Raw genomic sequence first — 72,089 nt, 5'->3', positions numbered from 1 at the left:
TGAAATAGAGTAAAATTGTGATAAATTCTAATAATTGAATGATCTTATAATTATAGATCAAGAACTCGAAGTGAATCGTGGAAAGGATAAATTGCCAGAATAATCCCTGAATTTCTACGACTTTTGCAAATTAGCCTGGGTAAGTTCGTATGGCTAAATTTAATGTTTTGATATAAAAAAAAAAATTCATGAATGTTATAGTATATTATTGTATACGAATGTCATTAAACTATGATAATTGTGAAATAATGTTTGACTAAAAGTACAAATTAAGTGGAACGACGGATTTGAGTACTTTCGTTCTGTGGCTAAGATGAATTGACGGAAAAGACCATGGTTAATGTGATAGCCCTAAATTGACCCTAGTCGGAAAGTGGTTTCGGGACCACTAAACCGAGTCATAAAAATAATTGTCATAGTTGATGCTCATTATATGTACATATGCATGTGTGAAAATTTCATGTTTGGATTTTGTTAATTGTAAGTGAATTTTATCAAATAGGACTTATGTGAGAAAATTTAGAAATGTGCTAGGCAAATGTAGGGTGGCCTATAAGTGCATGTTGTGAAAATGATGGGTTTGCATGTCAATTTACCCAAATTTAAGCATGATGGCCGGCCATGCTATGGGTGGAAACATGTTGCAAACATGTTGGGTTAGTGGTTATGTTAGAAAGAATAAAAAAAAAGGAAAATATAATGAAAACAAAAGGAAAAAAAGTGTCCATCCTTTCACATTTTTTTGCTTGGCGAATATTCTAAGAAGAAGGGGAAGAGCTTGAGAAAATCAGCCATGGGAGTTTGCTAGACTAAGGTATGTTTGATGTTGTCCATGAGATTTATGCATGTTTTAGTTGTTAGTTTGAGTTCTACTTAGCCCATGGTTTAAATCTTTGCTATGAGATGGAGATGATATTCGGCCATGGGTGTTGTCTTCTTGTTTGATGTTTGATGTTTGATGTTGTGGTGATGAGGCATGAAGATGAGTTAAGTTTCGGCTAAGGTAGGTTTGTGTTGATGTCATTTGCATGCTAAGTGTGAAGCTTTGTAATGATGCATGTGTATGGTACTCTTGATGTTGTGAATGGAAGTAGAGGAAAGGTAAAAGAAAATTTAGGTAGAAATGTGGATTTATAGGATGTTACAAGTATATGTAAAGCCATGCTAGGTTAGGAAAAATTCGGTCAAGTGTTCATGAGAAGAAATTTTGTGTTAGGTGAATTAAAGATGATAGTATAGTTGATATCATATATATATATATATGTATGCATATCCGGCTATCAATTAAGAGCATAGGTGATGATGAGTCTAAGCTTTGTACATTCGGCCATATATATATATATGCATGTGTGATTGGATTATTGATAGTAGGGCGATAGCATATGGCTATTAGCCGAATAGCTAAAAGCACGAGGCACAAGATAAAAATTTTACCATGCCGTTTAGTATGTCATAAAATCATTAAAATATGAATACCAATATATGTAGCAAAGGGGTTGAATGAGTTAATTTATTTGTTTAAGCTCAAGATCCTAAAGGAGGCGTCCAACAAGGGAAATCGAAGGTCATCGAGTAGCCGACTTGGAATTAATTTACCCAACACAAGTAAGTCACTAAGCGTATATTTTGTATCGATTTAAATAGACATGATGTCTATGTAATTATGCCGAATGAAATGATAAATTTATATACATGTATGTATGTGGTGATGAAAGTATTGAATGAAAAGAAAAGAGGTGAGATGTATTGAGTTGTGGATTTCGGCACTAAGTGTGCGGGTATAAATATTTATGATCATGAGATTGCACTAAGTGTGCGGGTTTTAAATTTGTACAGCACTAAGTGTGCGAGTTTGATTATATAGCACTAGGTGTGCGAGTTGATTTTATAGCACTAAGTGTGCGGACTCACTATATGTTTTTGGATCACTATTGACACTGAGTGTGCGACATTATTAAGTTGATCACGGACAGCGGATCGGGTAAGTACCTTGAGTTCATGGCTAATAGGCGCTATGTTTATATTTGGAGTTGAGCTTGGTAAGTTTCGAACCTATGTGACAATTTTAATTGAAGTCACGTACATGAGAATTATCGTGGAATAAGTGAAAGGCCATTTAGTTGTATGATTGTAACGAAAACAAAATGATGTATAAAAACGCCTCAAATATCCTATTGATTAGTATATGGAATGTGAATGTGTAACTTGGTGTGAGATTGAACCGAAAGGTCTAAGGAACTATGGTATAGTTCGGTTTGGATGAATTAATTAGCATCGTTCCATTTTGTTTCCTATTATGATAATGTTATTAATGGATGGGTAGTGCATTGCTTATGACTTACTGAGTTATGTACTCATTTGGTGCTTATTGTTGCTTATTTAGGTTCTTGATTCATTTTGTGTGTGCCTGGGACCGTCGTCGAAGTCATCACACCGGCTAGCAACTTTTGGTATTTTCTTCTTAGATGGTCTAAGAGAATATTTCGGCATGTATAGGCTATTATGTTTTGTTTGAACTTGGTATGTAAAACTTTGGATAGCCATGCGAAAATGGCTTATATACATTTTGAGCATAATGTTATAGTCATCTTGAATGTATATGTTCTCATTAAGAAGCATGGAAATGTTGGTAACGGTTAGCCATGGGAATGGTCATTCATGATCACTTTTGGTATATGTATGACAAATTCTAGTTGATCCATGGAGGATCATGAAATAAGTACAGTTGCCTTAAAAATAGATGTTGACAGCAGCAGTGATGTAGATTTGAAAAATCACTAAAAATAGTAGGAATAGAATTAAATAGTGAATAAATTATGTGAATGAACCTTGATGAATCTATTTTCATAGGAAAGCAAGAAAATGATCATGTGAACAGTATGTTAAGAGAAATTTAAGTTTTTGTGAGAAAGGGCCAGAACGGTTTCTGGATCCCCTGTTCTGACTTTGGAAATTCATTGTAAATTAACCAGAGATAATTGAAAGTCATGCCATATATTCATAGATTCCTTTTTGAGTCTAGTTTCTATAGAAACAAACGGTAACAGTATTGAAGCCCTGTACAGGGAGATATCCAAGTCGTAATGCGCAAAGGTCAGGATAGTCGAGCCCTGAATCAGGGGAGACTTTAACTAATAAACTGTATTAATTGGCCCAACCAAAAATTCTAGAAAAAAAATTGTAGATGGAAATATGAGTCTAGTTTCAGGGAAAAATCACGAAATTGATTTTCGAGTTGTGGAACGCAAGATATGATTTTTAAGATGACAGTGACGCAGCTTGCCAGCCTGCCTGGAAAATTTTAAATGGACTGTGAAATTAATTAAGTTAAGTCTGTATGCACCTTGTGTTCGACTCCGGCAACGGTCTTGGGCACGGGGTGTTACAATTTAATTGGTATCAGAGCTATGGTTTAGTCGGTTCTAGGACTACCATAGCACGTATGAGTCTAGCTATACATGCCTTAATGTTAATGTTTAAATGTGTGATGACTTCTGACGGTTAAAATAATTGTTTTGATTAGTGAATGGATCCCGGTGTAGAGAGAATCTTGGCGGATGACATTGAAAGTGTAGCGGCTGCTCCTGCACAAGGGACGCCGCCTGTTGAACCTCAGTCATCTGCAAATAATCAAGGTGAGGGGGCTAAACAAGCCTTCTTCACCATGATGAATGAGTGGGTCGCATAATATGCCCGAACCAATCAGGCTGTCTAACAATTTTTGAATTTGAATAATCCACCCCAAGAGCCCATAATGCCATCAGTTACTGACCTTGTGAGCTGAGTAAACCACCGGTGGACTTGATTAGCAAGCGCGGGGCCGAGGAGTTCAAGGCCATATTTACTAATGATGCCGAAAGGGCCGAGTTCTGGCTTGATAACACCATTCGGGTGTTTGATGAACTGTCATGCACACCCGATGAATGTCTAAAGTGTGCTATATCTTTGTTGCGAGACTCAGCTTACTATTGGTGGAGGACCTTGATTTCCATAGTCCCAAACGAACGAGTTACATGGGATTTCTTTCAAACGGAATTTCGAAAGAAATATATTAGTCAACGGTTCATCGATCAAAAGCGTAAAGAATTCTTGGAACTCAAACAAGGCCGTATGACAGTATTTGAATATGAACATGAGTTCGTAAAACTCAGTCGGTATGCCCGGGAGTGTGTGGCCGATGAGGTTGCTATGTGCAAAAGATTTGAAGAAGGATTGAATGAAGATTTAAAGCTACTGGTGGGTATTTTGGAGATAAAGGAGTTCGTAACACTAGTCGAACGAGCCTGCAAGGCGAAAGAACTTGGAAAGACGAAGAAGAAGGCTGAATTTGAAGCTAGAGACTATCGTAAAAGATCAACGGGTAAAGCTTCGTTCTCGGCTGTAAAGAAGTTCAGGGAGAACACTAGCAAGTCGAGGACGACTGCGGGAATTTCCATCAGAGCATGACCATCGACGGACTCCCGAGCTACTTCGGTAGCTAGTGTGGGCAATAATCGCCAAGAGAAACCTGAATGCCCCCAATGTGGAAGACGGCACATAGGTGAATGTTGGGGTAAGACTACTAACAGGGCCTGTTACAGATGCGGATCGAAGGACCACTTCATTAGAGATTGCACGGAGTTTGATGAGAAGAATAGGATGCAAGATGCAAGACACGGTGGAATGACACTAGAGGTAGACCAAGAGAATTTCAAGAGGTAAGGGTGGTAGTCGAGAGGGGCCTCGATACGGCTGTTCGATCTGAGACCCGTACTCCTGCTAGGGCATATGCCATCCGTGCACGAGAGGAAGCATCCTCCCCTGATGTTATCACTGGTACTTTCACTCTTTTTGACACTAATGTAATTGCATTAATCGACCCTGGCTCTACTCATTCTTATGTATGTGAGACTTTAGCATCCAGTAAGACTTTGCCTATTGAGTCTACTGAGTTCGTAATTCGAGTGTCAAATTCCTTGGGTCAATATGCGCTTGTTGACAAAGTGTGTAAAAGAGATGCCCTCTAATGATCCGAGAATCCTGTTTTTCGGCTGATTTGATGCTTTTACCATTTGATGAATTAGATGTTATTCTTGGTATGGACTGGTTGACCGTATATGACGCAGTGGTGAGTTGCAAAAGAAAAACCATTGATTTGAGGTGCGCAAATAACGAGATAATTCGAGTGGAGTCTACGGACTTAAAGGGGTTGCCAGCTGTAATATCATCAATGTTGGCTCGAAATATGTAAGAAAGGGGTGCGAAGTGTACCTTGCGTATGTACTTAGTGATAAAAGTTAGAAAAGAAACCGAATCATGCGGTGGTTAGTGAATACCGGACTTTTTCCGAAGAATTACCGGGTTTACCACCTATTCGGGAGGTAGAGTTTGGTATTGAGCTTGTACCTGGGACTACGCCTATTTCGATAGCTCCGTATCGTATAGCACCAACCGAGCTAAAAGAGTTGAAAGCTTCGGTTGCAAGAATTGACGGATAGAGGTTTCGCTCGACCCGCTTTTTCACCTTAGGGTGCACGGTATTGTTTGTGAAAAGAAGGGCGGAACCATGAGATTGTGCATCGACTATCGTCAATGAATAAAGCGACAATAAAGAATAAATATCCGTTACAGCGTATTGATGATTTGTTTGATCAAGTAAAGGAGCCTCGGTGTTTTCAAAGATAGATTTGAGATCGGGTTATTATCGATTCTTGGATTCGAGATTCGGATATACCCAAAACGCTTTCGAGCGAGATCGGCCACTACTGAGTTCTTAGTGATGCCGTTTGGGCTCACTAATGCCCTTGCGGTATTTATGGATTTAATGAATCGAATCTTGAGCGATATTTGGACCGGTTCGTAGTTGTGTTTATTGATGACATCTTGGTCTATTCAAGAGATGAGACCGAACACGCTGAGCACCTGAGGTTAGTGTTGCAAATTTTACGGGATAAGCAGTTATATGCTAAGTTCAGTAAGTGTGAGTCTTGGGTCATGTGGTATCCGCATCGGGTATTCGAGTGGACCCGAGCAAATTTTCAGCCATACTTAACTGGAAGCCTCCGAGAAATATTACTGAGGTTCAGAGCTTTTTGGGACTTGCCGGCTACTACCGACGGTTCGTGAAAGGTTTCTCGACGATAGCTACACGAATGACGAAGCTACTTCAAAAAGATGTTAAGTTCGAATGGACGGAAAAATGTCAGAAAAGTTTTGATCAACTGAAAACCTATTTGACTGAAGCTCCAATTTTAGTGCAGCCTGAATCAGGCAAGGAATTTATCATTTATAGTGACGCCTCCCTACTTGGGTTGGGTTGCGTATTGATGCAAGAAGGTCGAGTGGTGGCCTACGCGTCGAGATAATTAAAGCCACATGAGAAAAACTACCCGACCCATGACCTTGAATTAGCAGCCATAGTGTTTGCCTTGAAAATATGGCGACATTACTTGTTTGGAGAGAGGTGTCACATTTATTCGGACCACAAGAGTCTTAAATATTTAATGACTCAAAGAGATCTAAATTTGCGACAACGACGTTGGCTTGAGTTGTTGAAAGACTATGAACTTGTCATTGATTATCACCCGGGGAGGGCTAACGTGGTGGCCGATGCTTTGAGTCGTAAAGCACTGTTTGCCTTGAGAGCGATGGATGCTCACCTATCCATTTCGCCCGATGAGGTGCTAGTAGTTGAATTAAAGGCCAAACCATTATAGATTCATCAAATACTTGAATCCCAAAAAATCGACGCTGAATTGGTCGCTAAACGAAATGAATGTGCCTCGAATGAGGAATCGAATTTCGGATTGACAACAATGATTGTTTGACATTCAAGGGTCGATTATGTGTTCCAAGAAATTGAACTTACTTGATGATTTTGAGCGAGGCTCATAGTGGCGAATGTCTATCCACCAGTAGTACTAAAATGTACAACGATCTGAACGTCAATTTTGGTGGCGGGTATGAAGCGAGACATTTCGAATTTGTTTTAAGGTGTTTGATATGTCAACAAGTAAAAGCGGAACATCAAGTGCCATCGGGATTACTTGACCAATCATGATACCGAATGGAAATGGGATCGAGTGACAATGGACTTTGTATCTGGGTTACCTTTGACTCAGAGTAAGAAAGACTCGGTCTGGGTTATTGTTGATAGATTGACCAAGTCTGCTCATTTTATCCTTGTCCGTACGGATTTTTCGCTCGATAAATTGGCAGAATTATACATCTCCCAAATTGTTCGATTGCATGGGGTGCCTATTTCTATCGTGTCGGATAAAGACCCAAGATTTACATCGCGATTTTGGAGGAAGTTACAAGAAGCGTTGGGTACTAAGATGCATTTTAGCACCGCATTCCATCCCCAGACTGACGGCCAATCTGAACGAATAATTCAGATACTCGAGGATATGTTGAGATGTTGCGTCTTAGAGTTTTGTGGTTCATGGGAAAGATATTTGCCTTTGATTGAATTCGCTTACAACAATAGTTTTCAATCAAGCATTAAGATGGCACCTTATGAGGCTTTATACGGTCGTAAATGCCGTACCCCATTATTTTGGACTGAACTTAGCGAAAGCAAAATCTTTGGGGTTGATTTGATTAAGGATGCTGAGCAGAAAGTTCGAGTAATTCGTGAAAGTTTGAAAGCTGCTTCGGATCGCCAGAAGTCGTACGCGGATTCAAAACGAAGAGATATTGAGTATCAGGTGGGAGACAAAGTGTTTCTTAAGGTATCGCCTTGGAAAAAGATACTCAGATTCGGACGTAAGGGCAAATTGAGTCCGAGATTTATTGGGCCGTATGAGATCTTCGAACGAGTTGGCCCAGTAGCATATAGGTTGCTTTTACCCCGAACTCGAAAGGATTCTAGCGTTTTCATGTTTCGATGCTTCAACGTTATCGATCCGATCCTTCGCATGTAATAAACCCCTCCGAAATTGAAATTCAAGCCGATGAGTTATGAAGAAGAACCGATCCGTATTCTAGCTCGTGAAGTGAAAGAGTTGCGAAATAAAAGGGTTTCGTTAGTGAAAGTGTTATGGCTCAAACACGGAATAGAAGAAGCTACTTGGGAACCTGAGAACTCTATGAAAGAATGATACCCAAACCTATTTACCGGTAAGATTTTTGGGGACGAAAATTTCTTAAGTGGGAGAGAGTTGTGACAGCCCTAAATTGACCCTAGTCGGAAAGTGGTTTCGGGACCACTAAACCGAGTCATAAAAATAATTGTCATAGTTGATGCTCATTATATGTACATATGCATGTGTGAAAATTTCATGTTTGGATTTTGTTAATTGTAAGTGAATTTTATCAAATAGGACTTATGTGAGAAAATTTAGAAATGTGCTAGGCAAATGTAGGGTGGCCTATAAGTGCATGTTGTGAAAATGGTGGGTTTGCATGTCAATTTACCCAAATTTAAGCATGATGGCCGGCCATGCTATGGGTGGAAACATGTTGCAAACATGTTGGGTTAGTGGTTATGTTAGAAAGAATAAAAAAAAAAAGGAAAATATGATGAAAACAAAAGGAAAAAAAAAGTGTCCATCCTTTCACATTTTTTTTGCTTGGCCGAATGTTCTAAGAAGAAGGGGGGGAAGAGCTTGAGAAAATCAGCCATGGGAGTTTGCTAGACTAAGGTATGTTTGATGTTGTCCATGAGATTTATGCATGTTTTAGTTGTTAGTTTGAGTTCTACTTAGCCCATGGTTTAAATCTTTGCTATGAGATGGAGATGATATTCGGCCATGGGTGTTGTCTTCTTGTTTGATGTTTGATGTTTGATGTTGTGGTGATGAGGCATGAAGATGAGTTAAGTTTCGGCTAAGGTAGGTTTGTGTTGATGTCATTTGCATGCTAAGTGTGAAGCTTTGTAATGATGCATGTGTATGGTACTCTTGATGTTGTGAATGGAAGTAGAGGAAAGGTAAAAGAAAATTTAGGTAGAAATGTGGATTTATAGGATGTTACAAGTATATGTAAAGCCATGCTAGGTTAGGAAAAATTCGGTCAAGTGTTCATGAGAAGAAATTTTGTGTTAGGTGAATTAAAGATGATAGTATAGTTGATATCATATATATATATATATGTATGCATATCCGGCTATCAATTAAGAGCATAGGTGATGATGAGTCTAAGCTTTGTACATTCGGCCATATATATATATAAGCATGTGTGATTGGATTATTGATAGTAGGGCGATAGCATATGGCTATTAGCCGAATAGCTAAAAGCACGAGGCAGCAAGATAAAAATTTTACCATGCCGTTTCGTATGTCATAAAATCATTAAAATATGAATACCAATATATGTAGCAAAGGGGTTGAATGAGTTAATTTATTTGTTTAAGCTCAAGATCCTAAAGGAGAGGCATCCAACAAGGGGAAATCGAAGGTCATCGAGTAGCCGACTTGGAATTAATTTACCCAACACAAGTAAGTCACTAAGCGTATATTTTGTATCGATTTAAATAGACATGATGTCTATGTAATTATGCCGAATGAAATGATAAATTTATATACATGTATGTATGTGGTGATGAAAGTATTGAATGAAAAGAAAAGAGGTGAGATGTATTGAGTTGTGGATTTCGGCACTAAGTGTGCAGGTATAAATATTTATGATCATGAGATTGCACTAAGTGTGCGGGTTTTAAATTTGTACAGCATTAAGTGTGCGAGTTTGATTATATAGCACTAGGTGTGCGAGTTGATTTTATAGCACTAAGTGTGCATACTCACTATATGTTTTTGAATCACTATTGACACTGAGTGTGCGACATTATTAAGTTGATCACGGACAGCGGATCGGGTAAGTACCTTGAGTTCATGGCTAATAGGCGCTATGTTTATATTTGGAGTTGAGCTTGGTAAGTTTCGAACCTATGTGACAATTTTAATTGAAGTCACGTACATGAGAATTATCGTGGAATAAGTGAAAGGCCATTTAGTTGTATGATTGTAACGAAAACAAAATGATGTATAAAAACGCCTCAAATATCCTATTGATTAGTATATGGAATGTGAATGTGTAACTTGGTGTGAGATTGAACCGAAAGGTCTAAGGAACTATGGTATAGTTCGGTTTGGATGAATTAATTAGCATCGTTCCATTTTGTTTCCTATTATGATAATGTTATTAATGGATGGGTAGTGCATTGCTTATGACTTACTGAGTTATGTACTCATTTGGTGCTTATTGTTGCTTATTTAGGTTCTTGATTCATTTTGTGTGTGCCTGGGACCGTCGTCGAAGTCATCACACCGGCTAGCAACTTTTGGTATTTTCTTCTTAGATGGTCTAAGAGAATATTTCGGCATGTATAGGCTATTATGTTTTGTTTGAACTTGGTATGTAAAACTTTGGATAGCCATGCGAAAATGGCTTATATACATTTTGAGCATAATGTTATAGTCATCTTGAATGTATATGTTCTCATTAAGAAGCATGGAAATGTTGGTAACGGTTAGCCATTGGAATGGTCATTCATGATCACTTTTGGTATATGTATGACAAATTCTAGTTGATCCATGGAGGATCATGAAATAAGTACAGTTGCCTTAAAAATAGATGTTGACAGCAGCAGTGATGTAGATTTGAAAAATCACTAAAAATAGTAGGAATAGAATTAAATAGTGAATAAATTATGTGAATGAACCTTGATGAATCTATTTTCATAGGAAAGCAAGAAAATGATCATGTGAACAGTATGTTAAGAGAAATTTAAGTTTTTGTGAGAAAGGGCCAGAACGGTTTCTGGATCCCCTGTTTTGACTTTGGAAATTCATGGTAAATTAACCAGAGATAATTGAAAGTCATGCCATATATGCATAGATTCCTTTTTGAGTCTAGTTTCTATAGAAACAAACGGAAACAGTATTGAAGCCCTGTACAGGGAGATATCCAAGTCGTAATGCGCAAAGGTCAGGGTAGTCGAGCCCTGAATCAGGGGAGACTTTAACTAATAAACTGTATTAATTGGCCCAACCAAAAATTCTAGAAAAAAAATTGTAGATGGAAATATGAGTCTAGTTTCAGGGAAAAATCACGAAATTTATTTTTGATTTGTGGAACACAAGATATGATTTTTAAGATGACAGTGACGCAGCTTGCCAACCTGCCTGGAAAATTTTAAATGGACTGTGAAATTAATTAAGTTAAGTCTGTATGCACCTTGTGTTCGACTCCGGCAACGATCTTGGGCACGGGGTGTTACAGTTAAACCATGGCAACATGTGATATGTGATTTTCGTATAAGACCATATCAAGGATATGGTATCGGTGTGATAGGTGCTCTCGTATAAGACCTTAACTAGGCTATGGCATTGGTGTGATGAGATTATATGCTTTCGTATAAGACCATATCTAGTATATGGCATCAGTGATATATGTACTTTTATGTTAGACCATTTCTGGGATATGGCATCAGTGTGATATGTGACTATGTGCAAGACCATAGTTTTACTATGGCATTGTGAAAACGAAATACTTAATTCCATAATTGTTCCCTAATTTGATTAAAAAAGGTAAATGATAAATGGGCTCGAAAGATTAAAATTGGTTAATAAGTGACATCGAATTCAGTCAAGCGAACTTATCACTAATTTTGTGATTGACAGGAGAAATTAGTGAAATCGTATATTATATGATTGTTGTAAAATGTTCGGTAAGACTTATTTTCTATGCCTATGAGCTTACTAAGCTTCTATAAGCTTACTTGTGTATGTTTGTCGTTCTTATAGATTGACGTATATACATTCGAAAGATTGGATCTACATCGAGGATCACACTATCCAGATTTACTCCGATAGATTTTGTTAAACAACTTTTTTGATTTATATGGCATGTATAGGAGTTGAAATGATAATGAAATAGTATGAATGATTAAATATGTAAAGTAATTTGAATGTGATGGTTGTGTTAGATAATGAAATATACATGTTTTTGGCTTGAAATGGTTGTTTGGTTGGGCTTTATTGGCATATAAATGTGTTTTTTATGTAGATGGAAAGGATGAGGGTGAGAAAAGTAGTCTTAAATGACCTATTTTCATCACACGAGCAGACACACGGGCGTGTGTTTAGGCCATGTGTGACACACGGCTTGTCCAGGATTTGACAAGGCCTAGCACACGGGCGTGTGGCTTGGTCATGTAACATACATGGGCTCCAACATGGTCGTGTGATACGGCCATGTGAAGTCTGCACTTAAAATGTGAAATTTTAATTACCATATGGCCTAGCAATATAGGCATCTGTTTAGGCCATATGACTCAAGTTTCTTCATAGATGCAAGTCAGAAAGGTACACGCCTCAGAGACACCGCCATGTGAGCTACACGGCCACGCCACATGGGCGTGTCCCCTGTCATACGGGCGTGTGACCCCTTTTACATGAAAATGTTTCTAAGTTTTTTAAAAAGTTTTCAAACTTCTCGGTTTAGTCCCGAACCATTTCCAATGCATGTTTCGAGCCTCGAAGGCTCATAATAGAGACAATATGTATGTTTTTTTTTAAATTTTTTTAAAAATTTAAGTGGAAATTATTATTTCGGTTTTGTATAAATGTTTGTATTTTAGTCCAGTAATGCCTCGTACCCTATTCCGGCATCGAATGTAGGTAAGGGATGTTACATTTAGTGGTATCAGAGTTTCGATTTAGTCGATTCTCGAAATGTGTGTGATGCGTAAAGTGTCTAGAAATACATGCCATATAAATCTGTGATAGTGTGATGTGTACGATCCGATCTAATCCTTGTTTTTTTATTATAGATTATCTTCGACTTGTAACGATGTCAGATAGACCTGAACGTACTGAACAGGAAGAAGTTAACGGTAGAGTATAGAACTTTGAATAAGGAACAAGTAGTAATGTTCCAATTTCTTTGATACGAGAACAAGAGCTCAAAAACATGATTTATGGACTTATGAATCAGTGGTACAATGAGAATATACGAAAAAGAAATCAGGCTCAGCAACTTCCTCCCCCTATTACAACACTTGTAGAGCCTCAGGTTGTACCTTCACCTCCACCGACAACTGAATCCAGTAAACGTTCTCCGTTAGAAAAACTTAGGAAACATGGGGTTAAAGACTTTTGGGGAAGAACAGATGATGACCCCCGTCAAAGCTAAATGTTGGTTGCAAAGTATAATGAGGGTTTTTAAACAAATGGAATACCCACCAGATGATTATTTGAGATGTGTTGTTTCATTATTAAAAGAAGAAATATGTCGGTAGAAGATATTTGGATAAGAAGAAAAGAGAATTCCTTGATTTACGACAGGGAAATAAGTCAGTAGTTGAATATGAAAGGGAAATTGTTTATCTCAGCAAATATTCTCAAGATATTGTACCCACTGAGGAAGAAATGTGTATCAGATTTGAAGAAGGATTAAATGATGAGATCAGGATGATGATAGGAGGCACTGAGATACGAGAATTCATTGTTCTATCAGATTGTGCTCAGAAACTTGAAGTAATAAAAATATGCAACGAGATAGAAAGAGCAAAGAACCCTTCAAAAGAAGTGCATCTAAGTTATTTTCAGCTTTACTGGTGAAGAAATTTAAAGAGAAATTTGGTCGAGCCACTTCAGCGCTGGAAAGATCAGGTAAAAGTAGACCAAGACAATCTGATTTTAGAGTATCTAACAGACTTGCTATTAGTGTGGGTAGTGTGCAAAACACCCAAGGCCTAAATACCAACATTGTGGAAGAAATCTTCCCGGTGAATGTAGGGGTAAGTTAGGGGCTTGTTATAAATGTGAGGCCACTGATCATTTTATTCGAGATTATCCTCAACTACAAATAGAAGAAGTGGAACAGAAAGAGAAACAGAAACAGAAAACTCCTCCTCAAAAAAGTAGAAGTTCGGGTCAAAGCAGCGCTACAGGGGCTACTCGTTCGGGTATGAAAGATACTACTAGTAGGTCAAAGGCTAGAGCACCTGCTCGTACCTATGCCATTCGAGCAAGAGAAGAAGTGACTGCTCCAGACGTAATTGCTGGTACTTTCTATCTTTATGACATTCCTATGTATGCATTAATAGACCCTGGGTCTACACATTCATATATTTGCACTATGTTAGCATATCTGAAAAGAATTTATCTATTGAGCCTATTGATTATGATGTACAAGTCACTAATCCATTAGGCCAAAGTGTGGTAGTTAATTTAATATGTCGTAACTGTCCACTAAAAATAAAGGGATGTGATTTCCCCGCTGGTTTGATGTTGTTGCCCTTTCGAGAATTTGTTATTATCTTAGGCATGGACTGGCTAATGAAACATGAGGCGATAGTGAATTGTCAAGAAAAACAAACTAGTTTGAAATGTTAGATAGGAGATATATTTTTGGTTGAGTCCGAGAATTTGGGTGATACTGTTAGAATGATTTCATTTTTTTCTACTTAGAAATTGTTTGAGGCATACGTAGCCTATATTTTTTATACTTAGGGTTCACAATCAAAGTTAGAAAAATTATCTGTTGTGAATGAATTTATTGATGTGTTTCCTGAGGAATTACCAGGTTTACCAACCGATAGAGAAGTCAAATTTGTGATAGATGTACTTCCGGGAATAGCTCTCATTTAAATGACACCGTATAGAATGGCCCCAGCAGAATTAAAAGAGTTGAAGACACAGTTACAAGAGTTGTTAAACAAAGGGTTTATCAGATCGAGTATGTCGCCATGGGGTGCACCTGTTTTATTTATGAAAAAGAATGACGATTCACTGAGATTGTGCATAGATTATAGGCAGTTGAATAAGATAACGATTAAAAATAAATATCCTTTGCCTCGTATTAATGATTTATTCAATCAGCTGAAAGGTGCCACAGTATTCTCAAAGATAGATCTTAGGTCCGGGTATTATCAGTTAAAAGTAAAAGAGTGTGATGTGCCGAAAATAGCCTTCAGAACTCGGCATGGCCATTATGAGTTTTTAGTCATGCCATACGGTTTGACCAGTGCTCCTACTACTTTTATGGATTTAATGAATCAAATTTTTTAGCCTTATTTGGATAGATTTGTAGTTGTGTTATTGACGATATACTGATCTATTCAAAGACAGAATCCGAGCATGCTTAGCACTTGAGAGTTGTGTTACAGATTTTGAGGGAAAAGCAGTTATATGCAAAATTTAGCAAATGTAAATTTTGGCTTCACGAGGTTGGATTCTTGGGTCACATTGTGTCGGCTAATGGTATACGAGTAGATCCGAACAAAGTGTCAGTGTAAGTAATTGGAAAACTCCGAAGAATGTTATAGAAGTACGAAGTTTTCTAAGATTACCTAGTTATTACCGTCGATTTGTGAAAGACTTTTCAATGATTGCTTCACTGATGACCCGATTTCTACAGAAGAATGTTGAATTTGTATGGTCTGATGAGTGTCAGCGAAGTTTTGATCAATTGAAGAAAATGTTGAAAGAGGCCCCAGTGTCGACTCAACCTGAGTCAGGTGTGTCATATGTGCTATATAGTGATATGTCTCTGAATGGTTTAGGCTGTGTACTGATGCAGTCAGGAAAAGTTGTAGCATATGCTTCTCAGCAGTTGAAATCACATGAGAGGAACTACCCTACACATGATTTTGAGTTAGTTGCTATCGTTTTTACTTTAAAAATTTGGAGGCACTACCTCTATGGTGAGAAATGTTATGTGTATATAGACCATAAAAGTTTGAAGTATTTAATGTCACAGAAAGAGCTGAACTTGAGACAGAGAAGATGGCTAGCTTGTTAACTCAACCTGAGTCAGGTGTGTTATATGTGCTATATAGTGATACGTCTCTGAATGGTTTAGGTTGTGTACTGATGCAGTCAGGAAAAGTTGTAGCATATGCTTCTCGGCAGTTGAAATCACATGATAGGAACTACCCTACACATGATCTTGAGTTAGCTGCTATCGTTTTTGCTTTAAAAATTTGGAGACACTACCTCTATGGTGAGAAATGTTATGTGTATACAGACCATAAAAGTTTGAAGTATTTAATATCGCAGAAAGAGCTGAACTTAAGACAGAGACGATGGCTAGAGCTACTGAAAGATTATGATCTTTTCATTGACTATTATCCAGGGAAGGCAAATCTGGTGGCAGATGCGCTTAGTTGAAAATCTTCATTATTCGCTCTTCAGCCATTAAATGCTCATTTGTTTGTTAATGAATATGGTTTTATGTTAGCAGAATTAAAGGCAAAACCAGTATTCTTTCAACGGATTTAGGAGTTGCAATATGAAGACCCGAAGTCAGTGTTGAAACGATAGATGGTTCAAGACAACTTGAGCTCAGAATATTCCATTGATAATAGTGGTATGCTATACTATCGCAATAGAATTTGTTCCAAATAATATAAATTTGAAAAATGATATTTTATTAGAGGCTCATAGTAGTATGTACTTGATTCATCCGGATAGTACGAAGATGTATTGTGATTTGAAGAAAATGTATTAGTAGCCTGGCATGAAACGAGAAATTTGTGAATTTGTGGCGAAATGTCTGATTTGTCAATAGGTAAAAGCAGAACATCAAGTGCCCATAGGTTTGTTACAACCCGTAATGATTCCGAAATGAAAGTGGGAACATGTGACGATGGATTTTGTATCTGGGCTACCTGTGACTCTAAAGAAGAAAGATTTGATTTGGGTGATAGTGGACAAATTGACTAAGTCAGCACATTTTATTTCGGTTAGAATAGATTTTTCGCTTGAAAAGTTAGCGGAATTATATATGTCAGAAATTGTGAGATTACATGGAGTGCCAACATCCATTATTTCTGATAGAGATTCGATGTTTACTTTGAGATTTTTGAGTAAACTACAGGAAGTTTTAGGCACTAAGTTAAAATTTAGCACAGCTTTTCTCTTTAGACTGACGGGCAATCAGAGCAAGTGATTCATATTTTAGAAGATATGTTGAGGTGTTGTGTAATCAAGTTCGGTGGTAGCTGGGAAAGGTATTTACCTTTATCTGAATTTGCTTATAATAATAGCTATCAAACTACTATTAAAATGGCACCGTTTGAAGCTCTGTATGAAAGGAAATGTAAAACCCCATTGTACTGGTCTGAATTAAGTGAATCGAAGTTTGTGGGAGTGGATTTGATTCGGGAAACTGAAGAGAAAGTCTTGATTATTTGAGATAGTTTGAAAGCTACTTCCGGTTGTCAGAAATCATATGTAGATCTGAAAAGAAGAGATATAGAGTTCAACGTGGGCGGTCGTGTGTTCTTGAAAGTCCACGGTTTATCAGGTCGTATGAAATCATAGAAAAAATTGGTCTGGTAGCTTATAGATTTTCTTTGCCTCCAAAACTTGAGAAGATTCATAATGTGTTTCATGTATCTATGTTGAGATGGTATAGATAAGATCCTTTACATGTGATTCCTCAAACCGAGATAGAAATACAATCAGATATGACTTATTCAGAGGAACTAGTGAAAATTTTAGCACAAGAAGTTAAAGAACTCCGGAACAAACGAGTACCATTAGTAAAAGTGTTATGGCATCGACATGGATTAGAGGAGGCAACTTGGGAAACGGAGGAATCAATGAGACCACAGTATCCGAATTTGTTTTCAGGTATGAAATTTCGAGGACAAAATTTCTTAAGGGGGAGAAGAGTTGTAACGGCCCAAATTTCAATGGTGTCAGAACAGTGATTCAAAATCACTAAATCCGACATGTGAGTTTAATAATATATAAATTAACAAGTGAAAGTTAGGTGTGATTTTAGAAATATTTTTAAATTAGTGAATTTTGTGTTTTAAAGGAAAAGTATAAAGTAATTGGGTCAAGGATGAGGTATTGAGACCTTGAATTCATAAATCGAGCTATAAATATTTTTAGAAATATTTATGGAGTGTTAATAAGTTAGTATTAAAGTTTCGTTAGGAAATTTTAAAATTTTGGTGGTCAATTGAATAAAAAGGACTAAATTGAATAAGATGTAAAAAGTGGGAAGTGATTAAATGGCTTAAATAATAAATAAAAGGGACTTAAAGAGCAATTTGACCCAAAATAAAATGGGCTGGACGGTTAGATAAGTGAATGGCTGAGAAATAGTGTGAACTAAGGGCAAATTGGTAATTAAATTGAAATTGAATAGTTAAAAATTGGATTAAATAAGAATATCTAGAATTCTCTTCATTTTTCTTCATCCTCTCCAGCCAAAAACACCATTGAAGGGTTTTCTTAAGTTGGTTTTTCATATTTTACTACATGTAAGCTTAATTCTTGATAAATTCTTGTAATTTTTATGATTTTGAGACTTTTACAACTAGGTCCTATTATCTAATTCATTAGTTTTTGCTTTTATGAATGATTTAGAAAGCTGTCATGAATAAGTGCTGAAAATTTATATTGATTTAGCATGGAATTGGGGTTTCAATTTTATTACATGATGATTTTATGAAGAGATTTTAGTAAGAATTGATTTTTAAGACCTAATAGTGAAAGTTGTTGTAATTAGGGTTTTGTGTTGAAATTTTGAATTTCAAAGGCTGTGAAGTAGTTTATAATGTTTAGATGAAGTGTTATTTGAGAGGAATTAGTTTAATTGATGAATAAATTGAGTTGGGACCAAATTGTAAAAACTAAAAAATTTAGGGTAAAAGTTTAATTTCAAAATTTAAGGGCATAAAGTATGAAATAGAGTAAAATTGTGATAAATTCTAATAATTGAATGATCTTATAATTATAGATTAAGAACTCGAAGCGAATCGTGAAAATGATAAATTGCCAGAATAGTCCCTAAATTTCTACGACTTTTGTAAATTATCCCAGGTAAGTTCATATGGCTAAATTTAATGTTTTGATATAAAAAAAAATTCATGAATGTTATAGTATATTATTGCATAAGAATGTCATTAAACTGTGATAATTGTGAAATAATGTTTGAGTAAAAGTACAAATTAAGAAAGGTAAACGATAAATGGGCTCGAAAGATTAAAATTGGTTAATAAGTGACATTGAATTCGGTTAAGCGAACTTATCACTGATTTTGTGATTGACAGCAGAAATTAGTGAAATCGTATAATATATGATTGTTGTAAAATGTTCGGGAAGACTTATTTTCTATGCCTATGAGCTTACTAAGCTTCTATAAGCTTACTTGTATATGTTTATCGTTCTTGTAGATTGATGTATATACATTCGAAGGATTAGATCTACATCAAGGATCATACTATCCAGATTTACTCCGGTAGATTTTGTTAAACAACTTTTTGATTTATATGGCATGTATAAGAGTTGAAATGATAATGAAATAGTATGAAAGATTAAATATGTAAAGTAATTTGAATGTGATGGTTGTGTTAGATAATGAAATATACATGTTTTTGGCTTGAAATGGTTGTTTGGTTGGGCTTTATTAGTATATAAATGTGTTTTTTTATGTAGATGGAAAGGATGAGGGTGAGAAAAATGGTCTTAAATAACCTATTTTCTTACACATGGGTAGACACACGGGCGTTTGTCTAGGTTGTGTGTGACACACGGCCTGCTATATGGGAGTGTATTAAGGCCGTGTGTCCCCTACATCTTAAAAGCTAGAAACAGAATGTCTAGGATTGGACACACGGCCTAGCACACGGGCGTGTGGCTTGGCCGTGTAACATACATGGGCTCCAACATGGCCGTGTGATACGGCCGTGTAAAGTCTGCACTTAAAATGTGAAATTTTAATTACCACACGACCTAGTAACATTGGCATGTGCTTAGGCCGTGTGACTCAAGTTTCTTCATAGATGCAAGTTAGAGAGGTACACGCCTTAGAGACACGACCATGTAGGCCACACAGCCATGCCACACGGGCGTGTGACCCCTTTTACATGAATATTTTTCTAAGTTTTCTAAAAAGTTTTCAAACTTTTCAATTTAGTCTTGAACCATTTCCAATGCATGTTTCGAGCCTCAAAAGCTCGTAATAGGGACAGTATGTATGTTTTTTTAAAAAAGTTTTAAATTTGAGTGGAAATTATTGCTTCAGCTTTGTACAAATGTTTGTATTTTAGTCCGGTAATGCCTCGTACCTTGTTCCGGTATCGAATGCAGGTAAGGGGTGTTACAAGTGACACAAATAATAGCTTTACTTTATCTACCAAACAAACAACCTATGTAAATCACCAAAATGACCAAATCATTTAAACAAACATTACTTTCAAGTATTGCATAAAACTTCAAACATGTATTTACAATCATTTAAGCTTAAAAATTCATATTCCCTAGGACTTACTAAATAGAAGGGACACTATCACTAATTTTGCATCCTAGGTACATACCAAAAACACAAAAGGAAACACCAAAAACATTGAATACGGGATTCTTGAAAGATGCCGAGTCCGGTTCTATTATTTATCTAACCTGCAAACATGTAAATCAATTTACATTCTATAGGTTTCATTTATTAGCTAACCACAAGAACAATCAATAATAATATGAAATTATAACTTAACCAAATGAAATTTCAATTCTTTCGATAATTCAAGTAATCTTGTCGTATGATCTATTAGCTACATGGCACTTGGTGCCTAGTGGGTAAACCATAAAAGAGATTGCGCCCAGTGCTATAACCGACAGTATTGAATGTAAGCCCAGCTCTAGTTGGATAAACCAACAATGTTTGTGCTCAGTGCTAGTTGAATATACCGACGATAATAAATGTGAGCCCAGCTTTAGTTGGATGAACCAACGGTAATTACGCCCAGCGCTAGTCGGATAAATCGACAATTGTGTGCCCAGCACTAGTCAGACAAGCTGACGAAGATTGCGCCCAGCACTAGTAGATTATATCGACAAAATCCACAATGAGCCCAGCTCTAGTCTAATATATTGATGATAGTACAATTATTTACTTCCACAATTTCCTCATTCATTTTCCTTTACATTAAATTGATAATACACATACATTTTATATCAACAGCTAGATTAGCATCGTTTAATTAAATAGAAATTAGAAAGATTAAGTTCGAGTCCATGAACTTACTGGAATTATGCTCGTGAACAATTATTCAGTAGCTTTCTCTTTTCCACAATTGGCAACAAAAGCTCTCGTTTCCCGATCTAGAAATATTAATTTAATTAAATCAATTACTCAATAATTATAGTTACACATTTAACCATTAAAAATTGTTATTCAATCAACTTAATCCTTGCCACAATATAACTAGACATCCAATGTCTACAATAATGTCCTCATACAACCGAGTATATTTATATACATGTATCTAATTCCCAAACAGTCCTTATACTCTTGGAATTTATCAATCATTACCATGCCGTCTAAAATTTAACAGCAGCTACATCCTTATCCATCAATTCCAATCAAAATTATCATACAATCACATTAAAATGACAATTGAAATTAACATCTATACTTCATTTAATTATTTTTTTCCAGCTCATAAACATTGCATGCTAAATTTCTCCCAACAACCTTAAACTCAATCTCATTATTCAATAAATCACCAATGTGCAAATTATAATTAATAGGCTTACTTATATGAAATTGTGATAGTTGTGTCATCCGAATACTTATTAAAATATAAATACAGTGGCAAAACAAAGGGGTATGTGTAGGGTTTAAGGCAGAGGGTTACTAGAGGTGCTCGCAGTATAGACCATGCCACACAAGTAGAATCCGTATAGAACTACACTTCTTCTATTTGACGTTGATTAGAATAAGATTTTTCAACATTTAAATAGATATAGTTGAAACTCCTCTTATATCATTCGTTTTATTATAAAACATAAAAAATTATTTTATTAAAAACTTGACTATTTATAAAGAAATACCATTTAACGGGTAAATATGAGTTTACTCGATTATTTGATATTAAGATAAAAATAATGATGAAAATAATAATCCTATCATTTTGATAGTGGATGCGGTTGATGTAAGTTTATTTATGTGTTTGTGAAAAAGTTAATTAGAATAGTTTTCATCACAAGAAATTGCTCCACTAAAATATATTATCTCCAAGCATAAAACCTGGATCACAATTTGTAGTATTCATTAACATATATGTCATCATACCTACTCTTTTTTTAACCCAAAAAAGAAAATCGTACCTACTCTTTAATTTAGTTTAAGAATTTATTGAGGGTAACCCCTTAATTAATTTAATTAAGAGTGCTTATTAGATTTGAAAGGGGTAGATAAAATCGCAGACATGGAGGCATGTGAAATTGGGGAAGGGTCGCTGTCAAGCAGAGCTGTGGTATTTAACATATAATAAGAACAACAATGTGCACAATAAGAGACATTTTTATTTGGAACAGCCGCACTTTATCAGTAGGCCTCACAATCCACTTTGACATCCCTTCCTTCCAATCCGCGGCCACTTTAAAGCCACGTCTCACAATCCCATTTGGGTGCAGTCATTAAAGGATCAAAATGGTATCATGCTCTCCCCAGATACCAATGGGGTTTTGGACTAGCCTTTTGGCACTTGCAAATTTGGAACGGCCAGGGCTAAAAGACATGTAAAAGTCTTGGGTTACAACTAGGTACTGAAATTGGTTCAAGTGTTGGTTCAAGTTTTAGTAATGGTAGGATGATGTAAGTACAAAACTTGAGCTCCATGATCCCCCCAAGTCAAGGCCAAAAGGCCAAAGTAAGTAATGAAGATGGATATGCGAGGCACTTCTGTCCCATACGAAAGTTGAAACCCCACAGACCTGAAAAAGTGGCAATAAGAAGACAACAAACAGGGTAGGTCCTATGTGACAAATAATTTGGGCACGGTCGGTGCACGCCAGCTGGTCCTGAATATTCACGTGTCCCTTGTAGGCGTTATTATCCCCATCATTGAACGGCAAAGAATCTCTCTATGGACTTCACTTGTACTCAGCCACTCTACCACCATTTCTTTTACACTCGTACCTCAAATCATTTTTGTTTAGGTTTAAGGGACTTGATCAATCTCGTCGGGTAGGGCAGGGTGAATTCTGAAATATTTTTTCAGGGATCATTTGTATATTTTTAGGATAATAAAAATGTATTTATTATTATTATTATTTTAAATAGTTTATATTCTTATGATTTTTAAAATATCAAATTATTTTTATTATATTTAAGAATTAAAGTATAATTTTATTATTCTTAATTTAAAATTTTATAAATTATAAAAAATCAAAAGAGATTTTCTACTTTAGGGGAGCTGAGTCTCTACCAGCACCTTAACTCTGTCCTTATGCAAGGATTAAGAATTTAACTTTTATTTTATTAGAATAATTATTATTAATGTTTATACCAACTTTTTAATTTAATATTTAATTTGATGAATTATTTTTATTTTATATAATTATATCCATATAAAAATTTAATTTCAACTCAAATTTCAAAATGTAGTAATATTGTTATTCATGTAAAATCATTTTAAGTTTGCTTATTATATGCGTAAACAACTATACTTATACAACATAAAAATGATTGGATTTGTTTATTTATATATGTATTTATATGATTGCATTTTCACATTACACACTTTTTAGTATGTAGTAAAAAAAAATAAATGATAAATAAAACACTTAAAAGACTATATTTAAAATTTACTTATGAAATTGAAATGATATAATGATAAATTTAACCCTCAATGTTTATATATGTTATCAATTTTAGCTCTTATTCCTTTTTAAGTTAAATTTGACCTTTTATCTTTAAAAATGAGTTGAATTTGGCAAAGAATTGAATCATATTTAAAAAAATACTAATTAAAACATTAAATTTTTAAACATGGGACAATCTTGTGTACTTCATTTTTTTTTAATATTTATGAACTTTTAATAAATTATTTAAACTTTTTAAATTTTTTTGTAAAATTTAAATTATTTATTAACATGATATATAAAGTAAATAATATCATGTCAACATAAAATACATAGGAATCATCTTGTAAGTTGTCATTCTAATATTATTAAAATAACATTTTAATCAATATTTTTTCAATAAAATAATTTAATTTTTATTAAAAAATAATGATTAAATTTATCATTATACGTATAAAATTACTAAATTTATTTAAAATGGATAAAGAGTTAGGGTTAGTGTTAGATATATTATTATGTCTTTTTTCCATTATTTTAAATATTCTGTCTAAATGAAAATGCCACCTGTACAATCTTACTTAAGAAAGGTAAAAGTGAATAGGAAATGCACATGATAGAAACAAGGAAGAGGTAAAGAGAGAAGTCACATTTACAGCCCTGACGCTGGTTTTCAATAATATAAGAAAAAAGAATTACAGTGAGTCACTCATATACCATTTTTTCAGGGCATGCAATTGTAAACATCTGCCATTCATGATGATCATGATAGAGGATGGGAATGAAAAAAAACAAAAAGTAAACAAGATCGACGGCCACAAATTAAACACAAAATACAAGGAAAGAGATAGGAGACTCAAATGTGATCGGAGAAAATCCGGTTTCAAAGTGACAGACAAATCAATTAAACCCTGATTAGGCTTAATAATCGGTGGTTGGGAGCTGCTCGTGGGTGTTGCTGATGAAGATGAACTCGTAGATGAGACCAGCGAGCCCACCACCGATAAGGGGTCCGACCCAGTAGATCCAGTGGTTGTCCCATGTCCAGCTAACCAAGGCTGGTCCGAATGAAACAGCTGGGTTCATTGAGGCTCCATCGAAGGCACCTCCTGCCAAAATGTTGGCCCCCACGATGAAACCAATTGCCAATGGTGCGATTGTTCCCAAGCTTCCCTTTTTGGGATCAACGGCTGTGGCGTACACTGTGTACACCAATCCGAAGGTCATCACGATTTCGAAAACCAATGCGTTAGACACGCCCACACCTGATGACAATCCAAAAGCTGGTACAGCCTGCGAAGCACCGTAACAAAACCCAACAAATTAATAAATAAAATAAGACACTGTGCAATAACGGAAATAACTGATTTTGTAACGGAGTATTTTGGAGGGAAATGGTGATGTTACCAGGTCGCCGGTAGCGAACTTAAGCAACAGGCAAGCGACGGTTGAGCCTAGGAGTTGGGCGATCCAGTAAAGAATGCCGCGCAAGAGAGTGATGTTCCCGCCAACGAAAGCACCGAAGGTGACGGCGGGGTTGACGTGGCCACCTGAGATGTTGGCGCCAACGGAGACAGCGACGAAAAGACCGAAGCCATGAGCTAGAGCGGCCGCTACGAGACCGGCCGGGGTTGTTGCTCCGTTGTCGGTCAACTTGTTAAAAGCCATTCCTGAGCCCGATCCAGCGAAAACGAAGATCAAGGTTGAGATGAACTCAGCCAAAGCTGCCTTGAGAGCATCGGGGTGAGTCGCCTCTTCGGGCCGGCCAACCGCTATGTTTCTGATCGGCATATTTACCTTGGGAGCTGGAGATTGGAAATGGGAATGTTGAGTGAGTACTGGTCTAGTCTGGTCTCCACTTCTCGGCTCTACCTCTTACTTATATTTGAAAGCTTTGGTCCATGGTGACCGGGATTCATCCGTTACCGGTGGAATAATCTGGGGACGGGTGTACTATCTTGGATGGAGATTGGTGGACAGGCTGTGATATCATTATTTATGTAATTTTGGGAAACGGGATGAACCGGTCATCCCCGTTAAGACAGCGAAGAGGGAGTGATGTGAGGTGGATGAATGATTGCCACGTGTTCATGTAGGATAAGATCCATGAAAATGTGCGGCGTTTAGCCGATATTTTGTTTGCTTTCTCGGCTCCCTCTCGAAAGATGGAAACATTTTTAAAAAATAGAAGGATAATTCACAAACTCATGGGATAGACTGCCATGAAACAATATGATTTGGACACGTAGACTGAGGGACTACTGAGTGTGGGATCCGACGGCTGAGAGATATTGGGTGTGCTGAAGATTAAAAATATGTAGGAGGAAAAGAATGGGAAGAACGTGAAAAGTTTGTTCACGTTTTGTAGTCTGGATAGGAATGATTTTTAATGCTATGATGAGATTTAACAAGTTTGAGTCAAATTATAGTTTTACATCAAAACTAATTACAAATGAAATGGTGTGAAGAGAAGTTTTTCTTAAAATTTAATCAAAAGAAATTGCAACATTTAATGGCAATAATTAAGTGAAGTTGAAGTATTCATTATCCAAAAATGTAGTATTCATCACAAGCAACTTCAATCATATATTTAGTCCATACTACGTCACCTTATATACTTTTATGAAAAAAAAAAAAAAAACCTTCAATTTTCTCATTATCATAACAACCTCTAATAACACATACATTTACTCTCTTTTCATCATCAGTAACTATGATGTGAACCTTTAACATTAGCCTAATTATCATTACACAAAAGGGTTTATTGTTAACAGTCCATTATTAATTTGAAATAAATCATCTTCAAACCTTTCAATTGCAAATTATAGCTAGACATGGTCCCATCCAAAAAGACACCCGGCCCCTTTATTCATAATGCAAATTCACTTTTTTAGATTCTTCCTTTACTCCTTCATACTTTTTCAAATATTATTTACTTAATCTTTATACTTTTATTTGCTTATTTTTAGTTTTTTATTTCTCAAATTTTAATCTCACCAAACAGTAATTGTTAATTTCATTAAGTATAATTCTACTATTTTTAAATTTTGATCGCCAAATATATTATAATATGTAAAATGCTATATTAGTGTATTATTTTTATATATTACTCACTAAAACCCCAAATTAATAGATTAATAATTGTCATTCATATAAAGTATAAAATTTCAAATTTTGAAATAGTATAGGGACTTAGAATGGTCCAATTGGAGAAAATTGACTCAATCTATAACTGTATGCATATTACATAATTAGTAATTGAATTCAACCAAACAAATTTAATTTCTATTGTTTGGGCTAGGACTAAAAGTTCAAAATTTGAAAAGTACATGGACTAAAATTAATCAAATAAACGTCAGAACTAAATCTACAACTTTTGTAAATTATAGGGACTAATACCATAATTTGTCCTTAAATTTACTATAAGAATTGTATTTTTTTTTAAAAAAAAATAAAATAAAACCTAATTCAAATAAAATTTTCTGAGAAAAATGGATCTTGAATTTGGTTATGCTCAGCATATTCCACATGACATTAGCTAATGATAATATTTTATATAATGCTAATTGTGTAAAATCAAATGGTTGGTAAAACTTAAAAACTTGAATGGCAATTTTAGTGATTTAAGTAATGGAGAGGTCCCCCCAAGTAAGCCAACCCTAAAATGTTTAGTGAATGAGACAGCTAAGCCACGGATTTTTTTTCTTTTCTTGAGAGATTCTTTAATTGAATTTTTCATTAATTTCATGAAAAAGAAATCTATAGTTTTAAGTTTCATACCCTAATTGTCTCTTTCGTAGATGGGCAACAAGAGCAGAGATTAGAATAGAAATTTTGTAATGCATGACATATATCTAATTCAAATGAACATTATAAAACACGAACAAATTAACAACTAGAATATATTCGACATTAACTGTATATAATAAAACTTAAATAAAAGTATATCCAAACCATTATTTATATATAATAAAGCAAATTTAGTTGTTGGGTGGAGTATATGATTTTCTAATTTAGTGCAAGAAAAGATGAAAAGTGTGAATGGTAAAAATCTAAATTCAATATGGATAAAGGTGGATGTGTAAATAATAATAAAAAAGAATAGTTGATAAGGTAGGGGTAGTGAGCTTCCTTACCCTAAAGAGAAAGCACATGAAATGTTTGAATAACTCTGATTAAATTAAGCTTCTCTTTGGTACTTATTATGATTGACAATTATGGAAGTTCAACTAACTCTCTTTCCTCATGTGTTCTTCTTATCCACCACCCATTTTTATTTAAATAGAAACAAGATTTTACAGCTTTTTGTCGGTAAATTTGAAATATTATATTTTATCATTGTAGAAAGCTAGAAACCTCTACTACTCTCTTATGGAACGAGCATTTATTTGGGTCATCATTACTGCACTTTTTTTTTTATTATAAAAGCTGAGATAGAAAAGCCAAAAGTAGATAAATATTGCAATTTAATTTAATTCTTTTTTTTTTTTTTTTGAAAAGGACTTGTTCTCAATATGAAAAAATTGATCCAACTGATACATACTATACTAGTTTATTTTCTAGTAATTCTTTTTAAAAATGAAATTGTTCACAAATATGAAAAACAGAAAGGAAAGAGGAGATTAGAGCATGTTAGAAACCAGGCTGGCAATGGTGATTGGTTGGGCATCATGCCCACAATAAGTAACAAAACCGCCCCACCCCCTTTGACTCCACCGCCAGCTGTACCGACCCACCCTCATGGCATGGCATGGCATGACCCCTACCCACCTTTCCGCCGGGATCTTCGCCCATCACCATTTCAAGCCCCTCTTCACTTATTTAATTTCTAACATATACGACTTGTTTAAACCAAACGAATAACACATGATAATGAACAAAAGGAATACTAGTTAACAACAATAAATATTTTAAAAATATTAAATATGATATTACATGGACAAAAAAAATATACGAAACACAATCCAGAAAAAAAGTTATGCTAATAAAAAGAAGAGGTTTGAATGCTTGAAGATGATTTAGAAAAAAAGATGAAAACTTGTTTAGTATGTTCAAAATGAACAATGTCTGTGGTATTCCACTAAGTAAGAGATTTTTGAGTGTATGAGGCTTAGCTTGACTAGGCAACATCTATCGATAATTATAATCATCTTTTAATCAAAACTTAAGGAGATGCTATACAAGGGTGGCATGCATAGATGAATATCAATTTAAAAATCTGAATCATAAGGAAAGAAGAGGATATTAACAAAAGATTTCTCACCGTATTGTTAGTTTCAGAATTGGAATGGGGGACCCAGGGCTATGAATTAATTACGGGGCATGACAATTGGCCTGAAATGGAAGTCTTCATCAGGGGACCTTTCGGTCGTATAAACAGAATCAAGTTTGTATTGTATTCGGGCACAATTAATTGGCTAGCTTTTCATTTTAAGGTCACCATATGCCTCCATCAATCTTTTAATTTGCTTATGTTGTTGTCTCCTTTCATCCACAATGAAAGAGACCTTGATTTGATTACTAAATTATCAGTTACAACTTAATTTCAAGTTTTATTTTTAGACAAACCTTACTCTTACTTCTACTTCTACCACCGAAATACCCCTCAAAACTTAATTGCATAAAGTCGAGGTAGCCCAAACTTTATAGGATGGCTTAACCAAATCATCAAATATGCTTTGTATAGAGTGTATAGTCAAATATGCTTTAATGAACACCAGTCCAAGATCTGTCTATTTACTGTATCAGAAATTATGTCCATCGCTCTTATCAATAAAGAAACTTGACAATATTACAATAATCATCCTTCTTTTAAGTCACTTCCAAAGCATGTTAAAAAATTATTTTCCCCTTACGATACCAAACCATAATTCAGGGCTGAGATTGAAAAAAAAAAAAATAGGTAGGGTATATAAAAATCATAAACTTATGGCTCAGATTGAAGACATGGTTGAATAAGACAAATTTGTGGAGATAGTGAGATGATGAGATTTTTTGGTCATAGAATTCGGCTCCTAATTGGTTGTGAGCCGATGTCAAAATCCCCGTCCCCAGACTTGCTTAAGAGGTTGGAAATGTTCCCACAATCCACCGTCCAAGATTCTGGGGCAGGCACTGTTTAAGTAGATAGCCATGAGTTCAACATTTCATGCACTAATGACTTCTTTTTTTTTTTTTTTTTTCAAACGTCACGTAAATGAATCCACCGTCCAAGATTGTGTTAGGTAATGTTTGCCGCCTCATATTGTAACTTTCACTACTCCGAATACCTCTTCGTCAACTTGAGCTTTAATTTGAGTCATGTAGATTTCAACAAAGAAACATCAACAATAACAACAATCCTTAGAGTAACAATTTGTCGAGAGAGGAAAGTTGCAAAGAAGAGAAATCTATTGATTTGCACGGTTGGACAAAATACATTAAGGAACAAAAATTAATTAATTATAAATAAACACATATAAAATAAAATTATTTATAGTTAATTTATTAAATATGAAAATCAAATAAAACCATAATAAACGATTAAAACAAAGGAGAATTGAGATTGTACGAAATGTTGAGGCCTATAAAACACGATTTTCTTAAGACAGATTCGACTTTTTCTACGGCACTTGGAGTAACGTTAGTCAAAAGTCTCCCAAGATACAACAACAGCAGTGATCGAAGTAGTAGCACCTATATCACGATCAATCGAACGAATAATGCCTTTTTCTATCACCAAAATACTTATAAAACACCAAGGATGGAAAAAGAGATTTTTGAGAGCAACAGAATTTTGGCAGGAGAAATTCTAAGAGAGTATGAAAGTGTACAAAAGCTCTTCAGAATCATGACCTTTTGTAGGAATGGAGAGTGTTGGAATTTTGGAAAAAAAATCCCCAAAACGTGTCGGGCTAAAATACCTGCATGCCCATTTGGTCCCGACCGGTCTAAACATTTCGTGTCGCCCACGTCGTATGAGTACGCCCCAACCCCGTTGGGTTTGCACCTACACCTTTTGTGCGCGAGGCAAAGTTACAAGCTTAGTCATTCAATTACTATTTAAGAGAATTCACATATATAAACACATCCCACACTTGGTATTTAACCAATGTGGGGTTTAAGCCTTTTATTTTTCCTCAACAATATTTCCAAGCAGCTTACTTTGAGCATCAATTTCTCTTTCATCACTCAACCATTTTGAGCATATGATATACCATTGTAAGGTCTCATAGAGTAGAATATGAAACCATAAAAATATGTTTCAACTCTCCACCTTTACCTATTGAGAATATGCCTCAAAGTTACCATAAAATGCAAATTCTCCAACAATCCCCCACGTGAATGAAAATTGATAGTTTTATCGAAAAAAATTGACTCGATGTGGTGATAGAATATTCTACAATCTATAGTTGCATAGGATAGGTAGGTATCCTGTAATGACCCAAATTTTACGGTTATCGGGAAAGTAAATTTTCGGGTCTCCATTTCTAAAAAAATAGATTCGTAAATATTTATTAAAAATATTTACGAAGTCAATTGAATGGTTAATTAGACTTTAATTAAGTAAATTTAGCTTAATTAAGAGTAATTAGTGGAAATGATTAAATTGAATTAAGTGTGAAAGTTTAATTATAGAATAAAGAAAAGTGAAGGGACTAAATAAGAAATAAGCCAAAAGGGATGACAAATGTATGGTTAAAATAAGTTAAATGTGTACAAATATAAATGGTACACATGTATTATACATGTGTATTTACTTATTATATTAAGTAAAATAATAATAATTAAAGTATATTATATTAATATTATTTTATATTAATTAATTAAATTAATAAAAGTTATGACAAGTGTAAGGTAAAATTTAATACATGTGTATTAATAAATATACACATGTATAAATAATAAATATTATAATAGTTTAATAATAAAATAAATAAATAAAATAAAGAAATAAATGAAATAAAAGAAATGAAAGCAAACGAAACAGAGAAGAACAGGGGAGAAAGAAAGGAAAGAAAGAAAGAAAGAGAGAAAAGGGAAAATCGAGGTTTTGAAGCTTTAAACTTTAATAGGTATGTTAATTTAGCCCTTTTTACTTAATTTTTGATGTTTTAAAAGCTTTAGAACAAAGTTTTGATGAAATTAAGTTGATATTTTGAAAGTTATTAGATTTATAAATATTGTTCATGTTGAGTAAAATGATGAATTAAAGGCTAAATTGATAGAAATTCAAGTTAGAAATGAAATAAGGATTGAATTGTAAAGTGATTCATAAGTTTTATGCTTTAAGGACTAAATTGAAAGAATTTTGAAATTATGGTTTTATGATGAAAAATAGATAACTATGTCTAAGTTTGGTTAAAAACTGAGTAGAAATAAAGTATGAATTAAGATAGAAAAGTAAGTGAATTTAGTTAGGATTAAATTGAAATTAAAAGTAGAAAATCAACATTTTACACTAAGACTATTTTGGACAGCAGCAGTAGTCTAACTTTGAAAAATCATCAAAAATTGTAGAAACTGAATTAGAGAATGAATAAAATATGGAATTAAAGCTTATTGAGTCTAGTTTCTTATAAAAGAAACGGTTTAAGTAATTGAATTGTAAATTATGAGATATAATGAATTTTGTGAGACAAGGTCAGAATAAATTCGGGTTCCCCTGTTCTGACTTTGGAAAATCACCAAAAATTGGAAAAAAATAATTAGAGGGTTAAAGTTATATGTTTAGAATCCCTAATGAGTCTATTTTTAGGAGAAATAAACAGGAATATTATCCGAGTTCTGTACTGTGAGATAATTAATTTTTAGTGAAGAAGGATCGAAACTGTCAAACAGCAGAATTTAGTTAGGATTAAGATAGAAAAGTAAGTGAATTTAGTTAGGATTAAATTGAAATTAAAAGTAGAAAATCAACATTTTTCACTAAGACTATTTTGGACAGCAGCAGTAGTCTAACTTTGAAAAATCATCAAAAATTGTAGAAATTGAATTAGAGGATGAATAAAATATGGAATTAAAGCTTATTGAGTCTAGTTTCTTATAAAAGAAACGGTTTAAGCAATTGAATTGTAAATTATGAGATATAATGAATTTTGTGAGACAAGGTCAGAATGAATTCGGGTTCCCCTGTGTTCTGACTTTGGAAAATCACCAAAAATTGGAGAAAAATAATTAGAGGGTTAAAGTTATATGTTTAGAATCCCTAATGAGTCTATTTTTAGGAGAAATCAACAGGAATATTATCCGAGTTCTGTACTGTGAGATAATTAATTTTTAGTGAAGAAGGGTCGAAACTGTCAGACAGCAGAATTTAGTTAGGATTAAGATAGAAAAGTAAGTGAATTTAGTTAGGATTAAATTGAAATTAAAAGTAGAAAATCAACATTTTGCACTAAGACTATTTTGGACAACAGCAGTAGTCTAACTTTGAAAAATCATTAAAAATTTTAGAAATTGAATTAGAGGATGAATAAAATATGGAATTAAAGCTTATTGAGTCTAGTTTCTTATAAAAGAAACAGTTTAAGCAATTGAATTGTAAATTATGAGATATAATGAATTTTGTGAGACAAGGTCAGAATGAATTCGGGTTCCCCTGTTCTGAATTTGGAAAATCACCAAAAATTGGAGAAAAATAATTAGAGGGTTAAAGTTATATGTTTAGAATCCTTAATGAGTCTATTTTTAGGAGAAATCAACAGGAATATTATTCGAGTTATGTACTGTGAGATAATTAATTTTTAGTGAAGAAGGATCGAAACTGTCAGACAGCAGAATAGGGGTGAATTTAAAGAATAAACTGTACTTAATGGCTAAACCAAAAATTCTAAAAATTTTATGGTAAGAAGATTTGTGAGTCTAGTTTCAGGAAAAATTAACGGATCTTAATTTAGAATTCTGTAACTCAAGATATAAATTAGTAATGTATTAATGATTATGAATTGTATTAATTTCGTAGTCAATGTGGTACCGAAAATTACGGTTTGTATTTCTATAATCCGAACTCAGTCATTATTTGTTATATTTATATATATATATGACAATTGTTAGTGTTAGAATTATGATGTTTTACAATTAAAATGGATTGATTTTGGTATGTGATGAATTTATCAAATTTATATTGATTGAAATCATTTTGATTGAATTTTATTGATTGAAATATATATTATATATATGATTTATGTAAAAATTTGAATATTGAATGAATGTTATAATGAAAAATTATATTTGGAATATGAGGGAATTGATATGAATATATGAGATTTGTGATAATTGAATATTTGATATTGAAAAGTGAATTGAGTTGTATTGAATTATGAATTAATGTGAATAATTGAAATATATTTGTTGAATTGAATGAAAATATATGAAATTATGAAAATGTGTGAATATATGTGATTATTAGAATGGTATATTGATGAAAGATTTATTAAATTGAGAAAGTGAATCAAATACCCTATTAACAGTATCGGACCAGATTGGATACAAATGGCATGCCATTGGATTTATGATGTGATGAGGAGATTTGTAGTTTGGCCGAGAAGATGTTTCTGTTATTATATACTTCGGTTTATCTGAAGAGGCATTTAATGCCTTATTGGTGTGTTTGGGAGGATATGATATACTGGTGTGTTATGGAGGATTTATAATATTCCGGGTGTGTTTGGGAGGAATCCACGTATCTATCAGAGTCCGAGTCTTGTTAATAGGGGTAAATAAGTGAAAAGATAAATCGAGTGAATTTGATTGATTGAGCTATTGGAATGAAATGAGAAATTGAATTGAGAATTGAAATTGAGATATGAGATTGAAAACATGAACCAAAAGGTTCATGAAATGAGTGAAGTTCAAATGGATGATGATTGATGTTAGAATGAATTAAAATGGTATATTGTTAAGAAGTAAAGTGTGAATACAAATGAATTGTGAAGATATTGTAAAGAATTTATACGGTAAGCAAATGAAAAGAATTGAGCAAATATGTTGTTATGTTTGTTATATGGCTTGTATAGAATTTTTATGGTAAGTAAATGAAACTTATCTATAAAATAAATAAATCAATAGTTATATTTGTTATTGTGATTTTAAGTTTAATTGTTATATTATCAAGTGTTCGAATTATAGAAATACCACTGAGTGTATACTCAGCGTACGGTTTGTTTCCGTGCGCAGGTTAAGTTAAGGCTAGACTGTTGAATCAGTATTCCAGGCCGATCCCGAATTCAATAAGGTAAAGTATGTTGAGTATTGATAATGGCATGTACCTAGGATGTTTCATGAGAGTCATTTAAGTTGTAAAAGTATTGATGAAATAAGTAAATTATGGTTGGTAACGGTATATAGTATGAATTTTGAAATATAAAAAAAAAAATTCGTATTGATTCTAAATTAGTTCCAAATTGAATTTACTGTCCATATTGGACCGCGAGGGCCCATTAAAGGGACGACATCTTAAAACTAGGATGAGTATGAATATTTATTTTAATTAATGACTGAAATTGGACTGTACTAACTGGTAATGTTTTGTAACCCTGTTCCGACGATGGTATAGGGTTAGGGGACGCTACATATCCACCCTTAAACCTTCCCTTGTGAAAGTATATTTACTTTACTAGCTGACCAGTAGACGTGATGTCTTCGAACTGTTCTGCCTTTTGTGTAAACGATGATATACCTCACACAACTACCTCCCTGGCAAGATTTTAGTTCTCATGGGTATGTTCATATAGTTGTGAACATCTCTTGGTTATAAAAGAGTTTAAGAGAACTACGCCTCAATAGTCTCTTTGAAGCAGCCCTACTTCACTCTCACATAGGTGACTTATGTTGTTCGGCTCATCGAAACACACAATGGTCATTAAAAGCATTGCTTAACCTATCCTTTTTTAGTCACTGTTTACATCACAGGAACGGACTTGGGATAAGTACCCACACAGCGACCTCACAAGGTCTATGCAATTAGGTTGTCCCTTTGAACCTAGATCTTGGGATTTTCAGTCAACTAGGTAGGGTTTTCCTTCACATAGCGACTTTTATTTTCATGGGCTTTAATCACATTCCTTTCTATGTTTTAACAACATGATCTCGGTTTAAGCCTTTAATTAAGGAATCTGTAATATTATCTTTTAAATTTTCAAAATCAATATAGATAACTCCATTTGAGATCATTTGTTTAATGGTATTATGTTGACGTCGCATATGTTTCGACTTACCTTTATATGTTACACTAGCAAGACAACCTCCACACTTTCAAGTGGTTGTAGAATGGTTTTCTACCTTTCCATAACTCATGTGGTGTCTCGTCCCTTTTCTTGGGGGGTACCTTAATTAAAAGGTAATTTACATTTCATGTGATAACCTAGAGCTTTTGAGCAGTGCGTTCATCTTTTCCTTTAGACTTTGATTTTCTTTTCGGTTACTCTATTTTAGGAAAGTATGGACGTGTTATTGAAATGATTCAATATATCTACCATCATGATTACTTAATTTTTTATTAAGTTGGTTTTCAACTTACTTGCTTATAGAGAATAAATTCTCTACGTCTTAGCTTATAGTAATGAAGGTAATAAACATTTTTATTCCTTCATGTCGTTTAAGCAAGCTTTAGAAGCATTGTTATGTATTAGATCAAGTGATTTTTGACCTTTATTAATTTGCCTCAACTTATGTTTCACATTTATAATTATAATTATTGCGAAACGAAAGAATGTGCTCTAAGTTAATTTATCTACATAAAGTACCATAATTAACATATCCGAGCCTACTATGGCATTAATTAAATGACTTAAGCAAATGAAAGGAAAAAACAACATTCTTATTCATAGTTTTGCTTTTATAGAGATAACATTTAGTTTAATACATATCCCCTTCCCACAAATATTCCCCTTTACTAAGAACATTCTTATTCATAGTTAGGCACATAATTCAATATCGAACACTTCCTTGGAAATTTCTTCCACAGCATTAGTCTCGTTAGCTCTAACTTTCTTTAGGATCCTATAGCCAGATGACTTGTGCCCCATCTTGTTGCAATTAAAGCATTTTCCTTTAAATTTTTGCTTCTTGGAAACATCACATTTTGGTCCCAGTTTAGGCCCATTTTGTGGTTTTCACCCTTCTTGAAGTCTTTTTTGACTTCTATGATGTTTGCTTTATCAACATTGCCCATTTGCTGCTTTGTTGAGTCTCTTTTCCGTACATCTATTGTCTTCTTCAATATGAAGTCTAACAATTAGGTCTTCCACTAATATTTCTTTTCTTTTGTGCTTTAGGTAATTCTTGAAGTCATTCCAAGCAGGAGGCTACTTCTCAATAATGGCTGCCACTTGGAAGGATTCACTTATTATCATCCCTTCAGCAAGAATTTCCGTGAATGATTAGTTGAAGCTCCTACATTTGATTCACAACTAATTTAGAATAAACCATTACAAAATTCAAGAATTTATCAACTAAGAACTTTTTAGTTCTAGCATCCTCGGCTTTGTATTTATGGTATAACGATGTCAATAATTCCTTAGTTGTTTTCTTAACACTATACACTTCATACAGTGCATCTGGCAATTCATTTAGGATGTAGTTTCGGCATAGGAAATATGAATGTTTCCAAGCTTCAACGGTAATGTAACACCCCCTAACCCTATACCGTCACTGGAACAGGGTTACTGAGCATTACTGGACATATCGAATAAATTACGAATAACTCACAAATAAGTAACATACAAAGTATAAATTTAATCCTTAAGTCCCTATAATGGACCCTTGAGGCCCAAAACACGTATTAGAAGTGGATCGGGACTTATCTAGGTGCTCGGAAAATTTTCGTAAATTTTAAATTTTTTTAACTCAATATAACCTCCTTTATATACATCTAACCTTCCCTGCAATTTCAAACCGAAACCAATCCAATACCAGTGATATAACCAATTCAATTCATACATGTAAACATCTAAAACATACCAAGATTAATACTAGAATTTACTATATGATGATTTATACCATTATTCAAATTAAATTAAAAGTTCTATTCAATTATCAATTCAAACATAATGTTATATATATCATTTCAAATATTTAATCTTTCATTTACCAATTTAAATCATCACATATTATCCTTACAATCCAAAAGCACATTAACTCAAAATACAACCTAGGTACATGCCACATATACCAAAATAAAATATACATCACCAAGGTTGCTGGGATTGGGATTGGTTCAGATGCTGGACCAGATTTTGACTCCTACTGACCTACGCACGGAAAATAACTGTACGCTGAGTATAGAAATACTCAATGGTATTACTATAATTCAAACTATAATAACAATAATGAAATATAAATATTAAACATGTAACAATTGAATTTTCTCAAATATTAACTCATTCTTAAACTTCATTCGTTAATAATAGTAACACAATTTCAACTATTTATCAGTTTCAATCTTCACTACATCAACATTTAGTTCATGCCTTCCATTTCTAATCTCAATTTCAATCCACAATTTAACTTTCTCATTTCTTTCATTATTTTCAATAGTACGTTCAATCTAATTTATTTAAATTTCTCATTTCAAGTTTTCTCCCTATTAACAAACCCTGACTTTGGCGGATATAAGGATCCAACCAAACGCACCAGAATGGCACACAGTGCCTCATCGGATAGTTCGAAGCAAAGTTGACACCCAGTGTCTCATTGGCTTAGCCGAAGTAAAGTGGTACCCAGTACCTCATCGAATCTATCCGAAGTAAAATAGTGACACCCAGTGTCTCATAGACTCAAGGTCGAAGTATCCCTGAACACTTTCAATCCTATGGCATGCCAACTATATCTGACTCAGCCCGACTAGTTTATAGGGTATTTAATTCACTTTCTTTATTTCAATCAATATTCACATCAATTCCACTTAAATCACAATTTCTCATATATTTACCATACTTTTCACTTACAAATCAATATGCAATTCAATTCCACAATCCAATTTCACTTTCATTTCAAAAATCTACTTTCAAAATCAAATACACTTTCCATTCATCAATCAAAATACAATTCAATACTAACACATATTTCTCATTCAATTCAACTTCACTTTAAATCCCAAATTCTCTTTCAATTCAACAATTCAATCATAATCCAACACTAAAATTTATTGAACAACCATTTCAATTATCATTCAATTCCATAACAACACTTACCTCATAATTTACTTACCAACTTATAAATTAAAATTAACATTTAGTAATAAGTAATTTGAATTATAGTAATACAAACCCGGATTTGTTCGATTACTCCTCGACAATTTTTTCATTTCCTTTCGGTACTGATGCCTCGGGTTCTTTGCTAGCTACGAAAATAATAATAAGTTTCACTATTAATTACAACATTAAATTATAATAAACAATTGAATTTTATTCAATTCCTACTTATTCTCAATTTACTCCTAACTAAGTTTACTTACTATTCTAACTTAATTGTACTTCTTTTCTACTTAATTTCTTGCCATATTAAACTCAACTATTCAATATTCATAATAAAACCCTAATTTAAAACTTATTACAATTTAATCCCTATAACACAAAACTTATAGCTTCTTTTACAATTTAATCCCTTTATCAATTCTAACTTGAAATTCATTTAATTAAATCCATAATTTCACAATTTATTTAACATGAACTATACTAAAAACTTATGAACTTTCAATATATCAACTTAGTTTCGTCAAAACCTTATTCTAAAGCTTCTAAAACATCAAAATTAAATAAATAAAAACTTAAGTGACTTACCAATTAAACTCCAAACTTTTAACCCTTAGTTTCTCTTTTTCTTTTCTTTCTTCTTATTTCCGTATGGTTCTCTGTAACTATTTCTCTTTTCTTTTGTTTCTTTATGACTTATATATATATATATATATATATATATATATATATATATATATTTTTAATAATATTATAAAATTCTATTTAATAACAAATGCTTATATTACAATTGGTCAATTATATGTTTTACACTTGTCTCCATTTAATTTGTTTACTTTATAAAAATCTTATAATTTAATTAATTATCTAGTAAACATCTTTTATTAAATAATAATAAATATCTATTGTATAATTAATCATATATACACATTTGTACACACAAAATTTATTTATCATATAAAAATCTTATAATATAATAATTTAATTAATAAATATCTTTTAAATTAATAATAATAAATATCTACTTACCAACTAAATATAAATATTACAAATGTATGTATTTTTATTAATACACTTGTATTAAATCATCACCCTACATTTGTCATGATTTTATTTATTTTATGTAATTTAATATAAAAATCTATTTGCTTAAATAATAAGTAATTAAATAGAAATATTACAATTATATAAATATTATTATTACATATGTATCATTTAATCACCCTACATTTGTCAATTCATTAAACTATTCATTAATTTAATAATATAATACCAATTAAATAATAATTTATAATTTATATCTTAATATTAATTAATATATATATACACAATAATAATCTAGAAAATCTTTAGATTTTTATTGTTTTACCACCTCAACTATGCTAAATGGCCTATTTGCCATTTTGGCCATTTTATTTTCATTTTAATCTACAATTCAACTTTTACTCTTTATTCACTTTAGTTTTTTTTTTCTTCCTAATTTCTCTCAATTAAGCTAAATTTACTCAATTAAAACTTAATTAGACACACTACTAGACTCATAGGTATTTCTAATAATTATTTACAGGTTCGGTTTACTAAGACGGAGGTCCAATAATTTACTTTTTCGATGCCCGTGCATTTTGGGTCATTACAGGAAAGAAAAGCGATAACTTCATCTACCTCACCCTCTTTAACAGTAGGAGGGTCATCTTTCAAAAATTTGGCCAAGTTCAACATGGTAAAATAAAAAAACATTTTCTGTTGCCAAGTCTTGAAATTTTGTCCCGAGAATTTTGCAGGTTTCTCGTTATGGCTTACAGCAGCTGCCACCGGCAATACTGAGTTTTGGATTGAAGATTGCGTTTGAACCAAAGCTTCAGATTGTGGATTGATTGAATTGTTAGTAGTCTTCATTTTTCTGTTAAGAAACAAAACCATAATTAGAAAACTTATCAACTTTTGTTAGACGACAAGAATCTAATAAAACCCAAAACAAAAGTTTATACGGTCTAATTAAAAAAATACAATAAAATATTACACTAGGTAGGTAACCCTAAAAGAGAAGTGGTGCACCCGACATGCTTAAATACCAAGTCTTTCAAGGACCAATCCTAGACATGCATTCTCATATTGTCTTTTTAATTCACCGTCGATAAATTTCTTTTAATTCAATTTAAAGCCACAATTAAGGCTACCATAAACAGAAAAATTTCCCTTTGATTTGTTAAATGGCAGAATAAAATTCTAAAACAAAATCAAAATTAATTTTGTTAAACGGCATGAATAAATGCCGAAAGAGAATTATATCATTAAATCAAAATAAAATCTATTCAACGCATAAATAAATCCCAAAATTGAATTATTTGATTACGTCTTTGTTTGGAAACAAAACAATATCGAATAAAATCTTGTTAAATAGAGGGAATAAATATTGAAACATATTTTATTTAATTTAGTTTGAATTTGGAAACAAAATAAAATCAAATTAAATCTTGTTAAATGGTGAGAATAAATCCCGAAATAGATTTTATTTAATTCTATTCTAATTTGGAAACAAAATAAAATCAAATAAAATCTTGTTAAACGGGGAAATAAATTCCGAAACAAATTTTATTTTATTTAATTTCTTGTTTTTGGAAATAAACCAAATTTGGAATGAAATCATTGAATGGCGGGAATCAATCCCGAAACGATTTTTATTTTACTCATTTTTTTGGAAATAAAACAAATGTAGAATAAAATCATTGAACGGCGAGAATCAATCCCGAAACGATTTTTATATTACTCGTTTTTAGTAATAAAACAAATTTGGAATAAAATCATTGAATGGTGGGAATCGATCCTGAAACGATTTTATTTTACTCATTTTTAGAAATAAAACAATTTTGGAATAAAATCGTTGAATGGCGGGAATCAATCTCGAAATGATTTTTATTTTACTTTTAATTTCCTGTTTTGGAAATAAAATCAAATTAATGGAATAAAATCTGTTGAACGATAGGAATCAATCCCGAAACGGATTTTACCTATTGTTGATTTGGAAACAAAATCAAATAAAATCTATTAAACGACGGGAAAAATCCCAAAAGATTTTATTAGTTTTAATATTTATTTGGAAATAAAAAATAATAGAAGAAAAAAGGAATTTGTTGAACATCGGGAAAATCTCAAAACATATTTATTTTAAAAAAAATTGATTTTCAGAAAAAATATAAATTTTTTTGTTCTTTTTCACCTTGGTGTTGTGTCAGATTAGAAAATTGCAAATAAACATATCTGTCTTAAGATTGTTGGGCAAAGCAAGTTAGCGAACAAAAATAATTACTTATACATAAACACATATAAAATAAAATATGAACAGAATTATTTATAGTTAATTTATCAAATATGAAAATCAAATAAAACTATAATAAACAATTGAAACAAAGGAGAATTGAGATTTTATGAAATGTTGAGGCTTGTAAAACACGGTTTCCTTAAGACAGATTCGACCGTTGCTACGGTACTTGGAGTAATGTTGATCGAAAGTCTCCCAGGATACAACAACAGTAGTGATCGAAGTAGTAGCACCTCTACCACGATCAATCGAACGAACAATGCCTTTTTCTATCACCAAACAATCGAACGAACCAACACACGAAAGATGGGAAAAGAGATTTTTGAGAGCAACAGAATTTCGACAGGAGAACTTCTAAGAGAGTATGAAAGTGTACAAAAAAATCCTTCAGAACCATGGCTTTTTATAGGAATGAAGAGTGTTGAAATTTTGGAAATAATATCTCCAAAATCTGCCATTAAATAAAAAATTTAAATAGATTTACTGGAATCAAATCAATAAGATAAGTTTCTATATATAAGTAGATTTTGTCTGCTAAGGAAAATAAATTTATGTTGGGCTTAAAATATCCGCAGGACCATTTGGGCCAGACCAGTCCGGAGATTTTTTGTCGCCCACGTCATGCGAATGCGCCCCAACCCCTTTGGGTTTGGACTTAAAAACCTATTGCGTGCAAAACAGTGTTACAAGCTTAGTCATTCAATTACCCTTTAAGAGAGTTCACATATATAAACACATCCCACACTTGGTATTTAACCAATGTGGGATCTAAGCCTTTTATTTTTCCTCAATAATATTTCCAAATAGCTTACTTTGAGTATCAATTTCTCATTCATCACTCAACCATTTTGAGCATATGATATACTATTATAAAGGTCTCATGGAGTAGAATATGAGACCATAAAAATATGATTCAACTCTCCACCTTTACCTATTGAGAGTATGCCTTAAAGTTACCATAAAATGCAATTTTTCCTGTAACACCCCTAACTCGTATCCATTACCGAAACAAGGTTTCAGGGCATTAATGGAATTTACATATCATTTAACAAAAATTTCAATTAAATACTTACCGATTCAATGCATCATATAAATAAACATATTACCGTTCAATCAATAGTTTGGCACTTGTCTAAGTATCAACAATAGCATTGTTAATACACTTGTACATATTTCATATAATTTCAGCATTGATATGCCTATTTTCTCGACATATCACACTTGAGTTTAATAATAGTCTCAACTTGCATAATTTCCTTGTATCAACATATCAAAGATAATCATATATGTATATGTCACGAAACATATTATTCTCTTACCGTTTCTTAATAAGCATATATCATTCATTTCGTTATATCAATATTTCATGCACCATCTGTAATGACTTGACTTTTACCGTTACCAAAAAAGTGTATTTTCGGGTCTCCGTTTCTGAAAAATGAATTCGTAAATATTTATTAAAAATATTTACGAAGTTAATCAGTGGTTAATTAGAGTTTAATTAAGTGAATTAGCTTAAATTAAGGATAATTGGATAAAAGATTAAATTGAATGAAGTGTGAAAGTTTAATTATAGAATAAAGAAAATTGAAAGAGCTAAATAAGTAAATAAGCCAAAAAGAGTGCCAAGTGTATGGGAAAATAAATACAAGTGTAATAAATATAATACACACATTTGTAATACATGTATGTATTTACTTATTATTTAAGTAAATATTAATGTATTTATTATTATTAAATTGAAATTATATGATAAATAAATAAAAGTAAGACAAATGTGTGGTAATGATTGGGTACAAGTGTATTAATAAAATACATACACTTGTAATGCTTGTATTTAAGTATTAATAGATATTTATTATTTATAAAAGGTATTTATTAATTAAATAATTATATTATAATATTTTTATGTGAAAATAAATAAAAATTTGACAAGTGTATGGTGTATATGGTGACATGTGTAATACTAATATACATACAATTGTAAAATACATGTATATTTACTTATTATATAAGTATATTATTAAATTATATATTAGTATTAAGTAAAAGATATTTATATAATGAAGAGATTAAAAAAGACAAATGTAATAATATATGTGTATACAAATGTAAAATAGATATTGGATATTAAATAGATATTTTATTATAGGTATTATTAAGTTATTATAATATATATATATATATATATATATATATATATAAAAAGTAAAAGGAATAAAAAGAAAAGAATAGAAAAGAAAGAAAGGATGAAACGAAACAGAGAGCAAGGGAAAGAAAGAAGGAAGGAAAAAAGAAAGAAAGAAAAAGGGGAAAATTGAGATTTTAAGACTTGAAAGTTAAATAGCTAACGTTGTCTCGGGAAATCTCGGCTAAGTAAGGAAAAATGGCAAAGATAAAGGGAGTTAGCTCGAGAAAATACAGTTTGTATTTCTATAATCCGAATCTAATTATTAATTGTTATATTTTTTATTCAATGCAATTAATAAATGTTGAAGTGAGAATTATTATGTTTATAATGGAAATGGATTAATTTGGTATGTGATGAATTTATATTGATTGAATTAAATTGAATGATATATTATAAATATATTTATGTGTGTGAATGAGATATTGTGCAATTATGATAATTGAATTTTGGATAAATGTTATGATAAATAGTTAAGATGGGAATTATTTGTATTGTGTCTTTATAATTGAAATGAATTGATTTAGTGTGTGATAAATTTTATATTGAATTGATTTATGAATATATATGAATGTTTGAATTGAAATGAATATTAATGTGGAAATTGAATAATAAATATTTGTTATATTGGAAAATATATGTAGTTGGAAGTGTGATGAAATTGATAGAAAATTGTGATTATTGTGAAATTGAATATTTATTAGTGAAAAGTGAATGGAATTATATTGAATTTAAAATATATAGTTAATTAATTAAAATATGAATTAATTGAAAAGCGGAAAGTGAATTAAATACCCTATTAACTAGTCGGGCTAGTCGGATATAGTTGGCATGCCATAGGATATGAAAGAGTACGGGTTTTGCCGGCTTACTGATTAGGCACTTATGTGCCGACTCATCTTATCATTATTCATTATCATATCGATTCGGCACTTTGTGTGTCGGATGTTGTTACTGTTACCATTACTGTTATTGTTTTGGATTTGTTCCGATGAGGTATTGTGTGTACCATCTTTATTCTTTATTCGGATTTGTTCGGTGAGGTACTCGTGTACCATCTTTATTCTTTATTCTTTATCGCCATTTGTTAAACCCGACCAATAAGGCACTATGTGCCATACTGGTGTGTTAGTTGGATCCGTGTATCCGTCTAGGTCCGAGTCATGTTAATAGGGGTAAATAAAGGAACTGGAAAGATTGACTGTTACTGAATAATTTAATTGTTACTGTATATTTGATTTTTACTGAATAATTGACTGTTACTAGATAACCGATCAATTGATTGATACTGAATAACTGACTATTACTAAATAAATAATTGTTCTGATTGACTGATCATTAATGAATATTACTGGTTGATTAATTGTTATTGAAAAATAATAAATGATTTTGAATTTAAAGTAGACCAAAACATTGGTTGGAAAGTGAATGTTTGAATACTCATTGAGTTTGAATAGTTCAATATATATAAATTAATATGTTTTATAATTGTTTAAGTGTTCAGATTATAGAAATACCACTGAGTGTATACTCAGCGTACGGTTTGTTTCTGTGCGTAGGTTAAGTTAAGGTTAGATCATTGAATCAACATCCCAGGCCGATCCCGAATTCGATGAGTTAAAGCATGTTGAGTATTGGTAATGGCATGTACCTAGGATGTCTTATGAGAGTCATTTAGGTTGTGAAAGTATTGATAAAATAATTAAATTATGATTGGCAATGGTATATAGTATGAATTTGAAATTTGAAAGAAAAATTCATAGTAATTCTCATTTAGTCCCAAATTGATTTTACTGTTCATATTGGACCACGAAGGCCTATTAAAGGGACGTCATCTTAAAATTATGATGAGTCTGAACGTTTATATTTAATTAATGTCTGTATTGTACTGTACTGATTGGTAATGTCTCATAACCCTATTCCAGCGACGGTATGGGGTTAGGGGTCGTTACACCATCATTTCCTTATATCTTATGTATATTTATTTCAGTAATAGTTCATATTAAACTAAACATAAATTAAATTCCATGTACCCATGCTTATTTCATTTATCTATCTTCTTAATTATTTCATACAACTATTTTGTACATATATTTCCATATGACCAATTCCTGTAAACATTTCACATAACCATTTTGTATAACCAATTCATATAACCATTTGTCATCTGAAACATATTACCTGAATATTAGTTGTTCAATAGATGTTTTGGCGTCTCTTATCCACGATCTTATTTATCTTCGACATGATGCCATAGTGTCTTTCAACTATGGTCTTACTTATTTTCTGTCATGTTGCCATGGTATCTTTCAACCATGGTCTTATTCATTTCCCTGTCATGTTGCTGTGGTATCTTTCAACCATGGTCTTATTCATTTTCCCGTCATGTTGCCATGGTATCTTTCAACCATGGTCTTATTCATTTCTTGTCACGTTGCCATGGTATCTTTTAACCATGGTCTTATTCATTTCTTGTCACGTTGCCATGGTATCTTTCAACCATGGTCTTACACATCTCGTATCATGTTGCCATGGTATCTTTCAACCATTGTCTTACACATTTCATTTCAGAAAGCACACTCCCGCGAACCTCATCCTTACAGCAGGATTACAAGTCCAAGCTAAATCCTGTATAATATAAACTCATAGAGTATTGTCAGGATTACCAGTCCAGACTAAATCCCCTGCAATGACAATTACTCTAATGAGCTTGGATTTGAATTACCAGTCCAGGCTAAATTCAGACCTTAATTCGAATTACCTGTCCAGGCTAAATCCATTTTACACATATTCTTTGGGAGGGATATATCAGGATAGGATCACCCGTCTGGGCTAGATCCTTTTTACCGTCAATTCCTTTTCAGAGATCCATCGAATTTTCCTTTCATTCAATCGGGATTTCTTCCCATTTTTATTAAATATATTAATGTTTCATGAATTTTCATACAAGCAATTTTTAAATCATATTCACATCAATAACATACATTTCAAGTATTTAAGTATATAATCCAAGTTACACGAACTTCCCTGGCGAAATTTCAGAAATATCAAGATTCAGGGGCATTTTGGTAAATTTTTCATTTTCCCCAATTTTCACCCAATCTTGATCCAAATTAATAATTTCATTCAATATATTAATTTAATCAATAAAACAACTCATTTCCTTCATTTTGGTCATTTTGAAATTTTTACTAAATTGCCCTACAATTCCTCTTTTATTCAATTTAGTCCATGAGTCTAAAACATACAAATTATCCATTTTAAATGTAACCCTATTAAGGGTGGCAACGAACAGCAATATGTATGTTACCCGGATGAAATACGTCTCTCAATTTTTCATCCCTTTTGCTTCTGTTCGTTTGGTTGCAACTCCCAAGTTCTTTAATCTCAAACTTACTTCATACTTCATCTGGAATTATTACTTTGTTGCTCTAGCTTCAACAAGAGCTTTATATTTCATCCGGATAACTTGGTTCTATTTTTCTTCCTGTGTGAAAAACCCAACAAAACCCTTGCTAGCTGAAAATTCATATATTTATTTCCCTCCTCCTTTCCATTCCACATCCTTAATTTATATAACATGCTACAAGTAACATTATCAATAATTTCACTATTTACTTATATGTATATTCAAAACTGTCTATTTGCGTCATAGTCACTAAATTATTTATATCTTGAGCTAAAAAACTTGAAATTAAGATCCGCTAATTTTTTCTGAAACTAGACTCATTATATTCTTACCATAAAATTTTCAGAATTTTTGATTTAGCCATAAAATACAGTTTATTCTTTAAAGTCACCCTTGTTCTGCTGTCTGATAATTCTGACCCTTCTTCACTAAAAGTTAATTATATCCTCATACAGGATTCAAATGATGTCCCCATTTGTTTCTTTTGAAAATAGACTCATTCAGAATTCTATGCATATAAATTTGAGCCCCTAATTATTTTTCTCCAATTTTTGATGATTTTCCAAAGTCAGAACAGGGGAACCCAAAATCATTCTGACCTTATCTAACTAAATTTGTTATATCTCACCATTTACAATTTCATTGCTTACACATTTCTTCTATGAAAAACTAGACTCAATAAAATTTAATTTAATATTTTATTCAACTTCTAATTAGATTTCCACAATTTTTGGTGATTTTTCAAAATTAGACCACTGCTGCTATCCAAAACTATTTTAGTGTAAGATATTAATTACCATGTTTATAACACCCTTATTTTCTTTCTCTACACTATTTCTCATCACTGTCTCTTATTTTCTCTTCACTAACGTATCAAGAACATAGGACCATATGTAAGGAAACTCTACATTAACATCAATCCCATGCTTTTTCAATAATATCAAACTTAAAAATATATTGAAATCATGATGTTCTTACCTTGTTCTATTGATTTCAATCTTCATCTTGATTTTCTCTCTTCTTCAGCTTCCATTTCTTGAATCTAACTTGATATTTTAACTTCCCATAGTCTCCTTAACATTTTTCTTGGTAGCTATGGAAATTCTTTTGATTTTTGGGTGAAATTGGTGAATTTTTGGTAGAAGGACCAAATTGTAAATAAAGCAAAACTTTCTTTCTTTCTCTCTTTCTCTCACGTTAGTGCATGGGAAAGATGATGATAATTCTTCATCTTTCCTTCCTTTTATACTAAATAAATAATAATAAAATAATAAAATACCTCATTAAAATAATATTTATCTAATTAAATAATTATAAAATATCATCAACATCATCATTACTTTCTAGATTCCTCTCTCTTCCAATTGACCATTTTGCCATTTATTATCTTTTAAAATTCCATCATTGAGCCATCATTTAATTTGGTAAAATTACAATTTAGTCCATCATAGTTCTTCACCTATTCAATTTGGTCCTAATTCATCCATTTTCCTTAGTTTTTAGACCATTCCACCTTTAAAATATTTATACTATTGGTCCTTCAAATTTTTCATATTTACACTTTAACCCCTCAAATTCTGAGTATTTACTCTTGTGCAACAAAACTTTTCTCACTTTTACAATCTAGTCCTTTCTTGAATTAATATATCATAATATACTTCCCAATATTGACATAAATCAAAATTTCCTTTTTGTCACTTTATTTCCTTATTTTACTATATCAAGGATAGTATCTTACTGTAAAAATTTTCGGGGTATTACATTTCCAACATACACTACATTGAATTTTTAGACCTAATTTTTGTATGCACAAGCCTTCATTTTCTTTTAACTCTAACAAGTCCTTAAATCATTATGGCTTATAAACAAAAAACAAAATGGTTTATTTAAGTAATGCAGGATAACCTCTTTTGAAATACCTTTCATTAGAATAATCTCTCACATATTTGAAAAAAAATGAATAAATTGTTAAATATTTTTTCTTTGATATAATGCACTGATTTTGATACCATTTAGACTAGGGGTGAGCGTTCAATCGAGTTGAGTGAAAAAAATTCAAGGTAATCGAGTTCATGAGTCATATTTTATCATCCTAACTCGATTTGAAAATTTTTCGAATCGAGTCGAGTGAAATAAAATTTGAACTGCGTCGAATTAAGTGAAATTGTTCAAGTTAAATTAAAAAATTAAACATGTCAAATTTAAATTTAAATTTTGTTACAGTATAACTAATTCCATGTTAGAGCGCATAAATTTGAAACCATGTATATTTTAAAACTTTTTCGAAGCAAAATAATAAAAAAATAAGATATTTTATTTGTAACGCCCCAAAATTTTGGGTTTTTAGGTGTATATGTTTGATAAATAATTTGATATGGTGTGTTGGTTAAGTGCTTTGAGTGTATGCTAGGGGTCTTAAGTTTGATTCCTTTACTTTTGGGGGATTTTCTTTTAATTTTTTACTTTAAGTTAAGCTTGAACCTTAGGGCTTAAATCAATTTCTTTGTTGTGTTGTGTCAATGACAAGTTTAGTGGTTTAATGGTTAAGCATGTGGTTACTCATTGGTTTTGAGGTCAAATCTTGTTATGCACAAATGTGGAATATTCTTGCTTGGACTTCTCGTGGGTGTTAGAGTTTTAGTTAAACTCTATAAAATCTAGTAGGAGGGGTTTGGATTAGTTAAAAACTTGTTATTTTATTTTATCCTTTTTTAGTTTAAGTCTATCAAATCCCTATATTTTCTATTTTCCTAAAATTGTTTGTTCCCTTTCCCTTTTGCACGTTCTTTCACTTTTTCTATTTGGTTCTTGAAACCCCATCTTTTTTTTTCTTTCTTTCTTGCTTGTTGTTGATTATTTTTGGTTGCCGTTGGAGCATAGTAGGTCTTGCTTTACCTCTTCTTTTCTGATGTAATCAATTTAAGTGTAACTAAGCACGATTGCTCTATTTCCCTTATTTTGATTTAATCATTCTTTGCTTAAGATAATGGTTGTATTGGAGTTGTTTTCATTTTTGTTTAGTGATAAATGTTCTTGTGTCGATTAGGTGAAGGAAACGATAATCCAATCCCTCCAACAGAGTAGGTTCCATTTTAGTCGTTGTTTTTTGAGTGGCAAGGACTCAAATTTTGTCTTGGGGCTACAATTTTGTTATATTTAGGCGTTGTTTGATTGGGGTTTCGACATATTATTGGTACGATTTGTTGTGTAATTGTAGGTTTGTGAGGTCCCATTATTGGATTTAATTTATTACACAATCAAGTGTATAAAAATGACCCAAAACTCTATCGAAATTTGATTAAAACCTGAATCAGGGGCTATCTTTTGAAACTACTCAATGCCACAGAACTGTGTGTCAGGCTGTATGGTAGGCTGTGTGCCAGACCGTGTGGAGCACACGGTCGTGTGAAATTTTGCAGACTACGTGGACCACACGGGTTAGCTTTTTGGGCCGTGTGGGCATTTTGGCCAAATTTTGGACCCGATTGGGTTCCGTTTGAGGGACTTGAAATTTAGGTTTGTAGGCATCGTACGAGGCTGAAAAAGTGTAAGTTTAGTATGTAATTACATTTGGAGAAGCATAAAGGTATTCTAAGTAGGATAATTTATAAATAAACCATAAGTTATGTTATGATCTATATGAAAATGTGTATATGCTTGCTATATGTTATGGGATATAAATATGTATGATATTTGATTATGATATGCATATGTTCTGGGGGCGGGTTATGATATGATGGAGGAAGTATTGTATGGTAGTTTATACTGCAATTATAGTGGCTAGACCGCAAATCTATGTATGGCAGCTCAGCTGCAACTATATAAATGGCACACCACCACATATTGGTGTGATCAGATGGATGGACTCTTGTAGTCCTATATGGTGTGATTGACTGGTTGGAGATGGTGTGTAGCGGATGGGGGTAAGACATGATGTGATTATGATTTGATATGATATGATTCATAAAAAAATGCATTACATTAAAATTTGATAAGATAAGAAATAATATGATATTTGCTACGAAACGATCTGAAATATGCGTATGCTTGTATTGAGTTTATAGACCAAATCACACACTAGGCTTAAAGCTCGCAATTTGTATGCTTTGTTTCAGGTAATCCTCTGACCTAGGGATGGACAGCAACTCGACAGCTCAAGTTTTAAAAATTTTTTTAAGTTTAAGTAATTTGGACATTTTATTTGTTTATTATGGACATTTTTGGATTGTCTTAGGTTTTTATTTTATTTTGGATATTTTAATTTTAGTATTTTTTCCTTAGGATTACTTTGATATTACTACGCAAAAGCTTTTATCATATAAGAACGTTTTACTCAAGATAATTTAAAAATAAACCACGATTTTATATACGAAAAGCTATAAGATTTTTCACTGCAAGACTAATTGAAATTCTCCCAAAATGTTTTAGCATGCAAATGTTTTCAAGTAAATTGGTTTAGATTTTAGTGTCACAGTTGAGTGATGATTTTGGAAAATTGTAGTGCTTTTCAAAAGAGTTATTCAATTGATTTTTTGTTTGTGGAAGTTGATTTTCATCAAAACTAAATGTGTGTTTTCATCTTGTATAATGTAATCTCCATAATTTGACTGTAATGTCTAGACCGATTATGAGGTGTTACATTAGTATTATAAACTTGAATCATTAATTAACTCATTTAGGTACTTATATTATTATTTTAGAAAAATTTTAAAATTTGAACTTTCTTTATATATTTTTAGAATTTTTTTAAAATTTTATAATTTTTAAAGTATAAAATTTGAAATTTTATAAATATTTTGATTTTTAAAAATTATTTTGAATTATTTTGTAATTTTTGTTGAGAAAGAGAACAATTTGCTCATTTTCAAAATTAATAAGGGCCAAAAGAGTATTTACACTAATCTATTATTTGAATTGACAACTTGATATGCTGGTTCATAGATCAGCTATTCTTCAACTTGAGCTTTAATTTGAGTCATGTAGATTTCAACAAAAAACAGGAACAAAAAGAACAACCCTTAGATTGACAACTTGTCAAGATAGGAAAGTTGCAAAGAGGAGAAATCCTTTGATTTGCACTACATTGAATTTTTAGTCCCAATTTTCATAAGCTTGTGCCTTTCCTTTCCCTAGCTCTTACAAGTCTAATAAATCATTATGGCTTATAAACAAAAAACAAAAAGGTTTAGTAATGTAGCATAAGTTCTTTTAAAATACCTTTCATTCGAACAATTTCACACATTTTTTAAATGGATAAATTGTTAAATATTTTCTTCTTTAATATCATACATTGATTCTGATTCCATTTAGATTATAAACCAAAACTAGAAAAAAAATGAGATATAATTTGTTGAATGATTAGTGAAATTTTAAGCATCTATGAACCAAGAATTCATTATGTGAATTAAAATTCTTATTAATCACAATACACCTATAACTTTGTTCTTCAACGCAGTTGGGAGCTAGTAGGCCATCTATGCGCTTGGATTTTCATGAGTGATCTAGAGATTTCATCACAAATTTAATAGAAGTAGTTTCCTTTCACACTCATGTAGGTCAATCAATGAAGTATATGTTGTAAATTAATACACAACCTATAAAGGATATGAATTTGATTAAAAGTTTACCCATTATCACTTTCTTTGCAGTTTTAACACTATTTCCATCATAAGAAAGACATGATTTTATAAATGAAATTATTGAACCATTTCTAATGACTAAACTAAGTGCTTGGAAGGAGTGATAGGGAAGTGGGCAACTCTCTAACACCAAATTGGAAAACTGCAAACAAGATAAACACATAGGAATTGTTTACGCAGTTCGATTTACTTATGTCTAATGGGCCTAGCTTAGTGAAAAATATCCACTCTCTTCAACGGTTACAAAAAAGTGAAACTTTCCAATCACACACTTGGGACAATTTCCTCACCTTCGAACTTTGAAGATTAATACTCTCACAACTAACTTCACTTCACTTCTGTGAACTTAGCAAGTAAAACCACAATATACATGATTTTACTAACAATTTGCACTCTAAGAAAAGTGTAACGCACCAAATTTTTAATTTCAGCATTTGTGAATTTTGACACAACTGTGTATCTACTTCAGTGGTTAACTGTTCTGGGTGTGTGTGGTAGGTCCTAAGTTCAAGCCATGTCTTTGGCAAAATTTTGTTTTTCTTCTAAATGAAAGCTCTACCTCTGGTTAGTAGGCTTTTAAGTAATTGTTTGTAAATACTTAACAGAATGGGCCTACTGGTCTGGTGGATAAGTAGAGTGTTAATATGCTGGAAGTCTTGTGTTCGATTCTTTGCATGGGCAAATGAGTTTATTTTTACTCGGTCGTGTCTAAGAGTTTGAGTTTCAGTAGACAACTGAGTAGTGGTTAGGTGGGAGTTGGGGGAAAAGTGGGAGGTTATCAGAAAATCTGATTTGGAATTCTATTCGTGTAACACCCCTAACCCGTATCTGTCATCAAAATAGGGTTATAAGGCATTACTGATCAAACCATAACATACAACATACATTTCTCGAACATAAAGCCATTATCACATATATATCAATCTAACATAATAACATTGTCCCTTGTAAAGCTCTACGAGACCTTAAAACATGCTTGAAAGAGGTTTGGGACTAAACCGGTAACATTTGAAAACACTAAGTAGCTTAGAAAAATTTCAAGCATTCAAGGGCCACATGCCCGTGTGAACAGGCCTTGTGCCTCACACGGCCACCAGACACACCCGTGTCCAGGCCGTGTAGAAACAGGGCATACATATTGACTTGGGTCACATGACCGACCACACGCCCCTGTACCAGCCCGTGTACCACACATGGCCAGTAGACATGCCTGTGTGTCTAAGTCATGTAACTCACTGACTTGTTTTAATTAAGCATCAGGGGTTACACGGTCGAGTCACAAACCCGTGTGCTCAACCATGTGGCACGAAAATAGGCTTGCTATAAGCTTTTTTTTTCTCCACTTAAGTCACATGCATCCTAAGGCATCCAAATGGTACCAAATATACAACCAAATAAGCAACCAAAAGTGACCATTTCCAGCATAAATTATACCATATTGAATCATTACATTTCACTTCTCAAATCTCAACCATTTCTTAACCAAAACACATACCAAAACTAGCATGAATCATTTACCATCTTTAACATTTTTCATATGTTTCAAATTCAAACTAAATAACCAACCATATCATCAACCTATAACAAAACCAAAGCTTATCGATGCATCATCTCAAACTCATACCAATACATGCCACTTCTTAAACCACATTTGCATTCCAAGCTAAACCACAAAAACAAAACATAAGCCAAATACACATTTTATACCAACCATGCCAAAACATAAGGCCACTTTATAGTCATCAACCCAAAATCATTAATAAGCCATTTCAAATGACCGTATACATTTCTGACAACCATATTAAAAAGATCATAGCCTATACATGCCATATAAACAAGCCACAGAGTGTAAAAAATACCGAAAATCAATAGCCAGATAGTGTGATGCAATCTCCGTTGACTTCCAACCCTAGCGAACGTTCGAATCACTATAAAACATAGAAAAATAACACAAAGTATGCTTCACAACTTAGTAAGTTTGTATGTGAGCCTAAAATGATCACAACATTCATATAGCAATTCGAATAGTTAAATCATTAACATTTAAAGCACCAATTCATGAGCTAACATCAAATTATTCATGTCCTCATTCACAAGTTTTCAACTTCATATAACTCGATACTTGAGTAGTTTTTCGTACATACCTGTACCGATACCTTTCTATTTATCACCCATACTCTTATTAAACCTCTCTAGTTTATAAGTGCTTATGATACAAATTCATTGATTTTCAGATGCCATAGTCCAACTATGGTCTTACACATACATTTCTAAGGTCCCGCCGTGGTTTTTCTTTCACGTGCCATAACCCGATTATGGTCTTTTTAGTCGATTGTCATAGTCCAGCTATGGTCTTATTATTCGATTGCCATAGCCAAGCTATGATCTTATTTGGCAACTTACCTTTCTTAATTCGTACTTTTCATTTAATAACTCAACATTTATTCAATTTAATATTCATCACATTTTCTTTATCCAAGTGAATTATGTGAAATATCATCAAATAACAGTGTTTCGTACACTATGTGCCATATGTATATTTAGCTAAAACAACTATAACTCATATCTCACATATCATTCAATTCATACTTCGTTATAGCCAAATAAACACATTTTGACATGAAACATACTTATACACAATTCTTTCTTATTTAATATACATGATACAATATGAACTCACCAATTTACTTTCATTCAATTCTTACATAGGTTCTGTACGTACTTGTATTACTTATTTCAATCGTACTTTCATTCTCGTCTTGACTATGCCTGTTTAACCCTTCAGAATTGCTAAGGATACTCAGATATCACATAAAGCTCATACAATGCCATATCCCAGATATGGTCTTACATGTTATCTCATATCGATGCTAATGTCCTAGACACGGTCTTACACGAAATCATAAAACGATGCCAATGTCCTAGACATGGTCTTACACATAATCATAGTACAATGGCAATGTCCTAGACATGGTTTTACATGTAATCTCATCTCGGTAACCCTAATGTCATGACATTTGTATCATATACTATTCTTAGGTTCGTATGGGACTCTCAAATGTCATAACTCTGTCGATTCTTGCTTGTAATCAGGACCATTCATCATTCAATTCAATTCAATAACAAATAAACATTTATAACACAATTTAAGTACATTTATTAGCATACGAACTTACCTCGTTTGCTGTAATGACGAATTAGGTCAACTAATCCGATACTTTGTTTTCCCCTATTCTAGATCCGAATCTCATTTTTTTCAATATATATAATAAAAAAATTTACTTATTTAATCATTAATTCATTCACTTAACACAATTTACACATTTTGGTAAAATTACACTTTTGCCCTTATTATTTCACATTTTTGCAATTTAGTCCTTATCACATAAAATTGCAAATTCATGCAATTAACGACAAGCCCATGCTAGCCGAATTTTACCCAAACTAATTTTTAGTTTATTCACACATCTAACCATGAATTTTACATTTTTCTCAATTTAATCCTTAATTTGCATTTTTGTAAAAAATCATTTTATAAAACTTGTATATCTAGCTTCAAGCATTAATAAACTATGATAAAAAATCTAAGTAACCAAGCATTAAACAATGGAATCATTCCAAATCTATAATAGTTTCGAAAGCAGAGATACGAGCTAGCTAGATTAAGCTGCAACGAGCTCAAAAATGTAGAAATTATTAAAAACGGAGTTAAAACCGTACCTATTTGAGCAAAAACACCATGGTCGAATGTCAAGCTCTTCAATGGATATTTTAAACCCCATTTTTGGTTGTAAATGGATGGAAGATGATGATATTTTGCTTTGTTTTATTTATTATTAACTTTAATTACCTATTTACCCTTTTACCTTTTACAAACATTAATAATAACACCAATTGCCACTCCACTGTCATCCAGTATCTCATAAATGGGGTATTTACCACATAAGGTCCTTCAATTTTAAGTTTTATAGCTATTTGACACCTTTATCTTATAGAACACAACTTTTACGCTTTGCGCGATTTAGTCCTTTTTACCGAATTAAACACTTAAACAATAAAATTTCTTTACGAAAATTTCACATAACTCTAATATCATGCTGTAAATATTAAAATAATAATAAAATAAATTTTTCAAAGTCAAATTTGTGGTCTCGAAATCACTTTTCTGATTTAGCTAAAAACGGGATGTTACAATTCAGTTCTTTCCTCTTCCCCCAATTCTAACGTTTTGCCTATCCCTTTTTTCCCACTGCTGAATCTCTATTTTTCCCCTTCTCTTTATTTTTCGAATTCTGTAATCAATCTCCTTTTTGGGTCGCGTTTCATCTTGCGTGTTCAGTAAGTAACGATTTTGCCTTTTATAGATTGTTTCTTGATTACTTTCTAAAAAGATGGTTTTGGTACTTTTGGTTTAGGCGAAGGACAATAACCATTTTGTGTTGCTACATAGGTTATAGCATTAGGGATTTTGGTTTATCGTCGGTAAGTGTTGATTTTGAGTTTTTGAACCGCCTTTAGTTTTGGGGTCGTGATTTATCGTAAATTAATGACTAATTGTGGTGTTGAATTGATCAATATTTAGGTTCTAGAGTGCTCGGGGTTACTTTAGCATCGTTTCGATAGCAGGTGTGTACTCGATAATGTAGAAAATGAGATTTGACGAAAGTCCAAAAATCGTTCTGTCTACACCACACGGTCGTATGGTCCCCCGTTTGGTAGGCTGTATGGAAAGACACAGCCATGTGATGGCCAGGTAGGCCATGTGCGACACACGAGCTAAATTGAATTGGGTCGTGTGAGTCCACACAGGTAGTTCACACAGGCGTGTGAGATTCTACGTGAAATCCACACGACTAAGGCTAATTTGGGTCGTGTGGGCTACACGGGTATGTGGGCCCACACGGGCTGGCCACATAGGCATTTGAACCCATGTTTCTGAAAAGTTCCCTAAGATTGCACGGGTCGTCCAAGTCAACTGTGAACCTACTATAGGGTCAGTAAGCATTACTTAGACCCTTATTTGTGTGAACTGTCTATATGATATCTAAACTGAGCATGTATGCTGATATGAATGTATGGACTGTTAATTGCATAATAGCATGACATCTCTTGTATGTTGCATTGTATCGGGGTGGGTTAATGATATTTAGAGGAAGTGTTCTAAAAGATTCTTAAGCCGATTATTTGGCAGATCAACTGCAAATTTCTGATTGTATGTCGCATTTTAGTATAATATGGTGTTTAGGGATGGTGGGTGTTTTAAAGCCCACATGGTGTGTAGGGATGGTCGGAGATGGTGTGTAAAGACTGGTGGGTAGGATTCTGATTTCTGATATATGTTACCACATACTGTATCTGAGATGGGCTGAGGCCCTAATTTATATCTGAGACTGTATCTAATTGGGCTAAGGCCCAAACTGAATCTGTAATGGGCTCAGGCCCAGACTGCATTTGGCTGTATTTTGATGTGTATCTGTATGCAAATTTTCTATGGGGATTACACACTAAGTGTACAAAAACTCACCCCTTTTTTTGTTAATCTGTACAGGTAATCCCCTGCCTTAGACGGATTGGCACAGCGGAGGACCCGACGGTGACCACAACTGTTTCGTACTGCTTTAATTTAGTTTTTGAATTTATATTATTTTTGGGTATTGCTGTGTAATTTTAGGAATTTGGACTGACTGGTTTTAAACTTTGGATTTTTAACTACTTTACGATTTTATTACGGCTAGACGGTAAAAACTCGATTTTCGATAAAAACAAAGTTTTCCCTCAACACGAAGGTTTTCCAAAAATAAACATTTCCAAAGCTTTCGCTAAAAAGATTCGGTTTTAAACATAACAAAGAACATGCATTTTACTCCGAATTAAGATAAAGGTTAAATAATTGGAACGATTTTAATTTGACAAACTCGTTTTGAAATCCCATTCCATATGACATCGACAAATTCAGCCATAATGCCTAGGCCGGGTTTGAAGTGTGACATTTAGTGGTATCAGAGCCAGGTTTTACAAAACTCGGCTGTGAATTTGGGCTTTAAAAAAAGTTTGGTTTCAAAGAACTGATTTACAAATGGTTTTAAATAATTTGACTAAGTATGTGGTACTCCGAGTCTCCTGCGCTGATCCTATATGTGTTTTTGAAACTTTGGTAAGTTTTATCTGAAAATATTATTAGTATATTTAGAACTACTATAGGTAGTTTAGTGTGAAAACACTATAGTTAGTCTCTCTGAGATAGTCGGGAAAACTGATAGAGACTGCGATTCGCGATAACAAACTTTAAACTTCTGATACTGTTTTACATAAAATATCTGCTAACAAATATCGAAACTGTAACTGATAACGATGAGCGCATGAGGTATCCGCGGACGGGGTACAAGAGTCCAAGGTAGAGGCCGTAGAGGGGCTCGAGCTGAGTCCTCATCATTGGGTAGTGTGCCAAATTTAGACACAAGTAAGACGCTGGTTTCACCTGCGACGGAGACTGCATCTCAAGATTGTATGGCTTGGGATGACGCATTGTCCCAGGCTATACTGAGGATATTGGAGAGGGTCGCTAGGCCCAATATTAGATCTGGGGGCCGAGGGTCAGTTACGGAACGACTCTGGTCCAACGGGGTTGAGCTATTTAGCGGTGTCGTAGGAGTTGCCCCTAACGTGGCCGAGTACTGAATGGAGGCCACAGAAAGAATCATGGGCCATTTAGATTTTACCTCCGAGTAGAAACTGGAAGGTGTTGTATCTTAGCTTTACGATGAAGCATATCAGTGGTGGCTGATAGTTATGGAATGGGCTCAGCTAGATCGATTGAATTGGGATTTCTATAAGTCTGTATTTCAAAAAAAATATGTAGGAGCCAGCTACATCGATGTTGGGAGGCATGAGTTTTTGAATCTCACACAAGATGACCGATCAGTGGTTGAGTATGAGGCCGAGTTTCTGAGATTGAACTGCTATGCGCGAGGTATGATGGTGACTGAATATGAGAGATGTGTCCATTCTGAAGATGGTCTCAGGGATAGTTTAAGGGTATTGATAGCTCTGCAGAGGGAGTGAGAGTTCTCGGTTTTGGTGGAGAAGGTGAAGATCACTAAAGAGGTAAAGCGCATGGAGTGCTAAAACAGAGATAGAGAGGGGGTAAGAATAAGAGGGATTTTAAGACTTTGAGTTCTGTGCTGAGGCCTAAGAAAAAAGCCAGATCTGATGGGCCAGTTAGAGTTGGGCCCTCTATTGCACCTACTGGGATCTTACTTTATGGGCATTGTGGTAGACGCCATTCGGGTGAATGTTGAAGGACGACTGGGGCATGTTTAAGATGTAGGTCTACTGAGCACCATGTTTGAGAGTGTCCGTTGAGGGTCGATCAGGTGCAAGCTCTGGGTTCTGGTACCCTGCAATCATAGAGGGTAGTTCAGCAGCCACCTAGGAGCCGTGATCAAGCTAGGGGTGGTAACGGCATAGGCCGTGGACAGAGAGCACTGAGCAGAGGTGCTGGACAGACTGAGGTGAGGTAACCCGCTCTTGTTTATGCTGCTCGTCGACGAGAGGATAAAGATGCTCAAGACGTTATTACGGGTACATTTTTAATTTATGATGTACCTTATCTAGCATTAATAGACATAGGTTCTACACACTCTTATGTAGCTAGCACTGTTTCTGAAACTTTAGAGATTCCGGTTGAAAATACTTCTAGTGAGGTGACTGTTGTGAGTTCTTTTGGGCAATTTATCCGAGTTAGAAAATTGTATAGAGATGTTCCATTGAGGTCCAAGGGACAGTATTTTTGGCTGATCTGATGGAGCTTCCATTTGGGGAGTTCGATTTAATTTTGGGGATGGACTGGTTTGTCAAACACTGAGTAAGTCTAGACTGTGCGACTAAGAGGGTCATTTTGAGAACTGAGGAGGACAACGAGGTAGTTGTGATTAGGGAACATCGAAATTTTCTGACTAATGTAATTTCTGGTTTGGTGGTGAAAAAGTTGGTTTGGAAAGGATGTGAGGTATATCAGGCCTATGTAAGTGTTTTTGATTCTGGGGATTCTTTTGTAAAAGACATTAGAACTATAAAGGATTTTTCAAATGCCTCTCCTGAGGAGCTACTATGTTTGCCTTCGAGCTGAGAAGTGCAATTTAGGATTGAACTTATTTCGGGTATTGCTCCGGTGTTTATCGCCCTCTACCAAATGGCATCGAAGGAGCTTGCAAAGCTTAAGGCTCAGATTCAAGAATTTTTGGCTTGTGGGTTCATTCGTCTAGTGTGTCTCCGTGGGGAGGATATGTGTTTTTTGTAAAAAAGAAAGATAGGACAATGAGGATGTGTATCGACTATTAACAGTTGAACAAGCTAAAGATTAAGAAAAATTACCCACTTCCGAGGATTGATGATTTATTTGACCAGTTTAGAGGGGCTTTTGTGTTTTCTAAGATTGATATATGTTCGGGTTATTATCAATTGAGGGTTAAGGAGGCGTATGTGCATAAGACGGCATTTAGGACTTGATATGGGCATTACGAGTTCTTAGTTATGCCCTTTGGTTTGACTAATGCACCAGCGACATTTATAGACTTGATGAACAGAGTGTTCCAGCCCTACCTAGGTTAGTTTGTGATGGTGTTCATCGATGATATCTTGGTGTATTCTAAGACCAAAGATAAGCACGACGAGCATCTTAGAGTGGTACTACGGACTCTTCATGAAAAACAACTATATGCGAAGTTCAGCAAATGTGAGTTCTAGCTCCGGGAAGTAACATTTTTAGGACATATAGTCGCTGCTGAGGGGATAGGAGTTGATCCTCGTAAGATTGAGGTTGTGTTAGATTGGAAACAGCCAAAGAATGTGCTTGAGATCTGTAGCTTTATGGGGTTTGTAGAAGGGTTCTCCTTGATCGCAGCTCCGTTGATTAAGCTTCTACGTAAGGGAGTTCCTTTTGTGTGGATTGATGCACAGCAAGAGAGCTTCGAGAAGCTCAAGACTATTTTGACTCAGGCTCCTGTTCTGATACAACTTGAGCATGATAAAGACTTTGTAGTATACAATGATGCATCACATGTCGGTTTGGGTTGTGTGTTGATGTAAGAAGGTAAGGTGGTAGCTTATGCATCTCGTCAGCTCAAAACTCATGAAGCAAACTATCCGACGCATGATCTGGAATTGGCTGCCGTAGTTTTTGCTTTAAAAATTTAGATGCACTATCTGTACGGTGAGAAGTGTATTATCTACACTGATCATAAGAACCTTAAGAATCTCTTCACTCAGTAGGAGTTGAATCTTAGGTAGCGTAGATGGGTGAAGCTGCTTAAGGATTATGATTGTACCATTGAGTACCATCTTGGCAATGCCAATGTAGTTGCCGACGCATTGAACCGTAGAGCCATGACTGATCTAAAAGCGATGTTCGTTCGACTTAGCCTTTTCGACGATGGAAGTTTTTTGGCGGAACTTTAGGTTAAATTAACATGGATAGAACAAATTCGAGGTAAGTAGTTGGTGGATAAGTCTCTTGAGTTATGTTTTCGTCAGGTTGAGAATGGTGGTACTGCTGATTTTAGGGTAAACAATGATGAGGTCTTTGTTTTCGAGATCAGATTCGTGTACTGAATGATGAGGATTTAAGATAGTCGATTCTGAGGGAGGCGCATATTAGTCCCTATACTATACATCTAGGAGGAAATAAGATTTATAGAGATCTTTGAGAGTTATACTGGTGGCCAGGGTTGAAACGTGAGGTTACCAACTTCGTTGCTCGCTGTTTGACTTGTCAGCAAGTTAAGATTGAGCATCAGTTACCTTTCGATTTGCTGCAGCTGGTTAAGATCCTGTTATGGAAATGGGAGAGAGTAACGATGGACTTCGTTAGTGGGTTACTTCTAACACCCACTAAGAAGGATTCTGTCTGGGTCATTGTAGATCGGTTGACCAAGTCTACTCACTTTATCCCGGTCAAGATAAACTTTTGTCTTCAGAAATTGGCTAAGCTCTACATATCAGAATTAGTGAGATTACATGGGGTACTTGTCTCGATCATTTTCGATAAGGATCCTCGCTTCATGTCTCGATTTTAGAAAAAGCTTCATGAGGCTCTAGGTTCAAGGTTGGACTTTAGTACTACTTTCCATCCTCAGACAAATGGTCAATCTGACAGGGTGATTCAGATAATATGTTGAAAACTGTGTTATTGACTTCCGAGGCAGTTGGGAGGAGCACCTATCATTAGCGGAGTTCTCTTATAATAACAGTTACCAGTCTAGCATCTAGATGGCACCTTAAGAGGCTCTGTATGGTCGTAAGTGTCGCACTTCTTTATGTTAGACTGAGTTGGGTGAACGACGTGTTCTGAGTCCTAAATTAGTTTTCGAGATAGAGGATAAGGTTAGGCTGAATCAGGATCATTTGAAAGCGACTTCTAATAGGAAAAAGTCCTATGCAGATCTGAAAAAGAAGGATATCGAGTATTCTATGAGGGATTTTGTATTTCTGAAAGTCTTGCCATAGAAGAAGGTTCTAAGGTTTGGTCATAAGGGTAAGTTGAGCCTACGGTTTATTGGGCCTTACCAGATTTTGAGACGTGTGGGACCTGTCGCTTATCAGTTGGAGCTACCTCGAGAGTTAGATCGCATTCATGATGTATTCCATGTCTCTATGTTGAGGCGCTACCGCTCTGATCCTATGCACATTCTTCCTGTTGAAGAGATTAAGGTTTGGCTAGACTTGACCTTTGAGGAGGAGCTAGTTCAGAGTCTGGATCGTGACGTAAAGGTTCTGAGGAGGAAATCTATTCCACTGGTAAAGGTTCTGTGGCAAATCGTAGCTTTGAGGAGGCCACGTGGGAACTTGAGGATTTGATGCATTAGCAGTGTCCTCACCTAGTCTAATCAGGTAAATTTTGAAGAAGAAATTTTCTTTTAGGAGGGTAGAGTTGTAACGCCCCAAGTTTTTAATTTTGGCATTTTTGAATTTTGACACAACTGTGTATCTGCTTCAGTGGTTAAATGTTCTGGGTGTGTGTGTGAGGTTCTAAGTTTGAGCCATGTCTTTGACAAAATTTTGTTTTTCTTCTAAATCAAAGCCCTACCTCTAATTAGTAGGCTTTTAAGTACTTGTTTGTAAAAACTTAACAGAATGGGCCTGCTGGTCTGGTGGATAAGTGGAGCGTTAATAGGCTGGAAGTCCTGTGTTCTATTCTTTGCATAGGCAAATGAGTTTATTTTTGCTCGATGGTGTCTAAGAGTTTGAGTTTCACTAAACAACTGAGTAGTGGTTAGGTGGGAGTTGGGGGAAAAGTGGGAGGTTATCAGAAAATCTGATTTGGAACTCTATTCGATTCTTTCCTCTTTCCCCAATTCTAATGTTTTGCCTATCCTTTTCTTTCCCTCTCCCGAATCTTCATTTTCCCCCCTCTCTCTCTTTTTTGAATTTTGTAATCAAGATCATCTCCTTTTTGTGCCGCATTTCATCGTGCGTATTCAGTGAGTAACGATTTTTCCTTTTATCGATTGTTTACTGGTTAGTTTCTAAAAAGATGGTTTTAGTACTTTGGTTTAGGTGAGGGACAGTAATCGTTTTGTGCTGCTGCGGAGATTAGAGCGCTAAGGACTTTGGTTTATCGTCAGTAAATGTTGATATTGAGTTTTTGAACCGCTTTCAGTTTTGGGGTTGTGATTAATCATAAATTAAGGACTAATTGAGGTGTTGAATTGATCAATATATAGGTTCTAGAGTGCTCGGGGTTGCTTTAGCATCGTTTCGATAACAGGTGTGTACTGGATAATACAAAAAATAAGATTCGATAAAAGCCGAAAAAGAGTTCTGTCGATGCCACACCAGGGTGTGTTCGCCCGTGTGGTAGACCGTGTGGAGGGACCTGGTCATGTGATTGACGAGCTAGACCGTGCGCACACGACACGGCTGTGTGATGGCCAGGTAGGCAGTGTGTGACACACAGGCTACACTGAATTGGATCGTTCGAGCTACATGGACGTGTGAGTCCACACGGGTTGTCCACACGGGTGTGTGAGATTCTGGGCTAGGCCGTGAGATCCACACGGTCAAAGCCAATTTGAGCCATGTGGGTCCACCGGGCAAGCCACATGGGCGTGTGAGCCAATGTTTCTGAAAAGTTTCCTAAGTTTGCATGGGTCACCCAAGTCAAATGTAAACCTACTATAGGGTCGGTAAGCATTAATTAGACCCTTATTTGTGTGAACTGTTTGTATGATATTTGAACTGAGCATGTATGCTAATCTGAATGTATAGACTGTTAACTGCATAATAGCATGACATCTCTTGTATGTTGCATTGCATCGGGGTGGGTTGATGATATTTGGAGGAAGTGTTTTGAAAGGCACTTAAGCCGGTTATCTGGCAGCTCAGTTGCAAATTTCTAATTGTGTACTGCATTTCGGTACAGCATGGTGTGTAGGGATGAGTGGGTGTTTTAAACTTTACATAGTGTGTAGGGATGGTCAGAGATAGTGTGTAGAGGCTGGTGGGTAGGATATTTCTGATTTCTGTTACCGTATACTGTATTTGAGATTGGCTGAGGTCCTAATTTATATTTGAGACTGTATCTAATTGGGCTAAGGCCCAAACTGAATCTGCAATGGGCTTAAGCCCAGATTGCATTTGACTTTATTCTGATATGTATCTGTATGCATGTTTTCTGTGGGGATTGCACACTGAGTTTACGAAAACTCACCTTTTTCTGTTAATCTGTACAGGTAATCTGCAGTCTTAGACTGATCAGTGCGGCGGAGGACTCGACGGTGACCACCACTGTTTTGTACTGCTTTAATTCAATTTTTGAATTTACATTATTTTTAGGTATTGCTGTGTAATTTTTGGACTTTGGACTGATTGGTTTTAAACTTTGGATTTTTAATTGCTTTATGGTTTTATTACAGCTAGACGGTAAAAACTTGATTTTTGTTAAAAACAAAGGTTTCCCTCAACAGGAATGGTTTTCCAAAAATAAATGTTTTTAAAGCTTCCGCTAAAAATATACGATTTTAGACATAACAAAGAACATGCATTTTACTCCGAATTAAGATATAGGTTAAATAACTGGAACGATTTTAATTTGACAAACTCGTTTTCAAATCTCATTCCATGAGACATCGACATATTCGACCATAACGTCTAGGTTGGGTTTGGGGTGTTACAAAAAGTTCCTTACTTAAACAAGATAAGTGCTAAAAACTCTTTGTCAAATAACTTATACAAGTATTTCCCTTAATAGATTATATTTGAGACTTGCTAACATAGAAGATCTATAACAATTGCATTAAAATAGTAAAACAATAAACTGTTTACAATACAATAATAGAGAATTAATATTAGCGTGGTGATACATGCACAGATGGGGTGAAATTTATTAAATTCCATTAATTGAAGCTACCAATTTTCAAGCTTGGGAAATCATTAGACTTGTGACGACTTTTTGGATGTGATCCTGACATTTCTAGGTTGAGATGTCCGCATGGCATTTGAATATCTATCTCTTATCTTCGAAACACACTTTAAATCACTCTATTTTGAGTTCAAAAGTTCAAGTTATGACCATTTTAGTGAAGACTGTGTGAGCAAAACTTTTAGATAGTATTATGATAGGAATTACGAGTTTCAAGTTATTAATTCAAGTTTAAATCATATTGGGTTCGATTTTAGCTGAATTTTTATTATATATAAGCCCAATATTGTATTTATCAGCTTTTATTATCTTGTTATTTTATTATTCTAATTTTTTAATAATTATTAAGTAGTTTAAGTTATTTAGGAGTTTTATTTCAAAAATAAAGTTTAGTTTAAAACTACTTCTAGTTTAGTTTAAAACTAAAAGAAAGTTTAGTTTAAAACTACTTCTTGTTTAGATTAATTAGAATTCTAGTATACTTAAGAGTTTTATTTAGATTTATTTAGCTATCCTATATATAGGCCTTTACATTGTACAAAATGATACAAAACATCAAATATAATTATCTAGTTTTTAATTCTTAATAAAGAATACAAAACAAAGAGGAAAACATAGCATGGTATAAAGACTTAAAGAAAAGGAAAAAGGATAATAGTTAGCTTTAAAGTATGCTTAGGTGGTTTAATAGATTAAAAATAATTTCCATAATTAATAATTAAAAAATAACAAAAGATCATAGATGTTACATGACAATAAATAGTCATGTTCTAAAAGATTGTTAATAGATTGTTAATAGAACCACCATAAAGAAACTTAGAAATCTCAAAAACTGGTCAATAAAGTAAAGTGTTTAAGAAAATATCCATAGCTTAAATGTATGAAATGTGTTTATATTGTATTTAGTACACATAGTACATATTACATGTTATGTTAGAGTTTATGTGAACACCAATGAGCTTTAAGGAAAGCTCAGCGCACAGTTTTTGTGTTTCTATGCCTAGGTAGTTGATTTCGTTTAGGTAGAGAAGCTATACTACAAGTTGCATATGAGCTAGAAGAACCCAAACTTTTGAATGTATATGTATTTTTGAAATTAAGTCTTAGTTTTGGAATGTATATAAGTTGTAAATGAGATCATATAGGCCATTATGATCTTAATTATTAATATTGCTTGTAGCACTAAGTGTTGAACCTTAATTCGTTATCTAATTTTGCATATAGTGATGTATGGAGATAGGTTGCAATGGCCTAATTTTCAGTGGTGTCGAAAACAGTGGGTCGAGACCACCAAATCCAACGAGTGATCTCGTAAACTTTATTATTTAGTATTTTACGAATCAAATGTGATTTTAGAAAGTTTTTTGAAGTAGTAATTTGTGTTTTAGAAGGATTTATTAGGTAAATTGGCTTTGGAAACGAGGTATCGAGACCTCAATTTTATAAACCGAGCTGTAAATATTTTTATAAATATTTATAGAGTGTCATTAAGGTAGTATTAAAGTTTCGTTAGAAAATTTTAACGTTTTGGTAGTTAATTAAATAAAAATGACTAAATTGAAAAAGGTGTAAAACTTGTTAATTAAAGAAATAGTGATTAAATGGCCTAAATGATAAATAGGGAGGACTTAAAGAGTAAATTAGCCCAAAGGGGATAGTTGAGGTGGCATAAGCAGAAGAAAATAATGAAATTAGTGAAAACTAAGGGCAAAATTGTAATTTGTATGAAATTAAACTCACAAATTAAAATTAAAAGAGAATTCTAGACAATTTCTTCATGAATTGTCTGTTCAAAATTCCATAGGAGTGTCTTAAGCTGGTTTTTCTTATTTTTGCTTCAAGGAAGTTCAATTCTTGTCTTTCTCTGGAAATTTTTATGTTTTTGAGACTTTTACAATTAGGTACAACTATCTATTTCATTAGTTTTTGATTTTATTGGAAATTTTGAAAGTTACCATTGATGAATGTTGGATGTTTTTGATAAATTAACATGGATTTAGAGTTTTAATTTTGATAGATATTAATTTAAGGACTAAATTGTAAAAAGGGCTAAATATTAAGGTTTAGAATAAAATTTTATTTTTCAAGTGCTATATGATAGCTTAGAAAATTTAGAAAAATTGTCAATTGAGAAAAATTAGCTCATTTGATAGACTAATTTAGTGAGGGACTAAATTGCAAAATTTGTAAAAGTTGGGACAAAATGTGTAATTTCAAAAATTGAGGGGTATTAATTGTGAAGTGAATTGAAACTAAAATATATGCTAATGAATGAGTAATTTTATATTTTAGATCAAGAGCCCGTAGACAATCGTGAAAAAGGAAAAATAGTAGAATAGTCCCTGAACTACTACAAATCTTACAAATTACCCAGGTAAGTTCTTATGGTTAAAATTTAATGTTTATATATTAAATTGATAATTGATATTAAGAATTTATTTATATTTATTGTTAAAAATAAAATATGGTTAATATCATGAATTTGTACTGAATGCTCAAAATGAATGGAATGCGGGATTGAGTACAATTATTTCGTGGAAAAAAATAACAAAGGATGAATTGAGGACAAATTACCCAAGTAAACCAAGGTTTAGCATTTGTTGCGAACTATTGTTTTTACTTTCCGTTTAGCTCTCGCGAGCTTTTTCTAACTCATAAGTTTCCGTTCAACCCTAATAGGTTTCTGTTCTGCTCTTTTGAGCTTCTATTTAACCCTTATGGGTTTTTATTCAGCTCTTTTGAGCTTCCATTTAACTCTTATGGGTTTTTATTCAGCTCTTTTGAGCTTCTGTTTAACTTTTATGGGTTTCTGTTAAGCTCTTTTGAGCTTCTGTTTAACCCTTATGGATTTCTATTCAGCTCTTATGAGCTTCCAATCAGCCTTTACGGGTTTCTATTTAGCATTTATGTGCTTTTGTTAGGCTTCGGGCTTCTGAAAATGATGTACTCATATTTGTAGGCCATTTTCCGATTCGGTAAGATTTAGTAAATGACTTATGTGAATGGAATTGAAAGATTTATCGTTTATTATTGACATTGATTTGAAGGAAGTTTGTTCATCGATTTATGTTGTGTTTCGCAGGGAAAATGTATGATTAATTTACTATTTAATTTATTATATTAAGTTCGGTAAGATTTACATTTAACCTATCAAACTTACTGAGCTTCATTAAGCTTACTAGTATTGTTTAATATTATTGTAGATTAACGTGAGGTCGAGAGATCGAATCAACACATCAAGCCACACTATCCAACTTAATCTGGTAGCTTTTGCAATGTAAATTTTGGTTTATATAGCATGTATAGGGTTGATTTTGGAAAAGATATAATTTGAAATGTGGTTGTAAATGATATATGTGTGTTTATATTTATGTAACTAGTAGTAGATTTTGATAAATCAATGAGATGGATTAAATAGGTAAGTCTAAGTATTTGAATACTTGTGACATTATGTCATGCTTAAAATGTGATTTTGGCTTATGTTCATTACTTGTTTGGGATGTATTGGTGTATTAAAATGTTGTGTATGGGTTGATATTAAAATGGGTGAGAAAAGTGGCCTTAAAAAATGGCCTAATTTCGTCCACACGGGCAAAGACACGGGCGTGTGTCTCAACCGTGTGTGACACAAAACCTAACACATGGGCGTGTGTTCCGGTTGTGTGTCCCCTGCATCTTTAAAATTGAGAAACAAAATGCCCAGGTTTTTGCACACGGCCTAGCATACAGCCATGTGACTTGGCCGTGTGACCCAAGTCAGAAAGTTACACGGGCATGGACATGGGTTGGGACACGGCCATGTGCCTCACATCGAATGTCCACACAGTTTAAGACACGGGTATGTCTCTTGGCTGTGTGAGCCATATAGCCTAGCCATACGGGCGTGTGTCCCCTGGACCTAAGAAAATTTTTGAAATTTTGTGAAAAATTTCCCGAGTCTCTAGTTTAGTCCCGATTTATTTCTAACGTATATTTTGGGCCTCGAGGGCTCATACAAGAGACAATATGAGTGTTTTATGATTGGTTCCTAATGTGTTTTAAATGTTATGAAATGTTCGTATTTGATCTAAAAAGCCCGATAGTGCTTCGTAACCCTGTTTTGGCGATGAATAAGATTATAAACAAGATCATTTAATCATACATATCAATACACTTTGTTTAGTTAGTTAAAGATTACAAGTGAATTTACTTGCATCATCCTTTCACATACTATAATTCATATCACTTTCTCTATATGGTTCACAATATTTCCATTACTGTATTTTCACTCTCACCTCATGAAAACATTAAAACATAATTAAATTCTACACTATAAATCACTTTCTTATGGCTTTAGATTCTTACTTTCTTATTTGTTTCATAATTTTCCCATGAAACTTAACTTAATATTTTTAGCTATCTTTCCTCATCCTTCTCTCCATTCCACATCTTATATGTACATGTATATATACGAGAATCTAAGGTTTTTAGCATAACATGTTTATCTGTAATATTAATTATTCTTTCTCTAATTACACATATACTCTTAAAAAGGTTGTCTACTTGAGTAGTAGTTGCTAGATTATTTATATCTTTATCATCCGCTTGTTCTTTTTGAAACTAGACTCAATGATCTCATTACCATAAAGATTTCAGACTTTTCACATAAGCCAATTAATACATTATTTTATTTAAATATGCCTCTGTTCTATTGCTAGGCAGCTCTGACCCTTCTCCACTGAAAATTATTTATCTTTCAGTATAGAATTTCTAAAATGTTGTTGTTTGTTTCTTTTGAAAATAGGCTCATTAAGCTTTTTGACATATAAATTTCATCTCCTAAATATATCTGTACAAGTTTTAATGATTTTTCAAATTCAGAAAGGGGAACCCAAAATCAATCTAATCTTGTCTCACTTAAATTAATTTATCTCATAATCTACAATTTCATTACTTACATTGTTTTTTCTACGTAAAACTAGACTAAATAGGCTTCAATTTTATGTTTGGTTTAACCTCTAACTCAATTTCTATAACTTTTGGTGAATTTTCAAAGTTAAGATACTGTTACCTATTTTTTTCTCCAAACAACTTACACATTCTTAAAAGAATTTGTTTTGTCAATGTCTACAACTAAGGATTAACCCATTAACACTTTAGTCCATGATTTTTACAACACACCAATACACTTAACTTATCACATAATTCACTTTAGTCCTTTGAAAAATAACAAGAATTTTAACTTATCACAAAATTCACTTTAGTCCTTTGAAAAATAACAAGAATTATTTAAAGTACTTATCTCTTTTTAGCTAAAATTTCCACTTCACTAGTTTTACCATTTTCTTTTCTCATCTTTTTCATATCCTTTCCTTTCTCTACAATATTTTCCATCACTTTCTCTTGTTTTTCTTCACAAACATATTAAGAACACAAA

The 72,089-nt window shown here is 33.5% G+C and overlaps 1 protein-coding gene and 1 long non-coding RNA gene across 2 annotated transcripts; one reads left to right on the top strand and one right to left on the bottom strand.

Annotated features, from left to right (window-relative positions):
* Window positions 1-24,179: 24,179 nt before the first annotated feature.
* LOC108460673 (aquaporin TIP1-1) lies at window positions 24,180-25,919 on the bottom strand. Its single transcript, XM_017760260.2, has 2 exons — window positions 24,936-25,919; window positions 24,180-24,821 (listed from the first exon to the last, which is right to left on the bottom strand). Exons 1-2 carry the CDS (start codon window positions 25,317-25,319, stop codon window positions 24,450-24,452), a joined length of 756 nt encoding a protein of 251 aa, XP_017615749.1. The 5' UTR covers window positions 25,320-25,919; the 3' UTR covers window positions 24,180-24,449.
* Window positions 25,920-31,477: 5,558 nt separating this feature from the next.
* Window positions 31,478-37,047, top strand: LOC128291550 (uncharacterized). Its single transcript, XR_008281390.1, has 2 exons — window positions 31,478-31,582; window positions 36,785-37,047. It is a non-coding gene; the product is annotated as an uncharacterized LOC128291550 (long non-coding RNA).
* The last annotated feature ends 35,042 nt before the right edge of the window (window positions 37,048-72,089 follow it).

Source organism: Gossypium arboreum, chromosome 4, assembly GCF_025698485.1.
Source record: "Gossypium arboreum isolate Shixiya-1 chromosome 4, ASM2569848v2, whole genome shotgun sequence".
NCBI classification, from domain to species: domain Eukaryota; kingdom Viridiplantae; phylum Streptophyta; class Magnoliopsida; order Malvales; family Malvaceae; genus Gossypium; species Gossypium arboreum.
This window is presented reverse-complemented; position numbering and strand designations above follow the sequence as displayed.

Bases quoted from the DNA above. Each gene is read 5' to 3' on its own strand.
- LOC108460673 (XM_017760260.2), bottom strand. From the start codon at position 25,319: ATGCCGATCAGAAACATAGCGGTTGGCCGGCCCGAAGAGGCGACTCAC. The intron at 24,822-24,935 runs GTAACATCACCA...GGTGCTTCGCAG, and splicing joins AGTTCGCTACCGGCGACCTG to GCTGTACCAGCTTTTGGATT.